Raw genomic sequence first — 72,089 nt, forward strand, 5'->3', positions numbered from 1 at the left:
ATAGGGGTAAGCGGTATACCGTATGCATTGTCCGCAGCGTAATCACTCGTATCGAATCTGGCGATATCGAGTTTCATATTTTCATACACGTCTTCGCATTCAATATGATATATTAAACTGTCGGTGTCGGTGTACATTACCCGGCATCTGTTATGATAGAGCGGTAACATATACTCATGATGAAATTCGTACAAACACGTTTTAGAGATGTCGAGTATACACATGCCGACATATATTGGTTTGTAAAATTTTACCTCGAGTTTACGTAATTCGACGGCGATTAAATTTTCCGAAAAGACGCTCCTGCTATGGAAATTTGGTTTCGCGATCATCGCTTCCGCACCGTATCGTCCGTCCCACTTTGTCAATAATTTTACATCTACATGATTTCGAACGTTTTCCATAGTTTTGCCGAATACCGCGTTGTTCATCAATTTGTACAAATTTTTTTCAAAATCATTTTTCGCTTGTGTTCTAAATTTTGTAATGAGTTCGATGTAATCGCGGAGCCATGCGGATTGAGTAAATTGTAATACGCGATGTATCTTTACGATACGAAGACCGTGACGTGTGCACTGCTGCTTGCGATAATGTATGACATAACGGTTCTTGTCATATAGCGTCGCGAGGAACTTATCTTCCCGCTTGCCGGGCGGCTTGTCGCGCGTCGGACAGAACGGTAGGTCAGTGTGTGTGTGTGTTGTGTTTATTTTGTGGGTACTCTAGATCAACCTCGAGAATATAACCTGTGAGCGAATCCGGAGCGATCGCGTTAACGTCAAAGTTTGAAATGTCTTCGACCCATCGAAAATCGGCATAAGGCAATGGTTGACACATTGCCCATCCATACAAATTATTTACATCGAAGTACATAAGGTACTTCAACATACAATACGACGATGGTTTCGATGGATCATATGACTGCATGTACTTGTTATTAGCATGCGCATATCTGTTGGAGCATTGACTTAGACCATCGCGTATACCCCGTTCAATAAACATAACCATGTCGATATCGGTAAGCAATTCAAACGTAATATTTGTATGTTTTAGCATCGCGTCCCATGTATACCCGGGAAGAGTATAATAATACGCAGGATCGAGTCCGTAACTCGCGATGCAAGTGTCGCGGAAATTTTCAAAAATATCTGCTAATAACAAGACATCAGTTTTTAAGTACAAATCGCTATATTCGCCTAGAGTTCGAAGGGAGAATCGATTCCAGACGTTCTCAGCGTGCGCGTAATCGCTCTCGGATACAGTGTCACCGGTTAAAGAACTGTAAAACGATTCGCGCGGCGGTAAACGCGTGCCCTGCAGCTTGTCCACGCAGTCAATGTACTCGTACGGAAAGACACCTTTTCGCGTCAATAATTCAAAATTGTGAACGGATAATGTGGAAAAATTAAAACGTAAAATTTTTAACTTATTCTTATCGAGAAAAGATGCTAATTTGTCAAGACTTGCACTGAGAAATTTGTATGAATCGATGAATCGTAATTTTATGCAAGCTTTCCGATTTTTGTCGTCGTCGTCGGTACTATTGAGTCTTTGTAAATGAAATGTATTTTTCTTTTGTTATTGGAAGCACATCTACACGTCCTTCGTATGCGGTAGCTATTTCTTTTATGATAAAATGTGCGTCATAACCGGATAGATTGTGGAAAACTACAGGAATGACATAAGAGTCTTTGTAATTTAGATTACAGTTTGAGTGCGCGGGACCCCTGTATCGCCCGGTCAAATGACAATGATCGCGTACTCGATTATCGTCCAGCGCAAACGATTTTTCACAAATGTGACATTGCGTGGCGCTGTGAAATTTTTCCCACTCGTCTCATGTTAAATTTATCATGGGGACATTATCAGATAAAATACCCTTTATGCGATGCGCTAATTCCTCGAGTTTGTTGGCGAACCACGCGACACAATCGGCACCGCGATAAGATCGGTATGCAGATAATGTTTTATCGTACGAGCATTGCGCATAGTACCCAACGCTAAATACCTCGTGATGTTGATCGTATGACACGTGTTCCGATGTCTTCCTCAGCACACACTCCAAGTCGGCATACACCATGAATGGAAGCCGCTCTTTTCTGTTGTAGTTGTCGAAGCCGAGCCACTTATCTTTATCGCTTGGTAACCGGATAGCGCAGTCGTTCATTTCTCCACAGTCTACCGTATGTGCCTGCAACTTGTCCTCTGATCCGAAATAATGCAAGCATCTGTGAAAGAAATTACAATTTTATTTACAATTTTATTTACAATTTTATTTACAATTTTTTTTACAATTTTATTTACAATTATATAATTTGCAATAAATATACATACCGATCGCAGATATATTTCTTGTGGTCATGTTTGCTCAGTTGCGAGCTTACGAGGTGAGACAGATTTTTGATATACGCGAAATGTCCAACGTTGTCGTCCTCCTCCTCCACGTACAGCAAATTCACATGTTTTTCTTTTTTCTGATCGGCGAGTCGTATCGGAAGAATTGATAGTTCCTTCTTTCTCTCGATGCCGTAGACGTTGATTGAGATATTGTTTATATGTTCAAACTTTTATTTGATTCAACATTATCGGAAACTCAATGTTTTGTAAATTTAACACCGTTGTATAGTGCGGATATGAAAATTCCCGTTCCACATGTCTTTCAACGGGGTACAGAGCGGCCACCACTGACCACGCGAAACACGCATTATCCGTTGATCGCACATTAATTACCGCTCTCTTCGCCATAATTTCTCGCGGTAATTTAATATGGCATCCCGCGCGCATAAGATTGCACTTGTTGACGTTGACCGTAAGATCGAGGATTCGTGGCACGCCCATCCGCTATCACGTTCCTGAAACTCTTCGAGAGACGTCAATGTGGTTTCGATGACGTGCCGCTCATACCACTCGCGTAAATCGGACGTGCGAAAAAGTTCATAGTAGGGATACTATGAAAGTTCTAACCCACGGGGCTCCGAGTGGGGCGCGGGGCGGGGGGGTTCTCCGGGGCGCGGGGTTATGACGTCACGCGGGGCGGGGGGGATCTTGTAGGCGAGGGGGATGACGTCACGCGGGGCGGGGGCGCTTATCGCTGTGCGGGAGACGCTTATCGCGTATTGTTTTTCATATACAAAACAGCGTATTGTATTACTTTGAATTATCTAACATGTTTTATTATAAACAAAACACCGCAAAGTGAGCGCCGACATTCCACCCTCGCGATACCTCCCCCACCCCTCCCCCATAAGGCGACGCGCTTTGGCGGTACTTCCACCCTCCCCCTCCCCTGCCCATATGTGACGTTTCTTCCTCATTGTTTAGGAAGAATTCTTTTGCGATAATTTTGCCGGCATTCGGCCGCCCTCGCGGTACCTCCCCCTCCCCTCCTCCATCTGAGGGGATCTTGGGAGGTCGCGCTTATCGCAATGAACACGTCGGGACGTGTTTTTTTTTTCGCGGTAAAAGACCGTGTTGCATTACGCGCCGATATTCGGCAGCCTTTGCGGAACCTTTCCCCTCCCCCTAAGCGGAATTCTTTCTCATTGTTTAGGGAGCGCCGATGTCCGGCCGCTTGAATTTTTATAAACAAAAATGAGCGCCGATGTCCGGTCGCTCTGTGTCAAGAGCGATAACGTGATGAAGGGAGATCACCTTTCTGATATGTAATTAAACAATCCGTTAATCATGAAGAGGGGAAGAAATGATTAGACGAAATAAGGACTGCTGCCACTTCAAACTATAGTACGTAATTTGCAAGCGCACAGATACGTCAGTCGAAAAAAGTATAGCGGGTGCAAGTGCTCTATAGAACGTGATTTTAAAAAGTGTGGAAAAATTGTGCAGTAATGTGTCAAAAATGGAAAATAATAATTTCGAAGCGATATTAGACGAGTCGTCTGACGAAGATCACGCGCTGTCGGATGACAGTAATTATATTAGTGATCGCAGTGAGGACCTTACGGATGTTGACGACAAGGTAGTGGACAATTCACAAATCCTTGCGCTAAACGGACGTACAAAAGTTTGTACCATATACTTTTATTATTCGACGGGTACTGATCAAGCTCTATGTACTACATGTATGATCTCTATTCAAGACTTCGGACACATGTATGCTGTTCGGAAGCATGTGATTCAATTACACGACGCAGTGGAGAGTCGATCGTGCTGCAATTGTAGAAATCCATTGTATATAATAATTCCATGCGATATGTGCCCTATTTGCACACAATAAACTTTGGGAGATTATGCTGGGACACTTAAAGTGAAAATTCTAATAGACAATGGGGAACACGTGGGACTGCGATGCAATGCTACCAATAAACAACCTTGGGCATTAAAATCAAGAGGGGAGCAACATTATAATATGTGTCGTGTCATAAAGTTTCTGTTAGTCTTGAATGTAAAATGGTTAGAGAAGTTGTGATGGATAGAGAAGATGTGGTTGATGATGATGATGTGGTGAATGATGATGAGATGATAGTGATTGATGATATATCAGACGTTGATGATATATCAAACGTTGAAATGGAGCGTGAAAAGGTATTAAGATATAAAGTTGAGCCAGTAACTTCGGTAGTGAAGTTGTTAAAAAATCGTGAAATTGGTCAACGAAGTCCTAATGCAAAATCGTTGCATCAGTTTTTACGAGATCGTGAAAAGGAAACATTGAATGCCTGTTCTTGCAAGCATTCGTGTTTTATGACATATCCCCTATATTGTCCTCCAAAAAAGCGCAAGCTTCATCATGGCATTTTTTGGAAGATGTTCCATTGGGTGGACTAATATTTACGCGTCTAATAAATCTGACGTCAAAAGGCTGAGATTATCATGTAAGTTATATATTAAATTAAATATAAATCAAATTATCTATTAATTATAAATTCTTAATAACATTTTCTGTTATGCAGGAGTCCCCGCCTCGCAGCCACCGCCCCACCACCACCTCGCAGCCACCATCGCGCTGCAGTAAATTTTATATACTTTTTTACATTTTATATTATATTTTATATCTTATTTTATATTATATTTTACATTTTATATTTTACATTTTATATTGTTTATCTTATTATTTGTATTTTTTCTTATATATTCATATTATATTATTATTATTATATTTTTATATTATATTCATATTATATTATATATTTTCAATTTTTTAAATTTACACACACACACACATTTTGTAAACACACACACACACATACACATACTCATTTTATAAATAAACATTATTTTAAATATTAAAAATATAGTTTATTTTAGAATAAGTCCTCTCCCCTTCCTCCTATTAAAAAAAAAAGTCTCTCTCGCGGTCCCTAACCTCGCGCTATCTTTCTCTTTCATGTACCTCGCCGAGCCATCTCTTTCTTCTCTCGCGCGTCATCTCTCGCGCTCTTCGCCGCTACATCTCTCTCGCGCTATCTTTCTCTTTCATGTACCTCGCCGAGCCATCTCTTTCTTCTCTCGCGCGTCATCTCTCACGCTCTTCGCCGCTACATCTCTCTCGCGCGCTATCTCTAGTAAACGCTCCACGCTCTCTCTCTTCTAAGCGCTCTCGTGGTCCTTTTCGAGGGTATAAACAAAACAATATGACAGTGAGCGCAGGCAGCTCGAATTTATAAACAGATATTTATCACTATGGTATTCCTTTGTGGAAAGTTTGAGATGGAGCTGAAGCTTATGGAGAGAGTCTGTCTCCACATCAAAAAGTCTCGAACAGTCGCCGAGCGAAGTGCTAGTGTAAGTGCTAGAATAAAGTGTTAAACAGTTTTTAAAAAAAAATGGAATTTATTGGAGAAATATTTGGGCGGCGCTTTTTTGAATCGCTAATTACGGGACTATTCCGGAATGTCCCTTTTCTGGGGACATCATATATATTTCGAGATGAGTTTGAAGGAAGACGGTTCATCGAATGTGTCGTAAGGGCCATATTCTGCCTCTTCGCAATCCCGGTAAGGCTTATTATTATACAGGGTGTCCGGTAATAGTCGCATCAACCGTCGTGTGCAGGTAGAGCTAGTTAAACCGAGTAGAAAAGTCCTCTACCATTTTGCGATATTCTCAATAATAAGAGAGATATTAATTAATAAAGATCGGCCAATTCGCGTGACGACGGCGAGAAGAGACAGCCCAGTTTTATGTCGTTACTAAGCATGCGGCGAAAAGAAACAGTATAATGTTACACGGTTGCTAAGCGCGCGATGAAGTGGGGAGGAGCGCTTTACAAAAGACAGTAACTCCATACGAGTAGCGCTAACTCTGGACCCTCGAGTGGGCTGTCTCTTCTCGCCGCACGCTTATCATCGCGCGAATTGGCTGATTTTCTTTAATTTATTTCTCTCTTATTATTGAGAATATCGCAAAATGGTAGAGGACTTTTCTACTCGGTTTAACTAGCTCTACCTGCACACGACGGTTGATGTGACTATTACCGGACACCCTGTATACATATATATTAATTTTTTTTTTATTTTAATTTATTTAATTTTTGTTTTTAATTTAATTTACTTATGTTGTTTTTATTAATTATTAATGATATTAATATTTTTTCCAGAGCTATATGATGTCTGACGTTCAAATTGATGGTTTTGTGAATATAGAAAGAAGGAGAGATGTGAGGTATTGGCGGCGGGTGGATCGCGAACTTCATGATTGGTTGTGGGGTGACCTCCCCGAACAAAACAATGATCATTTCGATTATGAGGATCGCTTCAACATGAGACCAATGTTTGGGGAGGAGCCATATCCAGAGGATGAAGATTGGAATTGGTACGTGTCTTTCTTATAATAAATTAAAATATTAATATGTAAATAATAATATATTTAATATAAAATTTGTTGTAGAAGAAGCCCTACCCGGTCGCACCATCGCTTGCGGCCTTGCCACCCCCACCATCGTTGGCACAGCCGCCCGGCCGCCTCAACGCCTCGCATCAATCCGCCGCCGCTCTACCATCGTCGGTTCCACCGTAGCCACCTCCACCACCGACAATTTTTATATATATATATATATTATAATATTCATTTATATTCTTATCTTTATATTCTTATCATTATATTCATATCTTTATATTCATATCTTTATATTCATTTATATTTGATATCCATTTTATATCCATTTTATATTCACATTTATATATTCACATTTATGTACATTTATATACATTTATATCCATTTATATCCATTTATATTCTTTTAAACACACACACACACAAACACATACACAAATGTATAATACACATTTATTCATAATTAAAAATAATTGATATTAAATTAATATATTCATTTTAAAAATTCCTGTTCTTTTCCCTCACTGCGTCATCTCTCGCGTGCGCCTCTCGCTCTCTTTCTCTCGCGTTCACCTCGCGCTCTCTCTTTCTCTCCTAAGCGCTATCTCTCTAGCAGTCCCTAGCCTCGCGATCCCTAGCCTCTCGGTCCCTAGCCTCTCGGTCCCTAGCCTCGCGATCCCTAGCCTCTCGGTCCCTAGCCTCTCGGTCCCTAGCCTCTCGGTCCCTAGCCTCGCGATCCCTAGCCTCTCGGTCCCTAGCCTCGCGATCCCCCTTCCCCGCATGACGTCATCCCACGCAAGGGGGACCACGCAATTATTGAGGAGCTATACGTATAAGAGCTGGGACTGCTTACGGGTGGGAGAAAGATGGAGATTGGAAATGCATGCAAAGAAATTACATCATAATTTAAACTTAAAAACTCTTTTATTCTTTTACATATTTTTTTCTTACATATTTTTTTCCTACATATTATGAACTAAAAACTAAAGCTGCCAGCTCACAATCGATGAGCTGATGCTTGTTGAAGGTGTCGCTAGCGTGTATTACATTTAATACTTCTTTATTATCCTTTACAGTGGACGCGATATTTGAAAATTGCGTAAACTTGATATCGACTGTATTGGTAATTTTAACCAATCGGTCAAAAGTTACATCGATGCATGGATCGAGATCGAACATACGGTGTAACGTCGATTCGATCATCATCATGCATACACTTGAAGATTCAAGACTTATTAACTTGGCGTCGTTAATCGTACGAACTCGCACTGTTAGTGGTCCAAGGCTTATAAAACTGTAGGCATCTTTAGAGTTGTTTCGAAGCAGATTCTGAATATTGTAACGTTGCTCGTAGAGTCCCTTCCACGCTTCGAGAGATAGTATCAGTTCCTTTCCTCGATGATCTCCTATGGCGATTTCCACGTAACTCGGTCCACTTTGATACCAATTTCGAGGAATTTAAATCCCGTAGTTGTCAATGCATATCGTTTGCATAGTATACGAACCGCATGAGGCTTTAATGAAAAGCTGTAAAAATGAAATTAGTTTAAAAATAAAACAATTTGTAAAAAATATAAAGACATAAAAATAGAAAAAGTTAAACTTACTTGTCGCATTTGTTCTCAAACGATGGAGTTTCATCACAATTCGGTATGTAATTATTCACGTGTCTGCCGGAGCCGCTGCTTCTTTCGGTGGAGTACATTTTTTTTTTCTATGTTATTAAAGTGAAACCACCAGTACGAACGGTTAACGCGACACTGATCGTATAAAGAAATTAATCGAGTGTTGTACATGACGCTTATTTTTAAAAGTAGTGGGGTAAATGTGGTGGGAGATTCTAGAATACTATTGGCGCTATGAAATTTAGGAGATGGGAAAACGGCGCTCGGATAAAAAGAATTCTTAGAAACGATTCGTGAGGAAAGGATTGGGGAAGGGGAATAAGAGATAAAACACATTAATGTTTAAATATTTTATTTTTCCAAATCTTGCAATTCTTTCTGGCGTTGCGACCACCAGTTAAATATTTTGAATACATTTTGTAATGCGCAATTCTTAACATGTTTTCCACATCGCATAGTGTTTTTAGCATCTAGATTATTTAGAGACTCGATATCGTCGTAATCAGCATCCAAGGTCTCAATAATGAAACCGTTTCCCGCATCATCCAATATATCGGCTAACCATTCTCGCTTTTCAAGTCCTTTTACATATACGAGAATGGACTCTTCTTCTTCTTCATGTGGTCCACCAACGATAGCTGTTGTAATCAAACGCTGAGCCATGCTATATGGAACGTTTCCATCATTCCATCGTAATCCATGATGATTTCGAGTCAACCATGAGGCTTGGTGTCTCTCCGATTTTATGAGCACATCCCATGGTACAGGACATGCGAAAAAATAATGTGATAAAATAAATCCTCTTCTCAGGATTGCCGCTTCCTTTACAATGAATTGTTTATTGAGGATAAACCCCTGTAGATCCACAAACGTTGATACGGACATGACGAAATCTTCCTCTTCGATGTATCAGTTTAAAAAGAAGAATGACAACCATCTCATAACACTTTGATTTATATTCTGCTATGCTTCCCCCTCTCTAAATTGTTGGTGCATTTAGGTGATTTTGCGCACAACGTTGGTCAACGGGTTGTACTGGATCACGCGATCATGTATGATGAGACAGTATGCAGAAGTATTCATCGGCACGTTTTCCTTACACTCAAATTCCAATCTCACATCCACGGTTGCGCTCTTGATCGATTCGTTTTGTCGAGAACAATCGATGATTACGAATGGGCCGTTACGTAGAAACATTGAGACGGTGAGACTCGGCTCGAGATACTCGTATCCGTAATAGTTTTTGCAGAAACGCGCATACGTGTCGTACAGAATCGACCATCTGTTTTTATCGAAGTCCAGATTCATGTCGTCGTACGGATAACATTCCGAGTTCAGATACAGTTTCACGTTGGTCAATTTACAATCGTCGAATCGACTCATATCCTCAGACATGACATTCTTCCGGCCTGTCTGCAGAGCAAAGATAACGTATCGTGGTTTCTCCAGCTGAGTCGCGGTTTTAATGGCCCACGAATGCTTGGTTGTACGCTGCAATAGCGGAAACTCATACAGATCCCACGAGCGAAAACCCATGCTGAGGTAGCGTCCGCTTTCCAGAGCGCGCAGCATAGACAGCTTCTTAATCTCGCTCAACAACACATGTGGCATTCGCCATTGTATCTTGAATATGTTGATCACAGGCTCCAGCGTCGAATCTCCAACCAGACAATTGTTGTCGTTGCGCGATCGTATTAAGATCAACTCGTGACGAGCGTTAATCACCACTCGTCTGTAATCCTCGCAAAATCCCAATAACATGTAGAGCGGCACGCAAAAATTGAAGTTTCCATTCACAGTAGTCGGATCACTCCAACTGGCGTTTCTCATAATCACGCTTCTATCGGATGATATCGTTACATAGTTTTTGAGCAAACTTGTTATTCCCACGTTTCTATTGCGATCAATCTCCACGCCATCGAGTTCATATTGAATCTCATCAAACATGAATGCGACGCAATTATTTCCTAGTATCACATCAGATCCTTCGGCTGGTCTATTTATCCTTAATTCTCCTTCGATGTATGGAAAACTGTCAAACGGCAACGTATACAGATCCTGTTGTTATATGGGTATTCTTATCTCATCACTGTGTCCGAACGTGGTGTTGGCGAACGGGTTGTACGTGTGAGTCTCAATTTTGATGATGCGATCGTCGAAGATTGGCTCTTCCCCGATGTTGAGGATGTCGGTCATTGTTCAGATATTTCGCACCGCGAATCCCAAAGATTGTAAAAACGCAACGTTTGATGCGTTCAGTTTCTTTTTCTTGGCGCAACCGGATGATTGGATATTAGCGAATGTCGACGTTGTTGTTGTTGTCGCTGGCTCCGTAAAGATTGTGTTATCTCTCGTGTCTTTCGATCCGTTCAACACAAGCATCTCCTACGCCGCACACGTACGTTATCGCTGTCGTCGTCGTACGTGCAATCTAATGGTGATCTCTTCTCCTCGAAAATCGAGCAATCGTCTGTCCTGGTCGACAACGCGTAACGTTAAATCCGTAATGCTCCGCGCGATGATCGGCAAGTAATTGCGCGGGTGTTTCCGATATCTTATATCCTGGTGGTACCCTCGGTGAAAATTCATGTATCGTATGAACGAGTTTGCCGTTGCTGTATGCACCCGCGGTCACATTACACTCTACGCGGATAATGTTCACGTTGATAATGTTAATCGGCATGTCCGACTCGTACCATTTTCGCGGCTGCAATATACGGTTCGAGAATCCCAGCAGCGATCCAATGTTGTTAGACTTGTTAAAATTCATTCTGTAGGCGCATTTGATCTCGCTCCTCATCGTATTGTAATTAGCGCGGAGCACTATCGGGTATTCTTCATCTTCAAAATCACCATTGTCAATGTGTTTTTTATCGTCATCACGAACAGCGTGTCGCGGACGTTTTCGTGAAATTGCATGTTTCAAAAACTCATGTATCGCTTGCAGCTCGTACGATCCCTCGGGAATCGTAATTTCCGCGTCATCCTTGCCAAAGTAAAATTTATTATTCGAGGAATTCACGTTCGATATCGTGTGATAAGTCTCAAAATCCGCTAGACCGAGTTCGTATTCATCGTCGCTCAAATCTATGGCGGGAAAGTAGTTTGCCGCGAGGACGCTACTCTTTCCAGTCAGCGTGAATGTCATAGACATATCGGTAAAACTGTTTAACGAATACTGAGTTAAATAATGCAATGTCCGTCTTTAAATTCACGTGTATCGACCGTTCGGAGAAACTGCAAACACAATTGTCCACAGATGCTCTGATCATAAGTTTGAACAGGTGTGTGATTGTACTGTATCTTTGTCACGTTCCGCCCGAAATATTGCACCAATTCATTCGGTGGTCGAAGATTGCCATAACTGTCGAAATATATAGCGCGATTCCCCCTCTTTGCGTACGCCATCCAATGAGTACCCGATCCTTTAGCGTTATCCAAATTTATGATGCTGCTCTCGTTTTGATATATACCACCGATCGGTAGCGAATCACGCATGAAAACACCTCTAAAGTATGGAATGCGCATACGTTTTGCCAGTTGCAGCAATTGTATATTAGTAGTTTCGCCCTTTGGCATTTTTAGCGTCTCTTTGACGTTTTTTTTTTTCCCTTTTTTCTCGTTGAAACTCCTCGTCCGTGTTTGTATGGAGCGAGATACAATCCGTGACCTTCCATGGCGCGATTGTGACGTAGCATCTCTTGCAACTGACGTTGTGCAGCTTTTCCATCGTTCACCATCTTTGCTACACCAGCCGCTCCACCAATCATGGATCCAAGCGCGCCCAACATTGGTAGAATTGGCAATATGCCACCGCGTTTCGATACCGGAAGTATACAATTGCTGCAACTGGCAAAACGTATGCGCATTACATACTTTAGAGGTGTTTTCATGCGTGATTCGCTACCGATCGGTGGTATATATCAAAACGAGAGCAGCATCCGTTTCTTCGTCGTCTTTTTCTTTGTCTTCGTCGTCGTCTTCAGGCCCATACCGAGCTTCGTCTTGGTTTTCATCGCTGCCCAGACAGCTGTGGCGGCGGCTCTTTCACCGAGAGTAGAATCTCTCGCAATGATACGAGTTCGCGCTTTGTCGGCGAGTACCTTATCCGCCACATGTCTCTCGATGAGATCGTTGCTCCGAGAGTACGCAATATCGTGTTCACGGCACGCCGTGTCCAATGGGTTGATACCTCGATCACCTCTGGCTAATCGCTTTTGTAGCCGCGTGCCCGGACCACAAAACTGATAGCCGGGGATATGGAATTCGATTGGAAGTGCGTTTATTGCGTGATTTAATAGTCCTCTACCTATTTTTTTCGCTGACATTCGCTGCAATCCTTTATCATCGGCGCTGGACCGTCGATGTGCGTTCGCTGCCACGGTCGATTGTAATGTTCGAAACAGCGGCGACAGGCCTGAATCTCTGGATCCGCCTTTATGTGTTCCGGAAGCTTGTCCCACACGTAGTGGATGTGATTTTCACATTGCAGTAAAACTGCTTTTGGCACAAATTGCAGCTGTTCGGCGCTTAAACCGTGAATATCGGAGGCACTTGTTAGCAGAACAAACATTTTTTCGTTACTGAGCGATTCGTGGTACCGCGCAGCTATAAATAGGCAAGCGTTCGATTCAATCGGGGAGTGGGAAAATGAGATTCGTGCGACAACCTTTGACGATACGCGTGACGAATTGCGACGACAGATTACGCTCGGTGGGGGACAACGCGGAGATGCGCAGACATGGTACGATGTTGCCGACTACTATACGCGCGATCGTATGCGGCCCCTCGAATTGCGGTAAAACTAACGTCTTGATTAGTTTGATAGAAACCCCGCACGGTGTTTGCTTCGAAAACGTGTACGTGTACTCAAAGTCGCTGCAACAGCCAAAATATCGGTATCTAGAGGATTTGTTGACGTCGATCGAAGAAATCGGCTACTTTACATTCTCCAATAACAGTGACGTCATTCCACCGAGCGAGGCATGTCCAAACTCGATTTTCATCTTTGATGACGTGGCGTGTGACAAGCAAGATACGATAAGAGAGTACTTTTCAATGGGACGCCACTCGAACGTTGATTGCTTCTATCTCTGTCAGACGTACGCGAGAATACCAAAACATCTTATATGCGACAACGCGAACTTACTGATCTTGTTTAAACAGGACGGTACCAACTTGAAACACGTATACAACGATCATGTGAATACCGACATGTCGTATGAAGATTTCAGTAAATTATGTCGTATTTGTTGGCAACAAAAGTATGGATTCCTAGTGATAGACAAGGACAGCTTGCTTACAAACGGGCGATACAGAAAAGGATTTAACGAGTTTGCGATACCACAAAACGATTAGTCGCTGCCGATATTCTGTCGAGAAGAGTGAAATGCGAACACTCTGCAGACATGGCTGATAACCATAACATTCGCGAGCGTGAAAAGATTGCGAAGGAAATTGTGAAAACGAGCGAATCGATCCGTAAGAAACATCGTGCTTTAAAGACTGGTAAGATCGATGACGATATTGCAGTCAAGACTCACTTTAAACCTATTATCGAACCACTACAAAAGATTGTCGACAACGCGAGTTTGATCGCAGTGAAAAACGAACCTGAGAGTAAAGCTGACGTGAAAATTAAAACGTTACCCGCTGTTAAGCGGTACGAGGAGGAGGAGGAAGATGCGACACCGAAAAAGAGAAAACGACCAAACACAAATCGCTCATCGACATCACGTACATCGGACGGATTTTTACTGGATGAACCACCGATAAGCTCTACACCGTCCACCTCTACACAGTCCGCGACAACGAGAATCCTACCATTTACAATACCCGAATCACTCGCAAACGAAAATGTTTTCGAAACCACAAGCAATTCAATTGAAACATCCGTTCGAAACACGTTACAAACGTCGGAAGGTCAAGAAATGTTGCGAGAGCACTTCGGACCACTGGGACAAAAATACATGGGTGCTCTCCTCGGTGGCGATAAAAAAATGAGATTGATCACGTATATGGTGTCTATTTCGAAAAGGATGGAATGTTGCTCGGTAACAAACAATTCGACATGGATAAATATGACTCTATAATTATAGACAAAGTAAAGTACATTGGTACACCTGGATTATACGAGCTAGTCTTCAAGAGGATTCCCGATGATGTTATTTACACGGAAGACGATATGCAAAAATACAAGAGCATATTATTGGCGACGAACGCGCATAAACGCAAATATGATGCGCAAGGTCAATTACGGAGCAACAGGGGATACAAATACAAACAAATAATCGCACCGTTGATGTCAATTGAAAAGAAAAAATCTGGAAAGGGTGTATTCATGCCTCAAGCGATGACGCTAACCGACAATAAAATTGATTACGTGCACTGGGACGACCCCAACGAGCTAGTGGATCGGGTACGATTGCTCGATGCTTCGCGCCGAGCTGGCCACAACGCTCACGACAATGAGATCCTGTCGATCATCGAGGAACTTCGCGAAGCAGGCATTATTATAAATTAAACGGGGTCTCGGCAAAACTAATCAGTCGATCAACGTCATTCGCATCGAAAAATGCCTATCAACAAATTTGGATTATTCGAACGGAGAAATGATGCAACTGGCACAAGCGATCATTGGGATAGATTGGTGAGAAGTTATGTGCGCGGAAACGCTCTGTGTCGTGTCGCTACAGACTATGATGCAAGATCGCGCAAGATTCGTCGTGTAGCGCAACCTGAAGCTGAAACTGATGCTGTCAACAAACTGTATGTGGAATCCTGCGTTAAAAGATTGATGAATCAACAGAAAGAATCAGATGAGAAGCTGACTTCGTTCGAGAAGGACGTGCGAGCAGTACAGACTGCGATAAACGAACTTCAACGTACAGCTAATGCTAACTCAAAAACGACCTGAATGAGCAGCAGTGAACGGGTTAGGAGCGGCTATCGAACGGTAATCAAACATCTACGAAGGGTTATCGAACGGCTACGAACAATTATCGAACGGCTACGAAGGATTATTGAACTGCTATCTAACTACAATGAGTGGTAGTGGTAGTGAACGGCCTAGCAACAGCTGCGAACGAGGGTACGAACAACTCAAGCAGGGCTGCGAACGAGGCTACGAACAAGTCATTAAAGGCTACATACAAGGCTACTATCAACTCAGGAACGGCTGCGAACGGGTCAGGAACGGTTGCGAACGGGTCAGGAACGGCTACGAACGGGTTAGAAACGACTGTGAACAAGGCTGCGAACGAATCAAGAACGATTTTTGAATGGGTCAAGAACGGTAGTAAACAACGCAAGAACGGCTACGAACGGCTCAAGAACGGGTCAAGAACGGCTACGAACGGCTCAAGAACGGGTCAAGAACGGCTACGAACGACTCAAGAACGAGTCAAGAACGACTACGAACGGCTCAAGAACGGGTCAAGAACGACTACGAACGGCTCAAGAACGGATCAAGAACGACTACGAACGGCTCAAGAACGGGTCAAGAACGGCTACGAACGGCTCAAGAACGGGTCAAGAACGGCTACGAACGGCTTAAGAACGGGTCAAGAACGACTACGAACGACTCAAGAACGGCTCAAGAACGGCTACGAACGGCTCAGGAACGGGTCAGTAACAGAAATGAGTGATAAAACAAGCAACAGTAAACGACGATTGGGAAAAACCGACGAAGCGATGAAACAACATAGTTTGGAGAGACGGCAGTTGGTGAACGAACTGCACGCGCCGGCGAGAAATAATTTTCCCCGAAGACATGTCATAGTGCGAGGATATGATGATCTGTGGCAAGCCGACATCGTCGAGATGCGTCCGTACTCTCGTTTCAACAAAGGTTATCACTACATACTCACCATCATCGATGTGTTGAGCAAGTACGCGTGGGCCGTACCACTCAAGAGTAAAGGTGGAAACGAGACGGCTGACGCTATCGCCGAAATAATTCGAAATAGCAAGAGATGCCCGAAAAACATGCAAACTGATATGGGGAAGGAATTTTACAACGCTGACGTGCAACGGCTTATACGGAAACATAACATCAATCATTATTCTACATATTCGGTAATGAAGGCATCGGTCGTCGAGCGATTCAATCGTACGCTGAAGAACGACATGTGGAAGATGTTTACGCTGAATGGAACTTACAAGTGGATCGACGCGTTGCAGCGACTCGTATCGGATTATAACGCGCGCAAGCACCGAACAATCGGCATGCGACCCGCCGACGTCACCCCCGCGATCGCTGATAAACTTTTAAAAACGGTATATAGTAACATAAAGATTGCCGCTCCGGCGAAATTCAAAGTAGGTGACTCGGTACGCGTTAGCAAGTACAAGAAACTTTTCGAAAAGGGTTACACGCCAAATTGGACGACGGAGGTTTTTAAGATTGTTAAAGTGCAGCGTACTAATCCCGTAAGCTATCTACTCGAGGACTATCGCAAAACATCTGTCGCTGGAGCGTTTTACGAGTATGAGTTGCATCGCGCGAATTATCCGGACGTGTATCTTGTGGAGAAAGTACTGCGCAGGAGGGGTGACGAGGTTTACGTGAAATGGCTGGGATTTGACAATTCACACAATTCTTGGATACATAAGGACAATGTGATTTAATTCATATAGACTATTTATTTTAAGAAAAATATAATGTGTACAACGTATAAAATATATAAAATATACATGAAATATATGAAATACAAAATCTTTATTAATACATCCTTTCCTTTAATCGTTACAATATATTACACATATGTTACATAACAATATATCATACACACACACACACACACACATTATACTACATTATATTTTATAAGGGTATCTGGTAATGTCCCCATGGTAATGTGTCGGTCGAATCAGGTATAATATACCGCTTATCGTCGTATGGACTTCGAGCAATTTTTGTCTCGCGGATGGTATACACTTTGTGCAATTTCGATCTAATACATGACTGCTGACGTGTCATTTCAATCTCTTCATTCAGGTATCGCGTATAATCGTCGAATGTTATACTACGCAGTACGACATTACTTTTGACACCTTTTGCTTTTTGAGTGTCTTTTTTGCCGTCCACCCTCACCGCGTACATTTTTGCTCTAAGCCCGACGAATTCAGACATTATCGCACCGTTATTCTCGTCTTTCATCAAGCCTGGCACCTTTTTGTTTGCATGCGCTATACCGTACGCGTTGTCAATTGGATAATCGCTCGTATCGAATCTAGCGATATCGCGTTTCATGTTCTCCTACACATCGTCGCACTCGATGTGATATATTAAACTGTCGGTGTCGGTGTACATTATCCGACATCTTTCACGATAGAGCGGTGACATGTACTCATAGTGAAATTCGTACATAGACACACTTTTGATATATCGAGTATACACATACCAACATAGATTGGTTTGTTAAATTTTACTTCTAGTTTACGTAATTCAACGGCGATTAAATTTTCCGAAAAGACGCTCCTGCTATGGAATTTTGGTTTCGCGATCATCGCTTCCGCACCGTATCGTCCGTCCCACTTTGTCAATAATTTTACATCTACATGATTTCGAACGTTTTCCATAGTTTTGCCGAATACCGCGTTGTTCATCAATTTATACAAATTTTTTTCAAAATCATTTTTCGCTTGTGTTCTAAATTTTGTATTGAGTTCGATGTAATCGCGAAGCCATGCGGATTGAGTAAATTGTAATACGCGATGTATCTTTACGATACGAAGACCGTGACGTGTACACTGCTGCAGGTTGCGATAATGTATGACGTAACGCTTCTTGTCATATAGCGTCGCGAGGAGCTTATCTTCCCGCTTGCCGGGCGGCTTGTCGCGCGTCGGACAGAACGGTAGGTCAATGTGTGTGTGTTTATTTTGTGGGTACTCTAGATCAACCTCGAGAATATAACCTGTGAGCGAATCCGGAGCGATCGCGTTAACGTCAAAGTTTGAAATGTCTTCGACCCATCGAAAATCGGCATAAGGCAATGGTTGACACATTGCCCATCCATACAAATTATTTACATCGAAGTACATAAGGTACGACGATGGTTTCGATGAATCATATGACTGCATGTACTTGTTATTAGCATGCGCGTATCTGTTGGAGCATTGACTTAGACCACCGCGTATACCCCGTTCAATAAACATAACCATGTCGATATCGGTAAGCAATTCAAACGTAATATTTGTATGTTTTAGCATCGCGTCCCATGTATACCCGGGAAGAGTATAATAATACGCAGGATCGAGTCCGTAACTCGCGATGCAAGTGTCGCGGAAATTTTCAAAAATATCTGCTAATAACAAGACATCAGTTTTTAAGTACAAATCGCTATATTCGCCAAGAGTTCGAAGGGAGAATCGATTCCAGACGTTCTCAGCGTGCGCGTAATCGCTCTCGGATACAGTGTCACCGGTTAAAGAACTGTAAAACGATTCGCGCGGCGGTAAACGCGTGTCCTGCAGCTTGTCCACGCAGTCAATGTACTCGTATGGAAAGACACCTTTTCGCGTCAATAATTCGAAATTGTGAGCGGATAATGCGGAAAAATTAAAACGTAAAATTTTTAACTTATTCTTATCGAGAAAAGATGCTAATTTGTCAAGACTAGCACTGAGAAATTTGTATGAATCGATGAATCGTAATTTTATGCAAGCTTTCCGATCTTTGTCGTCGTCGTCGGTACTATTGACAGTCTTTGTAAATGAAATGTATTTTTCTTTTGTTATTGGAAGCACATCAACACGTCCTTCGTATGCGGTAGCTATTTCTTTTATGATAAAATGTGCATCATAACCGGATAGATTGTGGAAAACTACAGGAATGACATAAGAGTCTTTGTAATTTAGATTACAGTTTGAGTGTGCGGGACCCCTGTATCGCCCGATCAAATGACAATGATCGCGTACTCGATTATCATCCGGCGCAAACGGTTTTTCACAAATGTGACATTGCGTGGCGCTATGAAATTTTTCACACTCGTCTGATGTTAAATTTATCATGGGGACATTATTAGACAAAATACCCTTTATGCGATGCGCTAATTCCTCGAGTTTGTTGGCGAACCACGCGACACAATCGGCACCGCGATAAGATCTGTATGCGGATAATGTTTCATCGTACGAGCATTGCACATAGTATCCAACGCTAAATACCTCGTGATGTTGATAGTATGACACGTGTTCCGATGTCTTCCTCAGCACACACTCCAAGTCGGCATACACCATGAATGGAAGCCGCTCTTTTCTGTTGTAGTTGTCGAAGCCGAGCCACTTATCTTTATCGCTTGGTAACCGGATAGCGCAGTCATTCATTTCTCCACAGTCCACAATGTGAGCCTCCAACTTTTCGCTCAAATTAAAGAAGTGCAAGCATCTGTGAAAAAAAAATTACAATTTTATTTACAATTTTATTTACAATTATATAATTTGCAATAAATATATGTTCCGATCACAGATATATTTTTGACCATTGTGTTTGCTCAGTTGCGAGCTTACGAGGCGAGACAGATTTTTGATATACACGAAATGTCCAACGTTGTCGTCCTCCTTCTCCACGTACAGCAAATTCACATGTTTTTCTTTTTTCTGATCGGCGAGTCGTATCGGAAGAATTGATAATTCCTTCTTCCTCTCGATGCCGTAGACGTTGATTGAGATATCGTTTACATGTTCAAACTTTTTTATTTGATTCAACGTTATCGGAAACTCAATGTTTTGTAAATTTAACACCGTCGTATAGTGCGGATATGAAGATGTTCTCTCAGTATATTTTTCAGCGGGGTACAGAGCGGCCACCACTGACCACGCGAAACACGCATTGTCCATTGATAGCACATTAATTACCGCTCTCTTCGTCATAATTTTTCGCGGTAATTTAATATGGCATCCCGCGCGCAGGATTGCACTTGTTGACGTTGACCGTAAGATCGAGGATTCGTGACAATGCCCATCCGCTATCACGTTCCTGAAACTCTTCGAGAGACGTCAATGTGGTTTCGATGACGTGCCGCTCATACCACTCGCGTAAATCGGACGTGCGAAAAAGCTCATAATTTCTCGTGTTAATACTTTTGTTAGCGCGCTTATCACCTGTCACAAACTCACCGTTGAACACAGTATTTACTTTTACACAGTTGTGTATTTTTATAACGTCTTGCACTTGCTCGAGTACTACACTACTAGCATCTTCCAAAAATTGTCGCGGTTCGATATAGTCTGCGTTAATCACCGCACCGGTCAGTATACGATTTTCAAACGCGGTATCGATCTCTCGCCAAACGAGTCTTCCTGCGTTATTGTCGCCACTGTTATTACCACCACTGGATATAAACTGTCTCTGCAATCGAGTTTTTGCACCCTCGGGTCGCGCGATTCTAGCAACCAAAGATTGTCTATATCCAATGGAGAGTCGCGGACGCTTGACACGGCTGTTTTCTTCGAGCAGTTTGATAAATTCCTCGCAGCGCAGCGCCCATTCAAAATACTCGCCCAAGGTGGCGATTTGATGGGACCGCTCCAACAGGTCGCGTTCAGTCTGCTCGATGTTTTCCATTTTTCCACACTTTTTAAAATCACGTTCTATAGAGCACTTGCACCCGCTATTCTTTTTTCGACCGACGTATCTGTGCGCTTGCAAATTACGTACTATGATTTGAAGTGGTAGCAGTCCTTTTTATATTTCGTCTAATCATTTCTTCCCCTCTTCATGATTAACGGATTGTTTAATTACATATCAGAAAGGTGATCTCCCTTCATCGCGTTATCGCTTTTGACACAAAGCGGCGGACATCGGCGCTCATTTTTGTTTATAAAAATTCAAGCGGCCGGACATCGGCGCTCCCTAAACAATGAGAAAGAATTCCGCTTAGGGGAGGGGAAAGGTTCTGCAAAGGCTGCCGAATATTGGCGCGTAATACAACACGGTCTTTTACCGCGAAAAAAAACACGTGTCCCGACGTGTTCATTGCGATAAGCGCGACCTCCCAAGATCCCCTCAGGTGGTGGAGGGGTGGGGGAAGTACCGTGAGGGCGGCCGAATGTCGGCAAAATTATCGCAAAAGAATTCTTCCTAAACAATGAGGAAGAAACGTCACATATGGGCAGGGGAGGGGGAGGGCGGAAGTACCGCCAAAGCGCGTCGCCTTATAGGGATGGGGAGGGGAAGTACCGCGAGGGCGGCCGAATATCGGCATGGCGAAGAAAGAAAAAGATAGCGCGAGGCTAGGGACTGCTAGAGAGATAGCGCTTAGGAGAGAAAGAGAGAGCGCGAGGTGAACGTGAGAGACAAAGATAGCGTGAGGCGCACGCGAGAGATGATGCAGCGAAGGAGAGCGCGAGGTGTTCGCAAGAGAGAGAATTTTTTTTTTAAATAATGTTTTTTTTCCAATATTAATAATAATAATTCTTTTATAATAATATTCTTAATATAAATGGGGGGGAAAGAGAGGAATTATTCTAAAGTAAAATATGTATTTTTATATTTAAAATAATTTTTTTTTATTCATAAAATAGGTATGTGTAATATTTATAATTGTGTGTGTGTGAATTTAAAATTTAAAATATAAGAATATATAAGAATATAATAATATAATATGAATATATAAGAAAAAATACAAATAAGATAAATAGATAAACAATATAAATTTAAAATACAAAATATAAAAATTTTAAATGTGTCGGCGGCAAGCGGAGGAGGAGCAGCGGCTGGGCAGTGGTGGCGGCAACGGTGGTAGGGCGGCCGGGCGGCAAGCGGTGGTGCGACCGGGTGGCAGTAGGATGGCCAAGTGGTTGCGAGGGGTCCCTTCTGTGATAGAACAAATTTTTTATTAATTATTTTAATAATTTTTAAATTAAAAAGAAATACTTACAACACACTCTCAATCTTCGTCCCTCACATCCGGCTCATCGATTTCTAAGTCTGAGTTCAGAATATTATGTTCTGGCGACTCCTCCGATTCGGATGATGATGGTGTATTACATTCTATTGATCTCGTAGATTTATATCTATAACACCCTTCACCATAACTTTTATAAATTGAATACATTAAATCAAGACCGGCGTGCAATCGATTCTCAAAACATGTCGCTCGACTATGTCCAGGCCAATCTGAACGCTTGCAATTATTTCCACCACACATGTATGTATCTCTTAGTCGACATTTACAACCTCGTAGAAAATTTCGCACATTATCCGCACATTTTTGTATACCTAGTTCTCGATCTCTTAAAAATTGCACCACCGAAGACATTGGAATGTTCTTCGATTTTTCACAAGGAATAAAAACTGGCTCCGCATTCACATCGTCATTGTCTCTGAGATGTGGATACCATTGCCCAAGGTTGTTTATTGGTAGCATTGCATCGCAGTCCCACATGTTCATTGTCTATTAGAATTTTCACTTTAAGTGTCCCAGCACAATCTCCCAAAGTTTATTGTGTGCAAATAGGGCATATATCGCATGGAATTATTATATACAATGGATTTTTACAATTGCAGCACGATCGACTTTCCACTGCGTCGTGTAATTGAATCACATGCTTCCGAACAGCATACATGTGTCCGAAGTCTTGAATAGAGATCATACATGTAGTACATAGAGCTAGATCAGTACCCGTCGAATAATAAAAGTATATGGTACAAACTTTTGTACGTCCGTTTAGCGCAAGGATTTGTGAATTGTCCACTACCTTGTCGTGAATATCCGTAAGGTCCTCACTGCAATTACTAATATAATTACTGTCATCCGACAGCGCGTGATCTTCGTCAGACGACTCGTCTAATATCACTTCAAAATTATTATCATTTTCCATTTTTTTTTCTTACTACTATGCCACTAACACTTCGCACAGGACACTTAGCTCTTTACTATATGAATGCTGAAGACTTTTTGACGCGGAGACAGACTCTCTCCATAAGTTTCAACCCCCATCCCTCTCAAAATTATCGCAATTCTTCCTTAAAAATATTAAGGAAGATGTTTCGCTCTCGTTTACGACCGATTTTCTGCGAGGGTACAAAACTGCCGAACGTTGGCGCCGATACGTTGCATTCTTCCTTAAAAAATATTAAGAAAAATGTTTCGCTTTCGTTTACGACCGATTTTCCGCGAGGGTACAAAGCTGCCGAACGTCAACGCTTTTACATTTGCACCCCTATAAATAACGTTTGACATGTTCGTCGCAGCGTTGGCCCTAAAATCTTCATTCCTTTCCGTAATATCCTAATGATTTTATGGACATTTAATGGACATTCTGTCCATAAAATGAAAAAAAACATAGTTTTATGGATTCTAGAACGCTCCGTTGACAAGTTCGAGCAGCCGGACATCGGCGCTTCCATAATAAAATTATACTAACGAGGGTACAAAATAGTCAATCATCGGCGCTTGTTCTATACCTTTTTGGGAAAATGTCTAAGAACCCTCATAAAAAAGTCGTAAAGATACCATCTACAAATATTGCACTCAGAAAACTCCCCCTCCTTGTCGAAACATCCTCTCCACCCGCGTGACGTCAGCCCCCGCACCATCGAGATACCCCCACCCCGCGTGACGTCATACCCCTCGCCCCGGAGAATCCCCCCCGCGCCCCGCACCCCCCTCAGAGGACCTGAGTTAGAACCGGCATAGTATATCTACTGCTATACTGGTTAAAAATTACATAGTCATTCTCCTATCGTCCTTAACCGGTTTTGAGAATATTCTAAAACGTCTCGACGATTCTCGACTATTGTTATTAAAGCTCTCTTCGAGAGACCGCTGCGACTCTTTTCGAATAGACTATCGACGCGAATAGAGTGCGACTCAAAATCGTAGAAAAAGGATAGCTAGTTCTTTTCTCGCGAATACCGTAGCTTGCGGAACGCCAATTTCTTGTAATCGTTATCGAACCCTATTAATTGTTTCTTTATTGTGGAGATTTTGTTAGTTTAATTAAATTGTGAGAGTTAACGTTACGCTTTATTGTCAACTTTACTGTCCTTTCTGGTCCCTGATATCGGACTCCTCGTTCCGTCGCACACAGTTATACTACAATAAGATTGGTGCAGTTAATTCTGAGAAATGATAATATCATATCAAAATTGTAACCATTTTCATTTTTATTTTTTTTTTTTCGTCAGATTCAGATCATAAAGTAAGATTAAAGAGGGTTATCTCGATAGAGTAAAGAGAAAAAAGTTGATCACACGAAAAATATTCCCTACGTGGCCAGGTTTGCCGAATATAGAATAATTTGAATCATTAGATCGCCATCTTGAATATCGTATATGTATATAGTGTTATGTTTAATTGTGTTATTAATTAGTAAGTGTGTAGTGTTTAGTTGATAAATAATTTTGATAATACATTTTTTTAAATGAGTATAGTTACAATAAATTTTGTAATCGCAATGATATTAGGAAAAAAATTATAGAATTTATTTTAGCATAAACTTTAACTAAACTTTTAGTTTTTAAAACCTAATATTATTTGCATGTCAAATAGATTAATATTAATATTTAGTTATTAACAATATTATAATACAATTAATATAAAATTTAATATAAAATAAAAAAAAATAATAAAAAAAATAAATTTAAATAAATATATAATATAATTTAATATGATAAAACATAAAATACACAATAATATATATACACACACATATATTAATATAAAATTTTGAAAATTTTCTTTTAAAGATTTGTAACTTTATTTTTATTTATTTGTTTTTCTTTCAATTTCATATTTATACATTCTGCTATGACCATGCATTTTTAATCTTTTCGTCTCATCATTTATCATTTACAATTTTGAGATGGCGATGAAATGGTCCAAATTATTCCATTTAGCCATATACAAAACATTTTTTGTCACTTTCAATTTATAGATAAGTCTCCTTACTCTTATTTCATGATTCAGACTAATATACGAGGGTGGTTTGAAAAGTCCGTGCAAAGTCAGAGAGATGGCACCACTGATGCGTATCGGGGTTATTTTTAGTTAGTAGCATCTCTTGGAAGAACACACACCAAGTTTCAGCCAGATCGGTCTATTTCTTTGTGTTTGGCGTTCGTTTGAATCGAGAAAGTCGAGTGATTTCCAAAAAATGGATGAAAGAGAATTTCGTATGTTGATAAAACATTACTTTATGAAAGGCAAATCGCCTCAGAAGACTAAAAAGAAGCTTGATAAACATTATGGTGAATCTGCACCTTCGATTAGAACAGTTTATAAGTGGTTTCAAAATTTTCGGAGTGGCCATATGAGCACAAGTGACGCTGAACGTTCTGGACGCCCTATTGAGGTCACTACTCCAGAAATCATTGATAAAATCCATGATATGATGATGGATGATAGAAGAGTGAAGGTGCGCGAGATTGCTAGTGCTGTGGGCATCTCGAGTGAACGGGTACATAATATTTTGCATTAACATTTGGGCATGAAAAAGCTATCCGCAAATGGGTGCCGCGATTGCTCACAGTTGACAAAAAACGAAATCGTGTGAGGTGTTCCAAGGACGGTTTGCAGCTGTTTCAGCGGAATCCACAGGACTTTAAGCGTCGTTTCGTCACTGTGGACGAAACATACACCACTACACGCCTGAGACCAAGGAACAGTCCAAACAATGGGTTGCCAGCGGGGAGTCTGCACCAAAGAAGGCGAAGACCGTTCTTTCGACCGGGAAAGTTATGGCAACTGTCTTTTGGGATTCGCAAGGAATAATCCTCATCGACTATTTGGAAAAGGGCAAAACTATTACAGGTGCATATTATTCATCATTATTGGACCGTTTGAAAACCGAGCTGCAAGAAAAACGTCCACGATTGGCCCACAAAAAAGTCCTTTTCCATCACGACAACGCACCAGCTCACTCATCTGTAGTTGTAGCCGCAAAATTGATGGAATTAAGGTTCCAACTCGTTCCGCATCCCCCCTATTCTCCAAATTTGGCTCCTTCGGACTACTACTTGTTCCCCAATATGAAGAAGGCTGGGGGGAAAGAGATTTTATTCAAACGAGGAGGTGATTGCGGAAACGAATGCCTATTTTGCAGAGTTGGACCAATCTTATTATTTGGAAGGGATCAACAAACTGGAGCAGTGTTGGACGAAGTGTATAAGTCTAAAAGGAGACTACGTTGAAAAATAAAAAAAAGTTTATCCCGAAAAATTAAGTAGTTTTCATTTTTGCACGGACTTTTCAAACCACCCTCGTATACGTATATATGCATATCTATAATATATATATGTAATATATACGTATATATACTTGCACACATATACACAAAGTGATTTTGTTCCTCAAGCGGTATTCACATGTACAATTATTCATTTAAATGTGTAAAACGCTTAAGAGACAAAATCTTATGTTTATAAGTGTATGTACGTATATGAATGTAATGTGACAAGAAGAGAAATGATAAAGTAATTAACGATTATGAAAATATATTAGAGCAATACATGGAAAAAAGTGATAGTGATATAAAATTATTAATAGTATAGTAATTATACAGGGTGTCCATAAAGTCTGTCCCCATTCCCTATATTTCGGAAACTGCTCAAAATTATGAAAAACCGAAAAATACGCGTTTGATCATTTCGAGGGGCTACTCTTTTAAGAGAATTGTGAGGATTGTCTCCCCAAGGGAATACCCCAGGTAAACCCTAACTCAAACGTTTTAAATAGAATCTTCTACATTATACGATATGGTTTAAAAGAGCATAAAGAAAGAAAATTTTTGGCGTAAACCGGAGGTTACCCGTATGAAAAAAAATTATAAGGAAACTATTTTAAAAAATACTGGAAAACTACTGAGAGCAATATAGAAAAACTATTTAAACACTACTGAAAAATACTGGAATACTACTGTATACGTATTACAACACTATTAGAAAACTATTGAAAACCTATTCGTGAAGTGTAGTGTCATTCCCTGTAGTATTTTCGTCAAGAACTATTGAACACTTATACCAAAACTATTTGTGAATTATTCGATTTTTATACTTCAATGACAAAGTACGACTGTAATCAGATTTAATATATTTGTATTTCAGAAATATTATTACAATGCATGTTGAATAATATTATATAATATAAAACATTTTGAAATACAAAAGTATTATCGGTCGAGATTTATAGACAGAATAATAAGTTGTAATACAATTTATGAAATTAAAAAAATACATACTTCAACTTTTTATGTTTACAATACAATACATATTATTTATACTAAACACATACAAGAATATATAAAAAGAATTACATTATTTATGATTAATATAATAAAAAATATTGATTAATCAATTTCTACAGTATTTACCAAAGGCACAATGTATAATTTATCTTCTTTATAAAGTATATTACAACACTTTTTATCAAAGTCTGAAGGAAAACAAGAAACATCATTATTTGTTTCTCGTGCTATAAATGAAAACATTTTCGTTGATATACCTTTGTATTTACAAAGTTCTTCGTCTAGTATTTGTAATTTTTTACCAAGGACAATATAGTAGTGTGTTGTTTTTGGTTCTAGTATATTAATTAAAATTAGACCTGAAATTATCATTAGTTCTCCGTTATGTAATATTACTGTGCTATTGTTCCTTTTAATAAGGCGAGAATATTTGCAACTATGATAAAGAGTATTTTTATAAGAAAATCTATAAAATAACTTAACGTTTTCTGTTATTGTTTGTTGTAATAACTGTTCAATCAACAGTTTTTGAGACAATGATAAAGTTATATCTGCAGGTTTTTCAAATATTCTCAAATCATCTCCATATTTTATACATTTTATAATTTTAGTTTCTTTCATTATATTTTTAAACAATTTTTTTCCTTCTCTACTACTAGGCTTACTAAAGATTAGGCTTACTAAAGATTTCTGAATTTTTTTTTATATATCTTATTCTGGAATAATTTTAACAAATTTGTAATGGCACGCATTGACTTCCATGAAACATTTTTGCTATTATACCATTAAAATGTTCAAACGGAAATGCCGACCACGCCCATACAGCACCGTATTTTCTTACATAGTCTGACATATGAAGCATCATATGTACATTATACTTCATGTTTTCTTTTCCATAGAGTACCTCGATATTTAAAATAAATTGATGAAGTGCTCTTTCCGCTTTATCAAACTCATTGTCTGTAAATTTCGTTTTGGAAAAAATATAGATGCTATATACAAACAGTGACCAATGTTTAATATATTTCTGTGGCATTATATCAATCAAGCAAATGAGCGAATAATATAACAAAAAAGATTTCCATTCGTTTGCCTTCCATTTTTTATTTTTTATGGATTGTGGCGTTCTTGTAATTTCACATGGAGGCCGTATAGCCAATAATTTATCATTGAATTCAGTAACTCTTGTAACGGTCGCTTTTCGCGAGCTCGGAATAACTCGGTCGGGATCAGGGCTCGTAAAAAGGGTGAGACAACGAACGTAACGGTTATTGGTAACAACAGTAATTTATTAATTTAGGTGTCTGTATGTACAAGTGTGCGTGTGTGTGCGTGTGTGGGTGTGTAACGCCGGTCGTTAAAGCCCGTGTATTATGCGGGTCTTTAAATCGCTTCGGAGTGTTTACGTCGCCCGCGAGACGCGGGGTCGGTGCGGCGAGCGGGGCGCTCGGTGTTGTCGCGGCGCGAGTCGGCGCGAGTAGAAAAACGCGTCAGCTGAGAGCGGCCGCTCTCTTCGATATATCGAAGAGAGCGCAATCGAACGGCGCGCGTATTAGTCGGATTTCGCGGACCGTGATTTCGGCGTGGACGCGACGAATCGGCGTGTCACGGCCGTCCGTATGGGTGGCGGGGGGAGGAACGCACTGACGGTCGAGAACCCTCGACGAAGGCGGCGGAGCTCCACCCGCTGACGTCAGCGCGCTGTTTGCGGGGTGCGGTCGGAAACCCCGGACTCCCGAGAATAGCTCGGGGGAGACAGAGTACCCTCTACCTCGAAGTCGGGGGACGGTGGAGGCGGAAGCCGGAAGTTCGGAGCACGGAGATTATCTCCGCAGAGGCAGCGTACGCGTCTACCTCGGGCTCTTTTTCCGGGCGGAAGGATTCTCCGATACGACGGAGTCGGAACGGTATCTGAGAGAGCTCTTATCGCGAGCTCTCTTTTTATATGGATCGAGTAACGGGATCGGAGGCTGGATCGAAGGAGAGGGAGTGGGGGTGATAATCCTCGGCTTATTTCGGCGCGCGTCGGGCGTTTTCGGGGAACCGTGTTTAACGGTTGAATAATTAAATGTGGCGCTCAGCGCCTGCTGCCCTGCCCGGCCGGTGTTCGCCGGGCGCAGCCTTCCGACGGATGGACGGTCGGGAACGACGCGGGGGCGTTGTTACATCACCCCCCCCCCTTAGCAGTGCCTGAATTTGAGGCAGCTTTTAGCGAATGCGGCGGTGATACCGGAGTTCGCCGCGTCGCGAAAACCGCAGGATCCAGTATCCTTGTTCCGCGGATCGGAACTTGTAGCGGCGGGATACGAATACCGCGAAATGCGGTACCTCCACCACCATTCCAGGAGCGACCTGGTACGGAATCGGCGGCGGGGTTACGGGTCCGGTCGGCATTTGTAGCGTCGGCCGTGGCGCTACGGTCCTCTCCGGAGGGGCCGGCTGGCGTGCTGGTCGTTTCGGCAGCGGTGGTGGTTGCTGCAGCAGCATTTCCCGCTTTCGCTGGTTGGCTCGGTCGGAGCGTTGCACAATCGTGCCCACGCGGGGCGGCCGGGAGGGTGCTGGTCTAGCAGGGGCGCTCGGCGGCGTGTCGAGGCCCTCGTCATCGGTCGAGTCGCCCAGGAGCTCGTTGATGGCTTGGATGATATCCTTTTCCATGGTCGTTCTCGAAGGTTTCGAACCAAAGTGAGCTCGTTATTTTTCGGAGTCGTCCTCATCCTGATTGTCGGGGTCGTCGGTGTTATTGTTTATTCTTTCCCCGTTTCCGTTAGCGGTGTTAGGTTTGTTATTGTGGCCTGGCTTTAAATCCTGGATGTGTACATGGCGGTACCATTTGCCGTGGGCGCTTTTCAGGTCGACGATTACGGGTGAGACGATGCGGCGTACCGTGAGCGGGCCAACATATTTGGGTGCTAATTTGGCATTGAATGCGTCTGCCTTTCGTGACAGCGGATGCTGTTTCTTCCAGACGATGTCGCCGAGTTTCGGTCGCCACGGTCGTCGTCGCAAATTATAATATTTTTCCTGGCGTTGGAACGCCCTGGCTAAGTGCACTTGCACAAGTTGATAGGCGTCGCGGAGGTGCTGAGCGACTATATCCGGCTCGTCGATGGCGGTCGGTCGTCGTTCGGTCGTTTCCGGGCGTCGCAGTTCCCGGCCGTGATTTAAGTATGCGGGCGTGTATCCCGTGGCGTCGTGGTACGCCGTGTTGTAGGCGAACTGCAATTCGGGGATCCGGGCATCCCAGTCTCGATGGTCTCGTCCGACATATTCCCCGATCATGGTTTTGATTACGCGGTTCGTTCGTTCCACCGGGTTGCAGTGAGGCGCGCGGACGGGTGAGGTGCGATGTTGGATCCCCAGGGCCGTTAGGCGAGCGGTGAGCTGGCCGGAGATGAGCTGGGTGCCGTTGTCGGAGATAATGCGATCGGGTTGCCCGTGGCGCAGGACAATACGGGTGGTCAGCGCGTCGGTGACGGCGGCGGCGGTCGCCTTGCGTAACGGCACGAGCTCGGTCCATTTCGTGAAGCGATCCTGCATCACAAAAAGCCAGGTGTGTCCGGCTCGTGATCTGGGTAGTGGGCCGACTAGGTCGATCGTGACTTGCTCCCACGGTTGTCGGACGTCTACGGCGTGCATATACCCGGCGGGTTTTTGTTGCAAGGCTTTGTGCGCCATGCAGGTTTCGCACTGTCGCACGAAGGTCGCGGCTTCTCGTAGCATCCCCGGCCAGTAATATTCCTCCGCGACACGAGCGACCGTCTTAGCTACCCCCAGGTGTCCCGCGGTGGGTGCGGTGTGTAGCTGCTGCAGCACGGCGCGCCGTCGGTTCTTCGGAACGCATTGCTTCCACTGTACCTCGGTCGGCTCGTCCTTGAAGTTCAACGTGTGGAGAATGTGGCGGTAAAGGACTCCGTTGTCGACGCGGTAATCGGGGAGCGCTGAGGCCTGTCGCGTCACGGTGTCGTAAAGGCGGCGGTACCAGGGACATCGGATCGGGTGCGCGGCGCAGACCTCGGGGCATCTGGAGAGCGCATCGGCCACGCGATTGAGTTTTCCGCGGCGGTATTTAACGTCGAACTCGTATTGCTGGAGTTCGAAAACCCAGCGTCCGAGGCGGCCGGTCGGGGAGTCCAAACGTTGGAGCCACTTGAGTGACTGGTGGTCGGTCACGACGGTAAAGGCGTAGCCCTCCAGATACCCTTTCATCCGCTGGATGCCCCACACGATGGCCAGGCATTCCAATTCCGTAGCGCTGTAATTGCTTTCCGCGCCGTTGAGGGTGCGGCTCGCGTACGCGATGACCCGTTCGCCTTCCTCGGAAAACTGCGTAAGGACCGCTCCGAGGCCGTGGTTACTGGCGTCGGTTTGCAGGTAGAAGCGGCATGCGAAGTCGGGGCACGCGAGGATGGGGGCGGCGATTAGGCGGTTTTTCAGCGCGAGAAACGCGGCGTCTTCTTCGTCCCCCCATTTCCACCGGGCGTTTTTCCGCGTTAATCGGGTGAGAGGCGCGGCGGTCGTGGAGAAATCCGGCACGAAACGGCGGTACCACGAGGCGACGCCCAGGAATTGCCGGATTTGCCGAATGTTCTGCGGTGCGGGGCAGTTCGCGACGGCGCTGACCTTTTCGGGGTCGGTTCGAATCCCGTGTCCATCGACTACGTGGTCGAGATATTTCAACTGGTCGACGCAGAATTTGCACTTCTCGGGGTTCAGCCGTAATCGTGCGTCGCGCAACCGGCGGAAAACCTCGGTGAGCAGCTCGAGATGTTCGTCGAAGGTGCGGCTGATGATGATAATGTCATCCAAGTACACGAATACGTGGGGCTCGAGTTCCGGTCCCAGAACCGTATCGAGCAGGCGTTGGAACGTAGCCGGCGCGGAATGCAAGCCGAACGGCATCACCCGGAACTGCATTAACCCCCTCCCGGGAATAGTGAACGCGGTAATCGGACGGCTCTCCGGCGCGAGCGGTACCTGCCAGTAGCCATTCTTGAGATCGAGCGTGGTGAGGTAACGGGCTCCTCGTAACTTGTCGAGGGTCGCGGTAATCTGCGGCAGGGGATACGCGTCCTTATCCGTGACGTCATTCACGCGTCGAAAGTCGATGCAAAACCGGTGTTTGCCATCCTTTTTCCGGACGACCACAATGGGTGAGCTCCACGTGCTTTTGGAGGGTTCGATAATCCCGGCCTCCTCCATCTTTGCCACTTCGGCGTCGATAACGGCCTGCATCGCGGGGTTACGAGGGCGGTATCGTTGCTTGATCGGCGTCGGACTTTTTAACCGGATGTGGTGCCGCGCGAGGGTCGTTGGCCCGCGGACGTCTTCAAATAACGCGAGTTCGTGCTGTAGTAAGGTCGTGAGGCGGCGGTCCTCGGCCGGCGTGCGGCTCGCGAGTCCAGTGGTCAAGCTGCACTGCGGGGTGTGCTGACACGGGTCGGCGCGCGGTGGGGTGATGGTGATCCCGAGCTTTCCCCATAGATCGATGCCGATCAGTAACTCGCTGTCGAGAGTCGGTAGGATGCGGCGAATTCGTGTCGGTAGGTGCGGTCTCGGACTTGAATCGGCAGTGTCACATAGCCGGGTATTTCCGCGTATGTGCCATCGGCCAGTTGCACTTGCCCGGCGTTCGTGCCCTCTACGTAGCCCCAGGTCCGAACGGCTTCGGCCGTGGCGGTGTTGATGAACGAAATCTCGGCCCCCGAATCTAGCAGGGCCTTGAAGGGCCTCCCGTGTATGCGGACAGTCAGGTGGGATCGCGGCGAGAAAGTTACGTCGCGATGCTGGTGTCGGGGCGAGTGCCGGTCCGCTCGGCCTCGGCCCCGTTGGCGTTTCCCGTTCGTGGTGGGTGGCACTGCGAGGTGAGTACCCCATCGCGTCCGCATTGCGAACAAAATTTCTTCGCGGGGCGCTTGCAGTTAAACCGGGTGTGTCCGCGCTGCTTGCAGCGCCAGCAACTTTCCTCGCGATTATATACGGCTGCTACGGAGGGCCGTTCGCTCGTTGGTTTCTCGCTCTTCCGCATCTGACTCCGTTCCTGCTCGATGTCTTCGTATTCCGCGGCGCGGTCATGTAGTTCCGACAGGTTCGCCACGTCGTCAATCCGCACGTAGAACTTGTACTCGGGATGCATATTCTCATAAATGCGTTCGAGCTGCTCGCCGCGAGAGAAACCGCCCGCGCGACGCATCAGCGTCATCATCACCGTGGCGTACGTAGCGAATTTTTCCCCCGATTTTTGCCGGCGTTCCAGAATTTCGCGGCGGAGCGTGGCTTTGTATCGTCGCGGTAGGAAGTGTGCGTTAAAATCGCGTTCGAAATCGTGCCATTCGGACCAGTTGTCGCGCGTATTGCGGTACCACAGCAGGACATCGCCGCGTAAGAGTTCGGGTAACGCCCTAAGTAGCTGTCGGCCGGTGTACCCGTAACCGGCGTTTAGTTCGCGGACGCGCTCAAGGAAGGCCACGGGGTCGCGTCCGTCGAAAGGGCATCCCCACTTCCGAATCTGGTTGATGACCTTCGCGTCATCGGACGGCAGGGGCCCCCTGCGGTCCCCCCCAGGCGGCGGTGTCGGGGGCCGCACATGGATGGCCGGCGGCAGGGTGAGGAGTTCAGCCCCGTCGTCTTCCGCAGTCGCGTATTCGGCAAAGTTTTCGTCGATGTGACGGCTCATGCGCCTACGGAGGTCATCGAGGGTGCCGGTTGCGTCGAGGCCGGCCGCGGTGACGATCGAAACTAATTGTTCCTTCGGTACGCGGTAAATCCACGCTTTCGGCATCGTGGCGTGACCGTGGGTTCGGTGTTCGTGACCGGGAGAAAGAAACAAAAGAAAATGCGGACGAAACAAAAAAAACAGCGCGAGCGCAATACAACCGCAAGGTTCGTGTCTCACAACGGACGAAACGGTCCCTGTTCGGGCGCCAAATGTAACGGTCGCTTTTCGCGAGCTCGGAATAACTCGGTCGGGATCAGGGCTCGTAAAAAGGGTGAGACAACGAACGTAACGGTTATTGGTAACAACAGTAATTTATTAATTTAGGTGTCTGTATGTACAAGTGTGCGTGTGTGTGCGTGTGTGGGTGTGTAACGCCGGTCGTTAAAGCCCGTGTATTATGCGGGTCTTTAAATCGCTTCGGAGTGTTTACGTCGCCCGCGAGACGCGGGGTCGGTGCGGCGAGCGGGGCGCTCGGTGTTGTCGCGGCGCGAGTCGGCGCGAGTAGAAAAACGCGTCAGCTGAGAGCGGCCGCTCTCTTCGATATATCGAAGAGAGCGCAATCGAACGGCGCGCGTATTAGTCGGATTTCGCGGACCGTGATTTCGGCGTGGACGCGACGAATCGGCGTGTCACGGCCGTCCGTATGGGTGGCGGGGGAAGGAACGCACTGACGGTCGAGAACCCTCGACGAAGGCGGCGGAGCTCCACCCGCTGACGTCAGCGCGCTGTTTGCGGGGTGCGGTCGGAAACCCCGGACTCCCGAGAATAGCTCGGGGGAGACAGAGTACCCTCTACCTCGAAGTCGGGGGACGGTGGAGGCGGAAGCCGGAAGTTCGGAGCACGGAGATTATCTCCGCAGAGGCAGCGTACGCGTCTACCTCGGGCTCTTTTTCCGGGCGGAAGGATTCTCCGATACGACGGAGTCGGAACGGTATCTGAGAGAGCTCTTATCGCGAGCTCTCTTTTTATATGGATCGAGTAACGGGATCGGAGGCTGGATCGAAGGAGAGGGAGTGGGGGTGATAATCCTCGGCTTATTTCGGCGCGCGTCGGGCGTTTTCGGGGAACCGTGTTTAACGGTTGAATAATTAAATGTGGCGCTCAGCGCCTGCTGCCCTGCCCGGCCGGTGTTCGCCGGGCGCAGCCTTCCGACGGATGGACGGTCGGGAACGACGCGGAGGCGTTGTTACACTCTTAAACCTAAATACCAATCTTTATTACTATTAGCTGAGTCAAACCACAATGTTCCAAATAATTTTGTGACACCTAATAAAACTGAATGCATATATTCTGATGGAAAAGAATGAATAATATGAAAAGTAGGTAAAAGCATTACTATTGAAGGCCCTTTAACACCTTTTATTGGTATTCCTTTATTAATAGCTTTCTCAACATATTTGTAATGTTGCTTCATTCTTCGCATTGCTTTTTTATCACCAAAATATATACGTGTCTGACTTCTTCTGATTGAAATTTGTTCCCCTTTATGGAGACAATAGGAACATCCATATATACCATTAAATTGTTTTATATTTTGAATAAGTGGTCTAGCTACCGTATCTACAGTTGCGAGAAGTGCATAAACTTTTATGAGTATAGGTTCTCTGTGTCCAAATGCGGCACACCAAAACCCATTGGTTTGTAATTCCAAAAGTTCATCTATGAATGGACGCAAGAACAAATCCATTGGTGGTTTTTTCTTATAAAACCATAATCCACAAAGCAAAATATTTTCTCTTCTAAGTCGGTATGGTAATTCATTTATACATACTTGAATGGGCCATATATTGTACATGGATGATTCAAATATTTCTACACCATCTGTATTCCATTGAATAGTAATATCGTTATCGCATATAACATTTTGTTCTTTTAAATGACGATAAAGTGTTCCATCTACGATATCACTTTCAATGGGACAAGTTTTTCTACATTGTGTAAATAATTTGGAATTTAATAATTCAATCAACTGCGGCTTTAGTGGAAAATGATAAAAGAAATTAAAATTTTTTTGCAATTGGATTTGTTCGTAACGTTCTTTACAATTATTACATTCAATAATAATATCATGATGAAATGTCAATATAGTAAAACACGTTGGACAAAAATAATATTTACAAGAAATCACCTTTGGAAATAACTGTAGAAAATGATACTTTGAGTGGTGTACTTTAAATGGCAAATGACAATCAATAATTTGAAGCAAAGCTTGTAATCCAGTGTCAGTCAATCTGTTTTTAACTGCCATACTCATTACTAATAATTGGCTTTCTTCTTTACTTAAATCACATCCTTCATATATGGGAAATTCTATGTGTTCCTGCAAGAAAATATATGCGTATGTATATACACGGTCTATTTTCATATATATGTATATATATATGTACGTCCAAAGGCAGTTTTCAGGACGTTTTCTAAAAACATATTTGTGGATAATAGCGTAGTAAATTCTGTCTGGAATACTTTTTCGTCAAAAAAAGGCAGTAATTTTGGCAATATTTTAAAATTTATACGGATTGGCACTTACCAGGTCAACTATTTATTTAACTAAAGCGATATATATCATTTTATTTAATGCTTGTATTTTATAGATTTTACACTTACTAGTAGTTTTTCATTAATTTTGTGTTGTAAAAAAGAAAATTATCAAAATTATATACAATTTTTTCGCAAGTCCTCAATTCTACCTTTTAACCGAATTATTCTTTATAGAAAAGGCAATTTACAAACTATTCATTTTTTTAATAAAAAACAAAAATAATTTATTTTACCAAAAATTTTTTAATATTATATGAAAAATTACGTTAATCCTAAGTGTAATAAAGTACTAAAATCCAGTATTAAGTAGAAGCAGGGTAAAATTTTGAATAAAAATGCAGGTTCTGAAACCAACCACTTCTTCAAAATTATATTATATGTTAGAGCAGATTTCAGGTCTCATAATTTTAAATATGACATTGAAAACAAAACTATTAAATTCTTATAAAAACTGTTAAAAAACAAAAAATGGTTCAAGGAAGATTAAAATTAAATTATCTGAAAACTGCCATTTCGCAGTAATATATAGATCTGGAAACTGCCATTTTACTTATATTATATATAAATCTGAAAACTGCCATTTGAGCAAGAACTTTAATACTTTCGGCTTTCTAGACGTAATTTCAATACTTAATGAAGTTCATGCTACACGTTTAGCTTTATATTTTATTATCAGTATTTGGCGCACTGTCGGATTAACATAATCCACAATGTTAGCTGTGCTCATCGGATTTTGTCAATCTGCAGAACGAAATCGGGTCTGAATGAAGAATTCATGGGAAATGAATTTTATTTTACAAAATTACGAAAGTCATTGTTTTTTATGATGGGCAAATATCTATTAATGTAATTATTTAAAAAGACTCAATAATTTTGGTCTTCTATTAACGAAAATTCAACGGTCTAAAAACTGCCATTTTACTATTATATATAAATGTGAAAACTACCATTTTACTATTATATATAAATATGAAAACTGCCATTTGAGCATGAACTTTAATACTTTCGGCTTTCTAGACGTAATTTCAATACTTAATGAAGTTCATGCTACACGTTTAGCTTTATATTTTATTATCAGTATTTGGCGCACTATCGGATTAACATAATCCACAATGTTAGCTGTGCTCATTGGATTTTGTCAATCTGCAGAATAAAATCGGGTCTGAATGAAGAATTCATGAGAAATGAATTTTATTTTACAAAATTACGAAAGTCATTGTTTTTTATGATGGGCAAATATCTATTAATGTAATTATTTAAAAAGATTCAATAATTTGGTCTTCTATTAACGAAAATTCAACGGTCTGAAAACTGCCATTTTACTATTATATATAAATGTGAAAACTACCATTTTACTATTATATATAAATATGAAAACTGCCATTTGAGCATGAACTTTAATACTTTCGGCTTTCTAGACGTAATTTCAATACTTAATGAAGTTCATGCTACACGTTTAGCCTTATATTTTATTATCAGTATTTGGCGCACTATCGGATTAACATAATCCACAATGTTCATCGGATTTTGTCAATCTACAGAACGAAATCGGGTCTGAATGAAGAATTCATAGGAAATGAATTTTATTTTAAAAAATTACGAAAGTCATTGTTTTTTATGATGGGCAAATATCTATTAATGTAATTATTTAAAAAGACTCAATAATTTTGGTCTTCTATTAACGAAAATTCAACGGTCTAAAAACTGCCATTTTACTATTATATATAAATGTGAAAACTACCATTTTACTATTATATATAAATATGAAAACTGCCATTTGAGCATGAACTTTAATACTTTCGGCTTTCTAGACGTAATTTCAATACTTAATGAAGTTCATGCTACACGTTTAGCTTTATATTTTATTATCAGTATTTGGCGCACTATCGGATTAACATAATCCACAACGTTAGCTGTGCTCATTGGATTTTGTCAATCTGCAGAATAAAATCGGGTCTGAATGAAGAATTCATGAGAAATGAATTTTATTTTACAAAATTACGAAAGTCATTGTTTTTTATGATGGGCAAATATCTATTAATGTAATTATTTAAAAAGATTCAATAATTTTGGTCTTCTATTAACGAAAATTCAACGGTCTGAAAACTGCCATTTTACTATTATATATTAATGTGAAAACTACCATTTTACTATTATATATAAATATGAAAACTGCCATTTGAGCATGAACTTTAATACTTTCGGCTTTCTAGACGTAATTTCAATACTTAATGAAGTTCATGCTACACGTTTAGCCTTATATTTTATTATCAGTATTTGGCGCACTATCGGATTAACATAATCCACAATATTCATCGGATTTTGTCAATCTACAGAACGAAATCGGGTCTGAATGGAGAATTCATAGGAAATAAATTTTATTTTAAAAAATTACGAAAGTCATTGTTTTTTATGATGGGCACATATCTATTAATGTAATTATTTAAAAAGACTCATTAATTTTGGTCTTCTATTAACGAAAATTCAACGGTCTGAAAACTGCCATTTTACTATTATATATAAATGTGAAAACTACCATTTTACTATTATATATAAATATGAAAACTGCCATTTGAGCATGAACTTTAATACTTTCGGCTTTCTAGACGTAATTTCAATACTTAATGAAGTTCATGCTACACGTTTAGCTTTATATTTTATTATCAGTATTTGGCGCACTATCGGATTAACATAATCCACAATGTTCATCGGATTTTGTCAATCTACAGAACGAAATCGGGTCTGAATGGAGAATTCATAGGAAATAAATTTTATTTTAAAAAATTACGAAAGTCATTGTTTTTTATGATGGGCAAATATCTATTAATGTAATTATTTAAAAAGATTCAATAATTTTAGTCTTCTATTAACGAAAATTCAACGGTCTGAAAACTGCCATTTTACTATTATATATAAATGTGAAAACTGCCATTTTATCTTATATATAAATCTGAAAACTATAAATTCAAGACTCGCATGTTACCAAAACTTCAAGAAAATAATTCACTTCTGTTTTTATTCATATGATAGCTTCTGCACACATGACGCGACAACGCTTGCCACACGACAAAAATAATGCGGTAGCCAATCAACTTACAATTTTTCCAGATCGACAGATTAATGAGATTTTAGTAGTTCATAAGAAGTTTATATATAGCAGTAAAATAGCAGTTTACAGGTCACTTAATTTTGAACAAGGAAATATCAAAATGTCTAAATATTGATCCTATTTTAAAATATTCTTAATTATTCTTTTTTGAAAAAACAAACTAAAATTGTAATTTTCCCTTAATCATTTATTTATGTTTGCAAACATGTCCAACGGCAGTTATAAGAACTTAGCATATTTGATGTACTAAAAGACTATATATTCACTTTATATAAGGTTTACCAAGTAGTTAGTATTGTAACTAAATTATTCATAAATATATACAGGATATATAAAGCTTACCTTGCAAATAATAACAGTTGTATATATTTAGTATAAAAATTTTGTATTTATTGGTACTTTTAAGGACTTTATATAAAGAAATGAAAGATTGGTAGTTTTCAGAACAGTCCTTAAAACTGATAAACATATACAGCTTTCAGGACCGACCTGAAAAACACCAAAAGTCCTCGAAACTGCCGATTCACGCCAAAAATTGTCCCGACAACTACCGCTTGACATACATATATACGAGGGCGGTCCGATAAGTACTTAGCCTCACCGCCCGATGGTGCCAGTATCACAAGAGAGATTTACTATCGTGTAGTACATTCTCGTAGACGGCTACTGTCAAAATTTCAACCGAATCGGACTCGTAGTTTTGTTTTGACCGCGTGTGGGAGCGAGCGTGTCCACGGATTTTAGAAAAATGGAAAAAGAGCAATATCGGTCGGTGATTCGATTCTTGTTTTTGGAAGGGAAATCGCGCAGCGAAATCAAAGAGCGCTTGGATGCTGTGTACGGTGACTCTTCTCCTTCGATGGCGACCGTCAAAAATTGGTTTAACGAGTTTCAACGTGGTCGCACGTCGGTTTTTGATGAGCCACGCTCAGGTGCCCCGAAAATGGCTACCACGGAGGATAACGTGACAAAAATCCACGATCTCGTATTGGCAGACCGCCGATTGAAGGTGCGCGAGATAGCTGAAACAGTGGGCATCTCAAAAGACCGCGTGGGTCATATCCTGCATGAAATTTTGGGCATGAGAAAGCTGTCGGCGCGATGGGTGCCACGTTTGCTCACTCCGGACAACAAGCGCAACCGTGAGACCATTTCAGAGCAGTGTTTGACGCTGTTTAAGCGCAATCCGAAGGAGTTTCTGCGTCGTTTCGTGACCGTCGACGAAACATGGATCCACTGGTACACACCAGAGACCAAGGAACAGTCGAAACAGTGGACTTCACCCGGCGAACGTGCTCCGAAGAAGGCGAAGACCGTCCTATCGGCCGGAAAGGTGATGGCCACAGTTTTCTGGGATTCACAAGGTGTGATCTACATCGACTACCTGGAGAAGGGCAAAACGGTCACAGGGCTCTACTATGCCGAATTATTGGGCCGATTCGACGCCGAATTGCAGAAAAAACGGCCCCATTTGGCGAAGAAAAAAGTGCTCTTCCACCATGACAACGCACCGGCTCACACCTCCGCCGTCGCCACGGCCAAATTGGTCGAATTGCACTACGAACTGCTGCCCCATCCACCGTATTCTCCAGATTTGGCCCCGTGCGACTTTTTTTTGTTTCCAAACTTGAAAAAGTCACTCGCCGGGCAGAAATTTGAGTCGAATGAGGAGGTCATCGCCGCGACGGAGGCCTACTTTGCAGACTTCGAGAAAACGTATTTTTCAGATGGGTTAAAGAAGTTGGAGCATCGCTGGGTCAAGTGTATCGAGCTAAAAGGAGACTATGTTGAGAAATAAATCGCCACTTTTCCAAAATTTTCGTTTTTCTTTTGTAGGCTAAGTACTTATCGGACCGCCCTCGTATATATATATATATATATATATATATATATATATATATATATATACACGGTGTCCGCTAATCATAATTTTGATTCTATGCAGGTAGAGGGTATATCAAACTGAACAGATAAAATTTTAAAATTTTCACAATAATCGATAAATTAAAAAAACGCCCTAGATATGACACAGTCAAGTTCAAATTCCACATATCACATGTATCGGAAAAAAGAATACTTTTTAAAGAAAAGAATGTTTTTTTAAAAATGTTAATTTTTTTAGTGCACACATCTGATATGTAAAATGAACTTGGCTTTGTGTTGTAAAATTACCTGCGAATGTTTTTGATATTCTTGATTCTCATTTTCTTCATTATCAGAATTTTCATGAATCTCTCCATTATCGTCATAAAAGAAATTGTCATTTTTATTGTTAAAAGTATTATAACAATCATTTTCATCTTCATCTTCAAATAAATAATCGAGTTCATCTCCATCTTCAGATAAATAATAGTGTTCATCTTCATCCGCAGATAAATAATCGTTCATCATTTTCAGATAAACTATTTCCATCTTCAGCTAAATCCTGTTCATCTTCGTCTTCTTCAGATTCACTAGTTTTATTTTTATTGTTACATTCAGTATAATTGTGAATCATGTTTTCTTCTTCGAAAGATTCTTGGAAAGAATGCTCTTTAATTGTCATATCACTTTGTTGACACAAATTAATTTCTTCATCAATGTACATTTCCATCTACAAATACACACATATATATATATTAAACGCAGTTATTATCAGACAATTATCTACAGTCGTGGCAGGATAGAACGTTGTAAGGTAAGATTTACATCAATTATTATTTTAAATATTAACGAGTGAATTAGTCTTATAAAAATATAACAACATGCATGTTCAAAAGACGTACACAGGACATCTAGAGGATATTTATACATCCTCTGGATGTCCTCTCTTGTTAGGCATCAATTTATATTGTTTCGGCATACATAGATTATCTTTTATATTATTGTTACGTCCTCGGGACGGCTTTTGCGATATCTCGCAAAAAGGGGTTCACTCGCACTCACTCACTCACGCGCCCGAAATAAATAGACTCGCGTAATAAAACAAGGAACTTTAATATCACGACCCAATACAAAAAGACGATGAAATATAATAACGAATGCATATAATATGCGGAAAATGTACTAAGGTCTCGGAAGCGTCCGCACGATGCGACGGCTAGACCAAATCTCAATATAGCGCCGGAAAACATCCGCACGCCGGTTGTTAATAAACAACCCTCTAGCGATGATGCTCGGGGGATGAAATGAAGGCGCTCAGGGGATGAAAACCAGGGACGTAACACTGCCCCCCTTCTCCAAGATTGTCGTCCCGACAATCAGAGAGGGCTATCCAACGCTGTCGTAAAACTCCGATGTCGACTCCAGGATCCTGACGTTCCTTGTTCCATCCTGGGCTCCTGCCGTAGGTTCTCGAACCATCCGCCATTTCGGATCCAATCGCACATCCACGTCGATTCCAGGGCACCGACGAGCCTTCCTGCTCTACCCTGGACTCCTGTCACAGGTTACCGAGCGACTCCTGGTCCCAATCGACCGACAGCCAAATGTCGACTCCAGAGTTCCGGCGAACCATCCTGCTCTACCCTGGGCTGCTGCCTCAGGTTACCGAGCGATCCGCCGTTGGAATCCAATCGACCGATGTTCTTTCCGTCGCGTCCTGATCTCCCTGCGAACTCCAGAAAATTTCAGACAAGGGGGGGGTATCATCCGTGGACCCATCGTCCCTCAAGGACTCCCCAAGTCCCTGCCTCGGCATTTGCCCTACGTCCCACGGGAAAAAAAACCACGGATCAAGAAAAACCGTGGGCGAAGCAGTCTTCTTAGAGTGAAACGAAGACGAAAACTTCCCTTTTCCTGGAAAGCTCAGCTCGATAAACGTCTCATCCGCCATCTCCAGGAAACTTTCCCCCGAAGCAAAACCTCTTTACGATTCAGGAATCGGGAATCAGATCAAACTCTGAAAAATAAGAAGAAAAATTACGCAGTAATTAATTCTTTCTAAATCTAATCAATAAGATTTCCCTTTGACTCTACTAAACGATAGACATTTCCGGGCTTCAATCTACTCTAACAATCCTAAGTTAAGTTCTCTCAATAAAAGGAGCTAACCTATCCGCGTGTACGACTTTCTTTTTATGCCTAGCAGTTCTCTGGATGCAGTAAACTACATCATTGAACTTTTTCACTACCAAGTAAGGCCCTTCCCAGTTGCTCTGCAGGGGTTATGAATACAAGGGGGTATGAATCCTTTACCGTGATATTATTTAACTTCCGGTAATCGACGCAAAATCTTAAACTGCCATTCTTTTTCCTCACCATGACGGCCGGAGAAATCCAGGGACTTTGTGATTCCTCAATAACTCCTTGTTCTCTCATATCCTCAATTATTTTATCTACTTCCTTCCTTAAATGAATTGGAATTCGACGAGGTACCTGCTTTATGGGGACAGAGTCTTTCACATTGATAACATGTTCAACAATATTGCAATTGCTAGCCACAATAATTTCAGAGAATACATCACAATAATTATTTAAAAAGTTAGCAAAAATTTCTTTTTCTGTATTTTTTAAATTTATTGAATTATTTTTGAAAAGTTCTTTTAAAATAGATGGAATTTCATAAGAATCTTCGATTCGAGAGCAATTATAAATTATTTCTTTATTTGATTCCAATTCTTTAAATTCATAATCAAAAATATTTTCTAAGTTAATTTTTTGAAGGAAATCGGCTCCCAATAAACAATTATCTTTTATGGTGGCAACGAACATAGGAAATAAAATCGAATGCTTTCCAACCTCTACTCTAACCTCTACTTGAAATTCAATTGATACTTTTTCTCCCGTCGGATATCTTAGATTGCAATTTTTAACTCTAACCTTTTTAATATCTTTATCTATTAACTCTTTATTAATAACAGAAACATCGGAGCCCGTGTCTATTTTCAAAGAATAATCTTTACCATTTATTCTTCCATTGTAATAGAAATTATTTTGTCTAATTCTAGCAATATCAAAATTAATAAAACGATTCACTGTCGGGGCTTTTTGAGAGAAAGTCGAACTCACCCCGCGTAGCTCGACTAAACCGCGTTTCCCTTCTCTTCAGGGCATTCTGACCTAAAATGCCCTGTTTTCCCGCACGTCCAGCATTCCCTGCCTTTCGAGGAAAAATTATTCCCTCGCCATTTCTCTTTCGAAGGACCCTTCTTATCGTGATCTTTCCGCGCGCTATTTTCATCGCTCTTATCACCGTTCCTGTTTTTCTCATCATGATCTTTCCGCGCGCCGTTCCTCTCCGCCTTTTGATAAAAATTCGCGCTATTAAATTTTCCGTAATTAGATTTTGCGAAATTTTCTCTCCTTTTCTCAAAATTTTCTCCCTGAATAATTTTTACCGTTTTTGCTCTCTCAACGGCCAAATTTAAGGAGGTTATTCCTTCTAACTGAAGGGTCCTCCTCAAGAAACCATCGGAGAGAGCCGAAATAAATTGCGCGCACGTGATTTTATCCCTTACTGCGTACGGACAATCGGGATATGCAAGTCGTGACAACCTTTCCAACTCAGCACCAAAAGAAGCAAGATCTTCCCCAAATTTTTGTTTTCGATTCGTAAATAACGAATAATAATTTTGTGTAAGGTTTCCTTCCCCAAAAAGCAATTCTAATTTTGACTTCAATTCAGCAAAAGTGAGATTATCGAAATTCTCAATATTTTCTAAAACGGTTCGCGCTTTTCCTCTTAGATTCGCGGCCAAAGCAACAGTTTTTGTGGATTCGTCCCAATTATTCGCGCGCGCAATCAAAAGAAATTGCGAGAGGAACTCTCGCAGCGGAACTTTCCCGTCAAACGTGTCGGGTTTCAATTTAAAACCCATTCTCGCGCGAAGATCACTATTAATATCTCCACAAGCTCTACTATCGGAGTTAAAAGAAGCGATGTTATTGGAAGGACTTAGCTCATTTTCCTCCCGCGAAGCGATTCTCTGTTCCAACCGGCGAAGTTCCTCGTCGCGCTGTCGCAGCAAAGCTTCGAATTGTGTGCGCTCCTGCTCTCGTTGTTCTCGCAGTTCTCTGATTTCCTGTAGCGCAGTTTGTAGAATATCCTCCGAAGGAGCCTCCGAATTCGATGGTGTTCGAAGCGGAGCCTGTGAGCGGATTACTCTCGGCGAATGTTGCGTTGTCATTTTTTTATCAATCCTTCGTAGCTTATTGTATCGGCTCGTCGCTCGTTCGATCCCGGACGAGCCCCCAAAATGTTACGTCCTCGGGACGGCTTTTGCGATATCTCGCAAAAAGGGGTTCACTCGCACTCACTCACTCACGCGCCCGAAATAAATAGACTCGCGTAATAAAACAAGGAACTTTAATATCACGACCCAATACAAAAAGACGATGAAATATAATAACGAATGCATATAATATGCGGAAAATGTACTAAGGTCTCGGAAGCGTCCGCACGATGCGACGGCTAGACCAAATCTCAATATAGCGCCGGAAAACATCCGCACGCCGGTTGTTAATAAACAACCCTCTAGCGATGATGCTCGGGGGATGAAATGAAGGTGCTCAGGGGATGAAAACCAGGGACGTAACATTATATATATATCATCTAACACAATTTTATTTGATACATGCTAGTAATGAATGTTTCCGTTAGCCATTCGTAGATATTTCCATCCAACATTACACGTATTGGATTCCCATCCAAAATTACTATACGTATTGGATTAATATCGGATATACTACATACGTATCGGAATAATTACAGTGGTGGACAAACATAGCAGGATAAGACGTTGTAAGGTAAGATTCACGTTAATTATTTTATATTAACGAGTAAATTACCCAGCAAACAGAACATTGTGGCAATGTTGCTGCAATATTCTGTATTTGCTGGGTAATGTTATAAAAATATAGTAAAATATAACAACATGCATATTCAAAAGATATTCACAGGACATCCAGAGGATATATAAACATCCTCTGCACGTCCTTTGTACGTCTTTTGAACATACATGTTAAAGTAATCTATATTGTTTCGACATACACAGATCGTCTTTTATATATCATCTAAATTATGTTTGATACATGCTAATGAACATCATTAAAATTTTTATATAGCTTTACAGTATTAATTCTTGTGTGTATAAATATATATACACTAAAAATATAACGGCTCTCTATATATCAAATATAAATTAGAAAATAGAAAGGCTATTCGAGCCATACGCGGATGTCGGTGCGTCGGTTCCAACGAAAATTAATTTTTCGTTGAAATTAACTAATTGTGCACGGGGCACGAATTTTGCTTGGTACACCACCAAGACTTTTATTTGGAAATAAATCCATACTAGATTTTTAATTCCCATATTACCCTCTAACCCCCCTACAGAATTATAGGCGAGAAAAATATAGATCCGAAAGTCGCTGAATCGGGAATCGAACCCGAGACCTAAATATATATAATATACATAATATATCTAGTTTCTTTATTTATTTTAAATATATTTTAAATATATTTAATATATTTTAAATATATTTAATATATTTAAATTATTCGATTTATTCTTTGTTCTGTCTCTGTCTTTTCTTTTGCTTATATGTTACATTTGGCTTATGTACATTTGATATGTTAATATGTTTATTTTTATTTGTACCTGTATTCGATCTACTTATTCTTTGTACTTATATACTAAAGGGTATTTTTCCCGTGTTACGAAATAATAAAATTAAATAAATATAATTTAAGTGCTTCATATTCACTTTACAAATATAAAACATATATGTATATACTTTATGATATACAAAAGACGACCTGCGTATGCCGAAAAACATACAACTAAGATTTTAATATATTTTTATGGGCTTGAAAAAACGCGTTACTTGTAATACCGTTATCGTTTTTTTTTCAATAACGATCACTACTTTTTTTCTGTTTGTAACGGTAATAATCGCGTCATTACATTTTTACAGAACTAGTAACATTTTATTTTATAGTATTACAAAAAATAACGAAAAAGTAAAAACGATAACACATCACTTTTAAAAATTAAGAACAAGTAACGATAATGATGACGCGTTACTTTTATGAATTAACGTTCCCAACCCACTATTTTTATAATTTTAATTGATATTTGAGATAAATATATATAAATTAATAAATTGTGATAAATGATATATGAAAGTAAGAGAGATTATAATTAGGAAGAATTAAATGAGATGATTAAATTATGAATCACATGTAGTAAGATAATTGATATATGTGTTATTCCAAATTTATATCTTATTATTTATCTGGTACAAATTTTCTTTTTATGAATTAGAAAGTTTCAATTTTAAAGTTCAAATAAGATTTTAAAAAAAGAATATTCTTTCTTAGGAAAATTATGGAGAAATATAATAAAAAACGCAAACGGCTATGTGAAATGTCAAATAAGCATTTGAGAAGACTTGTGCAAAATGAAACAAATTTGTTAAAATATAATGATTAGGAAAAGATTAGAAAAGATCAAGAAAGATTATCCGAAAGTCATACATTGTCAAATATAAGTACAAATGCCAAATTTTATGAAAATAATCATGTAAATGAACATGTAAATGAATCTGATAATCATATAGAGTTTATATGCAATGAAACTGGAAATGACAGTATGAATATAATACATGAATTAAAAGAAATAACAAATAATACAGGAAATAATGCAGTTTATTTATGCCCGATTCCTCCAACATGGTTCAAATTTAAACCGAGTTAAACTCCGATCAATGACATTTTGCGTTCCACCAAGTTTTTAGTGAAAGTTCAACTCAATTGAACGGCGTTTATCGTTAACGCCAATTTTTGGCCGGTCAACGAGTTTGAACGGCGTTTAAGCAGAAGACTTACAATTAAATATGGCAGTGCTAAAAAAATATGACAACTGCAACTGTTTAAGAGTTATGATTTTCTGTAATTAATTCTTTTAGAAAGATATATATATATATATATATATATATATAATATATATGTATACACTCGTCAAAGAAATTATCGCAACACGTAATTAATATCAAAATTTAGCAAAAATTCAAATAAGCGTATCTCCGCGAAAAATTGTCGTATTTCAAAAAATTTTTTTTTGTTTTAAAGGGTAAAGTCTACTTTAAGGAACTTTCGTTCGATTTTATTCTCTCCCCCTTTCTCCATCCATTTAAAAGGAGGGACGTGTTTTTTTTTCAAAAATTGCATAGTTTGACGAACTCTATGGAGTGTATTAAATTTTTTTTCGCAAATATCATCATAACTATCGTAAAATATGGACTTTTCTCTACAAATTTAAAAAAAAATTGAATACCGTACGATTATTTTTCGCGAAGTTACAGCATATTAAAGTTACCTATGCATTTTTGCCTATATATTTAATTACCGCCAACATTAGCATTACCCGATGGGCACTACGGGGAGGTTGCTGGTCGGATTTTGCCCATCGTGTGTGTGTGTGTGTGTGTGTGTGTTGGGGCAAGGATATATGTGTTCGTATTTAAAATTGTATATTTCTGCCTCGTCTTCAGATGACCTCTTGCAGGCGCTCACGCATATTAATGCAGGCTCTAATTGTGGCTTGCAGAATTTCGAACCATATTCGATGTAGGGCTGCTTTCAATTGCTGGAAATTGGTTGGTACTCTCAAAATCATGTAGCCATCTTCCCATAAAAGGTCATCCGAAGACGAGGCAGAAATACACAATTTTAAATACGAACCTATATCCCTGCCCCAACACACACACACACACACACACACACACACACACACACACGATGGGCAAAATCTGACCAGCAACTTCCTCGTAGTGCCCATCGGATAATGCTAATGTTGGCGGTGAATACATAGGCATAAATGCATAGGTAACTTTGATATGCTGTAACTTCGCGAGAAAAAATCGTACGGTATTCAATATTTTTTTTAATTTGTAGAGAAAAGTCCATATTTTACGATAGTTATGATATTTGTGAAAAAAATTTAGTACACTCCGTAGAATTCGTCAAACTATGCAATTTTTTGAAAAAAAAAACACGTCCCTCCTTTTAAAGGGATGGAGAAAGGGGGAGAGAATAAAATCAAAATCGAACGAAAGTTCCTTAAAGTAGAGACTTTACCCTTTAAAACAAAAAAAAATTTTTGAAATACGACAATTTTTCGCGGAGATACGCTTATTTGAATTTATGCTAAATTTTGATATTAATTACGTGTTGCGATAATTTTTTTGACGAGTATATATGTAATTATTGTGCAAGCAAATTTCGTAAGAGCTTAATACCTGCATACTGCGTTTTAAATAATCTCTTTACAAATCAGGTGCCTGAAGTAATATCATCTCTTAATACATTCGAAAAAATTCTTATACAGAGAGCTATAATAAAGCGTTTCAAACTGTCCTCAAAATGGGAACTGTTATGAATAAAAAGTTGCGTCAAAGACACATGGTACCAAAAGTTAAAGGTAGAACATTTCATTTACCACTTCCGTTACAGGAGACATTGAATAATTATGTTCTAATACTGATCCAATAAATATTAATTGTTACGTCCAGACTCAAGGAAGGAAGAGTCGAAAGGAAGGACGTAACTAAATTTATCTCGAACGACGGCAGACTATCCGTCTGTTCGACCCGAACGAACGTCTGGGCCCAAATAGGTCAACGACCGCAAGGGTCGCTCTTACTCTATTTAAAGGGCCGTTCGCTCGGTGGTCCCTTTTCGGCAAGAGAATTTAATCTCTTTTGCGCAGGATGGGACCTTGTGCGATCTCGGTTTACGGGAATGAGTGGGAACGGGGTTGTTAATAAATGGAAATCATTTGTGTTGAAATTTATAAATTTATTCCTAATATAGAGACGAAAGAAATTATATACATAATAATATAATCGAAGGACTTAGTTGCTGATGAAAGTGTGAGTGTATGTGTATGGGTCGCGGGTGATACATTAGTACGGAGGGCGTCAATCGAGACAACGAGGGAAAGTGTTTTGTGTTGATTATTCTAAGGTCTCGGTTGGCTGATACAATTATTTTTTTTTGTCTAACATGGATATCTACGTATGCATGTGTGTGTGTATATATATATGTGTTCCACGGGTTTTACGAGAGGAATTCGATAGTGGAGCGAGGATAGGACCTTAATAGGAGCTGAACGGGAACACCCAGTGGACGATTGAGCCCAGGAAAATACCAAGGGATTATCCCATCTACAGGTGCGTCGATTAAAACAAGACGCAGGGCCTCATGTTCTACTGGACCCGGTCCGATTACGAAAGAGTCCTCGGGGACATCTGCTAATTCTGGTAACTGGTCAATTAACCAGTCTCGGAACTCTTCTTGCGTGAGTTCTTTGGTTTCTTCCTGAGCTTCGAAGGAAGTAGGGGAGGGAGGAGGAGAATCCCCGAGGATGATAGTGGAAGGAGCTGGGGAAGGGGACCTCGGTGGTTCGGAGAAACAAGGGGGGAGCGGGGATGAGATCCGCTGAAATTCGTCGGGTGACTCGGGGGAATCACGAAAGAAGGGAGAGGGACTCCGCTGAAACTCAGCGGGGGACTCAGATGGATCTTGGAAAAAGTGGGAAGGAATGCGCTGACATTTAGCGGGTGGTACGGGAGAATAAGAAGGGAACGGAAATCGGGAGTCTCCTTCTGTTAGTTCGACGGGGGAGGGGGAAGGGGTTCGTGGAGGTTCTTGGATTTCCGGATTGGAAATGGGGGAGGTGTTAGGTTGATAGGGAGATATGGGTGTGTTTATATTAAATGTGGTATTCGAAAAGTTATTGGATATGCTAGTGTGCTCCTGAGTCCATCTTTCTAGTGTCTCGCGAGTTAGATGGAGATCGTCGCGCAGTGCTGCAGTAGCCCGAGCCAATTCTCGCTTCAACCGACGATTTCGATGGTTTCGCGCTGATTTAGCTGCCGCTCGCGAGGGTCGTTTGCGGAGTTCGTTCACTATGGGAACGAACGAAATAAGGAATAATTTATAAGGGGGATTTATCAAGAATATTTCTCGGAAATTCTTAGATCAATGGATAATGTAAAATATTTTTATATAAAGGTTTCCTCATTTATTTCTCTGTTCTTTAAATTAAATAAAGTTGAAAAGAAGAGAGGTGGGAAAAGAACTCACGGATTACTTTACTAAAGCAAAGAATCCTGAGTGATTTTGGGAAAGGGGAGAAATCACGGATTACTTCGATAACACAAAGAATCCGGAGTGATTTTGAAAAAGGGAAAAAATCACGGATTACTTCGCTAACACAAAGAATCCTGAATGATTTTGGGAAAGGAGAAAAATCACGGATTACTTCGCTAACACAAGGAATCCGGAGTGATTTTGGGAAAGGGAAAAAATCACGGATTACTTCGCTAACACAAAGAATCCTGAATGATTTTGAAAAAGGGGAAAAATCACGGATTACTTAGCTAAAACAAAGAATCCTGAGTAATTTTGGGAAAGGGAAAAAATCATGGATTACTTCGCTAACACAAAGAATCCTGAGTGATTTTGGGAAAGGGGTGAAAGAGGAGAGTTAATGAGATTCTAAGATCATTTTCAGAGAAGTAAATGATTGTGTTTAAAATTAGATAATTGAAAGATCCGAGAGTTATTCCTTTTAAATAAAGAAAATAAAAAAAATAAATAAAATAAAATAAAATTAGGAATTTAAGAGGGTCACTTACTACTTATTGAGTGCGTAGGTAGGTGTTAACTATTCTGATTATCCCAGGTGTGAATCTGGCTAAGGACTCCTCCGTGAGGATGGTGTTCCACTCACGGTTGTTCACTCGCGAAAATTGTCGTAATCGGTGAGCACTGAGCACACGATGATCTCACAAGTGTCACTGCGAATGCTCACGAGGTCGAGATTCGAACAATTTACGGACTCGAAGGATGGTGGTATAACTTTTCGCGAATGATCCGCGTGCGTAGGTTTGAGGAAAAGATTGAGGTTCTCTGAGAGATGTCGCGGGTATATAAACCTTCTTGCTCCTCCTTCCCGTTAGTTTGTTAATATTTCCTGACGAATAGGGAATTTTTCAATAACGCCCTTTCAGTCCCGGAGGCGTCTCTTGACTTTAAAAGTTTACCGGGATTGGTCAGGGCTTTTGTTTAGGGCCCTAGGTTTTGACCAATGGAGAATTTGTTGCTATCAAGTGTAGTTGATATGTTTATTACCCTCTCGATCTTATCTTATGCAGATATCGCGTAACGACGATCTGTCAGCCGAGAATTGATTAGAATCGCTTATCGTTGTTAGTCTTTCTTCTAAAATTTTATTAGTCTTCCCAACTGTTGGTTTTGTTTAGAGAACTGTCGATTAGTTTAACTTCTTAGAATATAAGTTACAGCTTGAATTTTGTAAGTTGATCTGTATGTATTCTTTTATTTTTAAGATGAAGCTATCTCGAGATATGTTTGCATCGCCTGTCAGATCGTTGGTTTATCTGCGCGACTGTGATATTTAAAATATCGCCTTGCGTTCTCCGAAAGAAAAGAATCGTGGAGTCCACAGGACGTAACGATTCTTTACTATTATTATTCAACTATCTCAGCATATGTTTTCCTCGCTTATCAGTTCATAGTTTATTTATCCGTCTGCGATATTTCGAATATCGCTTTGTGTTCTCCGAAAGAAAAGAATCGTGGAGTCCACAGGACGTAACGTCCTGTGAACTCCACGATTCTTTACTATTATTATTAAATTATCTCAGCGTATGTTTTCCTCGCTTATCAGACCGCAGTTTATTAGTGCAGCTGCAATATTTCGAATATCGCCTTGCATTCTCCGAAAGAAAAGAATCGTGGAGTCCACAGGACGTAACATAATCATGAATTATATATATTAGTTAGAGGTATCCCGACAAAATCAAAGATTATTTGGGAAGAGGTAGTTGATGTTAAAAAAGTATTTGACGCTTTAACGTGGTTAAAGCGCAACAATACTTTATACTCTTATATTATATTGCCAAATAATCACAATGATTTACGTTTACCAAAATTTAAAAATTCTGAATTCCAAATGAAAGAGACAGAAGATATACAGAAGTGGCTGATGATGAAACTAAATTATTAAATAATCCGATAGAAGAGATAAAAAATGATACATTAGAAGACCAACAGAAAGCAATGTTAACTCAAGTTACTAATGCTGAAAACGATGGCTATTACGAACAATATACTATCTATCCCTTATATGAAAAGAAAGCAAATAAAACTGTGACAGCCTTATATCAAATGTTAAAAATTCAGGACTTGCCTTTGAATAATCGTGAGCAACATTTAGATTTAATGTGTTTTCCAGATTTATATTCTTCTGATATTAATGGACAACGTGAGATTAGACAGGTTAAACTTCATGATCATGAATTTATTAAATGTCGTTTGACATCTAAACATCCACAGTATAGATTAAATCAACAATATTTATTTTATTTATTGAACGATGCAAATATGCGTCAATTAAGTCGTGGAATTTTTCATAAAATGAATGTAACTAATCCGCGACTTCGTTATACAGCTGCAGAATACTTAGACGCAATGTCGAAAGAATTGTTGGAATCTAATTCGAGTACAATATTTGCTACACTTCTCGAAATACGGAGCAATATTGGCGTAGACCGAGAAGTGATTTAAATTGTACACTGAGAAAAATATCCAGCAACTTTAATCGGAAAAAACTGTTCAGCACTGTATCCGATCGATTTTCAGTACTTTTCGATCGGATCTGGTCTATCCGATAAGATGATATCCGATGAAATATGAACGGAAAATGAGTCGTCACTTATTATCCGTTCGGATTAATATACAACTTAATCGGACATTGCACTTGATCGGATAAAATACTATGATTCTATCCGATCAAGTTCAATATCCGATTAATATGTTATATCCGATCAAAAATATATCCGATGAAATATAATAACCGATCAAATGTAGAAGTATCCGATCAAATATTATCCGATAAAGTGTGGTGATCTCAGATTGTTTTCCGATCAAGTGTAATATCCGATTAAATACAATTTATCCGACTAGATGAAATCCGATGAAATATATTAACCGATCAAATCAAATGATATCCGATGAAAAATTATCCGATGAGCGAGCTGAAACTTGTATCTCATTAGCTCATCGGCGCAGAGCGTACTGCGCAGGTCACATGTACACGTTCGCGCTTGTGTACGTGTGCTACCAAGGCTCGCTTTTTCGACGCAGAGCGTACTGCGCAGGTCACATGTACGCGTTCGCGCTTGTGTGCGTGTGCTGCCGAGGTTCGCTTTTGGCATCACTCTCGCCATTGTGAGCCTGCGACGTATTGCGACGTGTTGCGTGTTCCAACGATTGCGTCATGCTACAAATTCATTAGTAAAATGAGTGATTACAATAAAGATAGTTCTGCAACAATGAGATCTGTGCTCGAGCGATTAAATGTGGAAGAAGAAGTCATAGAAATTTTCATAGGTGAGTAATATATCTGTTTCTCGCATGCATTTTTAGGCGATATTAAAACAATGGCGTTCAGCAGAGAAGTTTGCTTTGCTGTTGTAAAATTCGTGAATCTGATTGTATTTTGGCGGAAACCAAGAGAATTTTACAATAGTTACAAAGCAAACTTCTCTGCTGAACACCATTGTTTTAACAATGCTGCTGTTTCATGGAAAATTTTCTCTTGTCCACATGGTGTGCTTATAGCATTTTTTTATATAATTATATTTATAGAGAGAATAGATATCTAGCTATTAAAGATAATTAGAGATTAAATCGCTTTATGTTGAATGTACATTTTTTCTATCTCATGTATTTATTGCTTTTTTGCATATATATATATATATATATATATATATATATATATGTCAATCGACTATTTTGACGACAGTAAAAAACCAAGTATTTTATTGTATACATAGGAGTACATTAACTCCCTGACGTATACATTACTTATGATTTTGTGATAAAATGCACTGGTACATATGTATAAGCAATTAAGTATGGATCGATTAGTACAGCGACAGTCGTCATAATAGCCAAATAGTATAATATGTATTGTACAAAATTTATGTACAATACATTATACTATTTGGCTATTATGACGACACCACTAATTCCCATAAAAAACGGTTGTTTTAACGACACTCCAAAATTGAATAGCAATCATTCATCAAACAAACAGGCAATTAAGAAAATATTTGCATTCTTGTAAATCCGAAAGATTTATTCAAGAAAATTTTTTATTTATTTCAATCAAATTTATCAGAAAAAGAAATTAATAACAATAAAAACAAAAAACGAATAATTTTTCACCTGTTCTTCATTTCGTTTCGTTTACTGTAGAGAATTGTAGAGAATTTATTTCCAGAGACCTGAGATGGGGATGAGAGTTCAGAGACTAATTATTTTGTAATTCAGATAATATATACAATATGCTACATTTGTGTATGACATGCTAAAACACTACTATGTTCAATGATGTCTTATGGAATAGGAATAAAATATAGTATTTTTCTCGAACTTCTAACACGTTACAAATAGAAAATCATTAATGTTTCAGCAGACACTGCAAATTAATGAATGGGCGTTGATCATTCCATTATAAATAACAAGATTCTATTAGCGGAGACTGTAATATTAGCTCTCGCTTAAAAGATTCTCGTTCTTCGTAATGGATTCTTTCTTGACACTCGGTGCATCTTGAATCTGTGGTTTGCTGATTATTATAAATCTATCACCGTCTTCTGCTAAAATAAAAATAAATATGATACAATATTAATAAACAGCGAGAGGAAAAGATAACCTTTGTATGTACTGAAATATTACCCGTACAACTGTCACAATAACTCAGGCTTCTTTTAGATTCAACGAACAATAAAATAACAAAATAAAAATATTTCCTAATGTAATTACACACCGTATTATGCCAGCACTTGTATGCGTGCAGTTGCACAGCATGCATTATTTCAAGCAAAAATTCTGTAAATAGAAAAAAGTTAATTAATTAAAAAGTTATTAAACTTATGTTAAATATCCTTTATTATTACCTATATATAAACTATGAAAACAACAACAATACTCACTTTTAATTAAATGTGTCTTAATCATACATTCACTTATCTCACGTTGCTAATACTCGCATAGTTAGTAAACATATTGGATATCCAACCTCATATAGTAAGAAGGGTCAATATCCTATATACTTCCAAATGTTTGATACTGAAAACACAAAATATAATAAACAGGGACGAACGCGAGGTTAGGATATCTGTCATACCTGGAGTTACTGGAGTAGGCATTGTAGAAGAACGTTATATTAGAATATTTTTATTGAAATAATAATTTATTATTTTCCTTATTTTTATTTAAATAATAATTTATTATTTAAATAATAGAAATATTCTAACAGCGTTCATCTAGAATCTAGAATACCTACTCCAGATGACAGATATCCTAACCTCGCGTTCGCCCCTGTTTTAATATATTTCGTGTTTTTAACATCAAACATTTAAAAGCTTTACGGGATATTGCTTCTTCTTATGATATGACGTTGGATAAGCAATTTGAGCTAACATACACGAGTATTTCATCAACGTGAGAAAAGTGGATGTAAGACACAAGTAATTAAAAGTGAGTATTGTTGTTATGATTTCATAGTGTATAGGTAATACTAAAGGGTATTTAACATAAGTTTAATAATTTTTTAATTAATCAACATTTTTCTATTTACAGAATTTTTGCTAGAAATAATGTATGCTGTGCAACACATATACCACAGTGCTGGGATAATACGGTGTAATTACATTAGGAAATATTTATATTTTGTTATTTTATTGTTCGTTGAATCTAAAAGAAGCCTGAGTTATTATGACAGTTGTATGGGTATCCTTATTGTACGGGTAAGTTTTCAGTACATACAAAGAATATCTTGTCCTCACGTTGCTTATTAATATTGTATATTTATTTTTATTTTAGCAGAAGACAGTGATAAATTTATAATAATCAGCAAACCACAGATTCAAGATGCACCAAGTGTCAAGAAAGAATCCATTACAAAGAACGAGAATCTTTTAAGCGAGAGCTAATATTACAGCCTCCGCTAAAAGAATCTTATTATTTATAATGGAATGATCAACGCCCATTCATTCATTTTGCAGAGATTTGTTAAATATTAATGATTTTATATTGTTGACGTTAGAAGATTTGAAGACAACTTGTACTGTTATTTAGTGAATACATAAGGAAAGGTAATGTTTAACATATCGTACTTAAAGGCAGCACATTGTCTTATATATATTGTTACGTCCTCGGGACGATTTTTGCGGTTCTCGCAAAAATGTCACACTCACTCTCGCACTCACTCGCGCGCGAAATGAATCCACTCTCGTAAGGAAGCAATGACCTTTAATATCACAACCCAATACGCGAAAGCAACGAGATACAATATTATTTGCATGTACAATGTAAGAAAGCTTGTCTGATCCACATGCGTCCGCTCGATGCGTCAGCCAGACCAAAACTGTCATGGAGCCGAAAAAACAATGACAGGGCGGTTGTCAATAAACAACCCCCTTTACGATGAAGCTCCTCGATGACACTCAAGGGATGATATTCAGGGGAAGAAAGACCAGGGACGTAACAATATATTACATGTATCCTATGCGCTATATACATATACATCCTGGGTGTCACTATATAAAAAAAATCTTTTATTTTATTTTTAATCATTTATTAAATTTACATTTATATTGGACTGTGTATATGTATATATATAATTTTCTGGAGAAATATAAATCTGTATCATTATGATAATTATATTTGTAATAATTATACTTAATAAGAGTTTACATGCAAGTATGTACTGTCTCACATAATGCATATCTTGAAATAGTGTTAGAAGAATTATATTTATATAATGCATATTGCTGTTTCTCGTATGACATGCTGCCTGTAAACAATTAAGAATTGTCCTGTACTCTTTCGCAAATCAAATCTTACATATGTCAGGGCAACGTGAGATTTGAAGAGCGAAAGAGTACAGTACAATTCTTAAACGTTTACAGGCAACACACCGTACGAAAAACATCGATATGCGATTATAAAGATTTATTTAATCTAACACCATTTCAAGATATGCATTAAGTGAGATGGTACATACATACATGTAAATTCTTAAGTATAATATTTACAAATATAATTATCATAGTGATACAGATTTATTTCTCTAGAATTTAGAAGATTTATTTCTCTATATGTATAAATACACTGTCCAATATTAATGTAATTTTATAAATGATTAAAAATAAAGTATTAACAGATTTTTATATGTACATAAGAGAGAGAGAGGGAGAAAGATACATGTAATATATATAATACAATATGCTGCCTCTAAGTATATGTTAAGCAGCACCTTTCCAGACATATTCACTTAATAGCAGTACAGGATGTCTTTAAATCTTCTAACGTCAATAATATGAAATCATTTATATTTCAAGAATCTCTGCAAATGAATGAGTGGGCGTTGATCATACCATTATAAATCACAAGATTCTATTAGCGGAAACTGTAATATTAGCTCTCACTTAAAAGATTCTCGTGCTCTGTAATGGATTTCCTCTTGACACTCGGTGCATCTTGAATCTGTGGTTTGCTGATTATTATAAATCTATCTATTATTATAAATCTATTATTATAAATCTAACCGTCTTCTGCTGAAATGAAAATAAACATGATACAATATTAATAAGCAGCGTGATGAGAAGATATCTTTTGTGTAAACTGCATCTTACCCGTATAATTATCATCATAATAATTCAGGATTCTTGTAGATTCAACGAACAATAAGATAACAAATAACAAAATGAAAATATTCCATCATGTAATTACACCATATGATCCCAGCACTTAGTATGTATGTTGCACAGCATGCATTATTTCTAGCAAAAATTCTGTAAAAAGGAAAAAGTTGATGAATTAAAAAATTATTAAACTTATGTTAAAAATACCCTTTATTATTACTTATAAACTATGAAAACATAACATCAACAATACTCACTTTTAATTAAATGTATCTTACACATACATCCACTTGTCTCGCGTTGCTAAAATACTCGAGTATATTAGCAAAGATTGCTTATCCAACGTCATATCGTAAGAAAGGGCAATATTCCGTAAACTTCTAAAAGTTTGATATTAAGAACACACAAAATATGATGTTAAAACAAAAATGAACGCGAGGTTAGGATATCTGTCATATCTGGAGTAAGCATTCTAGATGAACGCTCTGTTACAATATTTCTATTATTTAAATATTGAATTATTATTTATATAAAAATAAAGAAAATAATAAATTATTTAAATAAAAATATTCTTACAAAGCGTTCTTCTACAATGTCTACTCCAGATATGACAGATATCCTAACCTCGCGTTCGTCCCTGTTTTAACATCATATTTTGTATTTTTAGTATCAAGCATTTGAAAGTTTACGGGATATTATTGTTCCTTCTTATGATATGACGATAGCTAAACAATTTTTGCTAAAATACGCGAGTATTTTAACAACGTGAGACAAGAGAATGTGTAAGACTCATTTAATTAAGAGTGAGTATTATTGTTATATTTTCGTGGTTTATAAATAATAATAAAGATTTTGTTACACAAGGTTAATAATTTTTTAATTAATCTATTTTTATCTATTTGCAGTGGAATCTTCGCTAGAAATAATGCATGCTGTGCAACACTCATACAAGAACTGGGATAATTTTCAACTAATTTTATTTTTGTGTGTGAAACCTAAACGAATCCTGAATTATTATGATGATAATTATACGGGTAAGATGCAGTTCACACAAAAGATGTCTTCTCATCATGCTTCTTATCAATAATGTATCATGTTTATTTTTATTTTAGTAGAAGACAGTGATAGAAGAATAAGAATTTGCAAACCATAGATCCAAGATGCACCGTGTGTCAAGAGGAAATCCATTACAAAGCACGAGAATCTTTTAAGCGAGAGCTAATATTGAAGTCTCCGCTAATAGAATCTTGTGATTTATAATGGAATGATTAACGCCCATTCATTCATTTGCAGAGATTTGTGAAATATTGATGATTTTATATTGTTGACGATTAGAAGGTTTGAAGACGACTTGTACTGCTATTCAGTGAATATGTCAGATAGTTCTTAACATATCATACTTAAAGGTAGCATATTGTATTATATATATTACATGTATATTATGTACATGTGAAAATCTGTTACTTCTTTATTTTTAATTATTTATTAAATATACATTTATATTGGACAGTGTGTTTATACATATAACTTTCTGTGGAAATGTGTATCTGTATCGCTATGATAATTATATTTGTAATAATTATACTAAAGAATTTACATGTATGTATGTACTGTCTCACATAATGCATATCTTGAAATATGGTGTTAAAATAATTAAATCTTTATAATTGCATATCTATGTTTCTCGTATTGTATACTGCCTGTAAACAATTAAGAATTGTACTTTACTCTTTCGCAAATAAAATTTCACGTAAGTCGGGGCATCGTGAGATTTTAAGTGCGAAAGAGTACACTAAAATTCTTAATTGTTTACAGGCATCACACCATACACGAGAAACATCGACATGCAATTATAAAGATTTCATTATTCTAACACCACATTTCAAGATATGCATTAAGTGAGACGATACATACATACATGTAAATTCTTAAGTATAATTATTATAAATATAATTATCATAGCGATACAGATTTATTTCTCCAGAAAGTTATATGTACAAATACACTGTCCAATATACACGTAAATTTTATAAATGATTAAAAATAAAGTATTAACAGATTTTTATATGTACACAAGATACATGTAATATATATAATACAATATGCTGCCCTTAAGTATGATATGTTAAACACTACCTTTCCTGACATGTTCACTGAATAGCAGTACAAGTTGTCTTCAAATCTTCTAACGTCAACAATATAAAATCATTAATATTTAACAAATCTCTGCAAAATGAATGAATGGGTTGATCACTCCATTATAAATCACAAGATTCTATTAGCGGAGACTGTAATATTTGCTCTCGCTTAAAATATTCTCGTGCTTTGTAATGGATTCCATCTTGACACTCGGTGCATCTTGAATCTGTGGTTTGCTGATTATTATAAATCTATCAGTCTTCTGCTAAAATAAAAATACATATGATACAATATTAATAAGCAGTGTGAGGAGAAGATATTCTTTGTATGTACTGAAATCTTACCGGTACAACTGTCATAATAACTCAGGCTTCTTTTAGATTCATCGACCAATAAGATAACAAAATGAAAATATTTCATAATGTAATTACACTGTATTATCCCAGCATTTGTATGTGTTGCACAACATGCATTATTCCTACCAAAAATTCCACTGTAAATACAAAAGAATTGATTAATTAAAAAATTATTAAACTTATGTAACATAATCTTTGTTATTATTTATAAACTATGAAAATATAACAGTAATACTCACTTTTAATTAAATGTGTCTTACACATATTTCACTTGTCTCACGTTGCTAAAATACTCGCGTATGTTAGCAAAGATTGCTTATCCAATGTCATATCGTAAAAAGGAGCAATATCCCGTAAACTTCCAAATGCTTGATACTAAAAATACAAAATATGATGTTAAAACACGGACGAGCGCGAGATTAGGATATCTATCATATATGGAGTAGGCAAAAGAACGCTATGTTAGAGAATAATATTTCTACTATTTAAATAATAAATTATTGTTTAAGTAAAAATAAAGAAAATAATAAATTATTATTTAAATAAAAATATTCTAACAGAATGTTCTTCCACAATGCCTACTCCAGATATGACATGACAGATATCCTAACCTCGCGTTCGTTCCTTATTTCAAGAACATATTTTGTAGGTGCGTTCTAATATTTACTACCAGTGCTGGAAATTCTATAGTTTACGTCACGTATACTATAGATTTTCAGCACTGGCAGTGAATTTTGGAACACATTCTGTGTTTTTAGTATTAAACATTTGTAAGTTCACGGGATTTTGTCCTTTTTACGACATACATATTTTGAACTGTGGTTTAAAAATAATTATATTTTTATAATTGCATATTGATGTTTTTCGTTTTTATGCTATGCTGCCTGTAAATAATTAAGAATTGTACTGTGTACTCTTTCGCAATTAAAATCTCACGTATGTCGGAGCATCGTGAGATAAGTTCGAAAGAGTACGCGAACAGTCCTTTTACTTGAAAAGATACAATACAATTATTAATTGTTAAGCAGTGGTATCAACGCAGAGTACTAAAAAATCAAAAATACATATAACTATATATAAATATTATATGTACTTTCCGATTCACGCATGATGCACATAAAGTGACAGAATATCTATAGTTTACGTCACGTATGTATATTATAATTTTCTGTCGCTTCACACGCATTAAGGTGCCTTTTCATGCTGACGCTCGACGCTCATTTTTAGCGTCAAAAGACGTCACGTGACCAAAAATAAAGATACCAATTCGTCAATTTTGGTCACGTGACGTCTTTTGCCGCTAAAAATGAGCGTCGAGCGTCAGCATGAAAAGGCACCTTTATGCGTGTATCGCTCGTCGCTCGACATCATCATTATTTTCGCATCATTTTCCTATCGCCAAAAAAACAGTGATAATATTTTTTCGGCGAGGTATATGTCACGTGTCGCGTGTCGCTTGTCGCTCGCCGCTCGATACGTGTGGTCTATCGCTTTTCATGCGCTGAGACATTTTTGATTATTACTTTATAATTATTGCGAATTTTGCAAAATGGTTGAGGACTTTTCTTCTCAGTTTGACCCAACCTACCATCACTTTTCGTTTGGTCACTCAATAATCGGACACCCTGTATATAAGTAATATAAGAATTGGTAATAAGAATGTTTATTTATTGCAGCAAATGACATACGCACGCAGAAGTGTACAAACATGGGCGCATGCATGACATATGCGTGTTCGTGCGTGTTCATACTTATGCGTGCATAGTCATTGGCAAGATTCTGCCAAAAATATATTTTTAATGTGTTTAAGGTTTACATTACAGCATTGTATGTCTATATCGATTCCGTTTAAGATCTATTTGAGAGAACAATATATACGCTCACACGTGGTTTACGATATCAGATTATTTTTTAAACAGCGCAGATGTCTTTATCATTTGCGACTTTTGCCAGCAAATTCATTTAAAGTTTAACATTTCAAATATTATATGAGGTTAAGAAATCTATGACAATAATGCAAAAGAGAGAGAGAGAGAGAGAAATGGAGAAACGGAGAAAGAGAGATATATATATGTATATATAATTTAATCATATGATGCTTTTCGATTCATGCATAAAGGTGCCTTTTCATGCTGACGCTCGACGCTCATTTTTAGCGGCAAAAGACGTCACGTGACCAAAATTGACGAATTGGTATCTTTATTTTTGGTCACGTGACGTCTTTTGACGCTAAAAATGAGCGTCGAGCGTCAGCATGAAAAGGCACCTTAATGCGTGTGAAGCGACAGAAAATTATAATATACATACGTGACGTAAACTATAGATATTCTGTCACTTTATGTGCATCATGCGTGAATCGGAAAGTACATATAATATTTATATATAGTTATATGTATTTTTGATTTTTTGATTTTCGTGTGCTATGCTGTCTGTAAACAATTAATAATTGTATTGTATCTTTTCAAGTAAAAGGACTGTTCGCGTACTCTTTCGAACTTATCTCACGATGCTCCGACATACGTGAGATTTTAATTGCGAAAGAGTACACAGTACAATTCAGTAGGTATACTATGCCAATTCTAACCCATGGGGCTCCGAGGGGAGTGCGGGGCGCGGGGGTATCTCTCGGCGCGGGGTATGACGTCACGCGGGGCGGGGGAATCTCGTTGGCGCGGGGGCTGACGTCACGCGGGTGGAGGGGATGTTTCGACAAAGGAGGGGGAGTTTTCTGAGTGCAATATTTGTAGATGGATATCTTTACGACTTTTTTTTTTTTTTTTATGAGGGATCCTAGACATTTTCCCAAAAAGGTATAGAACAAGCGCCGACGATCGACAATTTTGTATCCTCATTAGAATAATTTTATTACGGAAGCGCCGATGTCCGGCTGCTCGAACTTGTCAACGGAGCATTCTAGAATCCATAAAACTATGTTTTTCATTTTATGGACATTTTATCATTAGGAAAGAAATGAAGATTTTAGGGCCAACGCTGCGACGAACATGTTGAAACGTGATTAGGTGCAAAAGCGTTGACGTTCGGCAGCTTTGTACCCTCGCGGAAAATCCTCCATAAACGAGAGCGAAACATTTTTTCTTAATATTTTTAAGGAAGAATGCAACGTATCGGCGCCAACGTTCGGCTGCTTTGTACCCTCGCAGAAAATCGGTCGTAAACAGATAGCGCTCGATTTTATTACTATGATATTCCTTTGCGATAATTTTGAGAGGGATGGGGGTTGAAACTTATGGAGAACGGGTCTGTATCCACGATGTTCATCACAAAGTATTCAGTATTCATATAGTAAAGAGCTAAGTGTCCTGTGCGAAGTGTTAGTGGCATAGTAATGAGAAAAAAAAATGGAAAATGATAATAATTTCGAAGCGATATTAGACGAGTCGTCTGACGAAGATCACGCGCTGTCGGATGACAGTAATTATATTAGTAATTGCAGTGAGGACCTTACGGATATTGACGACAAGGTAGTAGACAATTCACAAATCCTTGCGCTAAACGGACGTACAAAAGTTTGTACAATATACTTTTATTATTCGACGGGTACTGATCAAGCTCTATGTACTACATGTATGATCTCTATTCAAGACTTCGGGCACATGTATGCTGTTCGGAAGCATGTGATTCAATTACACGACGCAGTGGAGAGTCGATCGTGCTGCAATTGTAGAAATCCATTGTATATGATAATTCCATGCAATATGTGCCCTATTTGCACACAATAAACTTTGGGAGATTGTGCTGGGACACTTAAAGTGAGAATTCTGAAAGTGAAGATGGCGTCTCAGGAAAGATTGAAGAACATTCCAGTGACTTCGATGGTGCATTATTTAAGAAATTGCGAACTTGATGTGCAAAAACCTCAAGCAAGAGATGTGACCCATTTTCTGCAATTTCATGAAAGGAAATTAATGGGAACTACCGTATGTAACTGCGTCACATCATCTATACACAACCGAATCGCGTGTTTTCAGCGTCGATATCAAAAGGTATTGCATTTTTTAAGTGGACAACCGAAAGTTTGTAGGAACCCAATGAATATGACATTGCCACCATGGCCGCTATTGCTATTACCATCCAACTCAGATGTGTTGCCATCCGAATCGGAGGAGTCGCCAGAACATAATATTCTGATAATAAACATATAATGTCAAGGCTCTGACTATTCAAAATTAATAAATAAACGGGCTAATAAGAGCCGAGCGCGGATAGAAGCGCGACAAAAAAAAGAAACGAACTTATAGTTACAAAGTTAATTTATTCAAATGTTTCGGTCCCTGATTCGGGCCATCCTCAGTAAGCTGTACAAACATAAAATAAAAATAAAAGGTAAAAAATACAAAATTGAAAAAATGGCAAAAATTATTTAACAAAAAACGGTGAGGCGATGGTAAACAGAAATTTAGTATAATTATAATAAAAAGGAGGATCAACATGAGATAAAGAATAATTAAAATTAAAGATAGAAACAATACGTACATAAAAGAAAGAAAGAATGATTCATAAGAATCGTGCGGCAAAAAACGGCGAAGAGCCCCGCAGCCAATGTATAATCGCAACAGCGTCACCTCTCATCGTTGCCAAACGGAAAGAGTACGTTTGTGAATGCATATTATTGCAAACCTGTGTTGATTAAAGAAAAATTGATCGAGCTAACAAAGAAACACGAAAGAAAGAGGCAACTTACCGATGCTAGAAAACACAGAGGCATACGGGAACGTGACATATACTCGCACTTGTTAAACGATACATCGCGACTGGTCTTTAAATGGAAAGATGAGATCGAGACAATAATATAAACACAGAACTGAGGTCAACCGAAAACAGATGATAAATGAGCGCACGCTTGGCTTTAGATATTATACATATGTTCTATCATCGGGAAATATATATGGTCTAAACACTCCGTGTCATTTTGTAAATTGATGCTATTTTTTTGTAATTTAATGTGAATCATTTCGGACACGAGTCTTTTCCCTAGAATCGGCTCCTCATCCAGGATCTCCACGCTGTTCCAATCAAACTCATGGTTTAGAAGTCTATGGTCTGTTATGACGGAGCGCTGCGTCGTGTTTCTATTGATGTGGTTGCGGTGTTCGCTTATTCTCGTTTTTAGGAAACGGCGCGTTTGACCGACATAAGAAGCGTCACAGTTATTGCAGGAGATCTTGTATACAACGTTCGTGTGAAGGTCTTTCGGCAAGCTATCTTTATGCACTTTAATAAACTTGTTAAGCTTGTTGATACCGGTATATGATATTTTTGTATCCAAATCTCGAATTGCACGACTAAATTGCTCGGAAATGCCAGGGACATACGGAATGTTAAAGAAAGTGGTTGGAAGCTGTTCTTTTTTGCTTGTCATTCTTACTTAGAGAAGAATTATTTTTCTCCTTAAATTTCGCGAACAGAAATTTCAATCTTTCGTTAATTGTATCAAAGATATACTGCAATGGATACCCGTTATCGAGCAAAATATTTATAACGAGTTCGAAATTCTTTCTATGGAACCTGGGATGTGACAGGAGGAGAACTCTATCTGTGAGACAAAAAATTGTGCCTCTTTTTTGGCAAAGAGCGTGTCGTGATTCGAAACTTAGATATCTCCCGGAGAACGTCGGTTTATGGAACCAATCGAATTCCAACTTTCCATCGTTAACAATAACAGTGACGTCCAGGTAGTTAAGTCGATTATCGACGCCCTCCTCCATTGTGAACTGGAGGCTCTTATTAGCCCGTTTATTTATTAATAATATCCTGAACTCAGACTTAGAAATCGATGAGTCGGATGTGAGGGACGAAGATTGAGAGTGTGTTGTAAGTATTTCTTTTTAATTTAAAAATTGTTAAAATAATTAATAAAAATTTTTTTTTCTGTCACAGAAGGGACCCCTCGCAGTAGTCCCACGGCCGTCGTCTTGCTACCCCCACCATCGTCGGCACAGCCGCCCGACCGCCTCACCACCGTTGCCGCCACCACTGCCCAGCCGCTGCTCCTCCGCTTGCCGCCGACGCATTAAAAATTTTTATATATTATAATATTTATATTCTTATCTTTATATTCTTATCTTTATATTCTTATCTTTATATTCTTAGTGTTTATATTCTTATCTTTATATTCATATTATATTATTATATTCTTATATATTCTTATATTTTAAATTTTAAATTCACATTCATACGCACACACACACACACACACACAAAATTATAAATATTACGCATACTCATTTTAAGAATAAAAATTATTTTAAATATTAAAAAATATATAGTTTATTTTAGAATAATTCCTCTTTCCATCTATATTAAGAATATTATTATAAAAGAATTATTATATATTAATATTATTATAAAATAATTATATATTAAAATATTATTAAAAATTCTCTCTCGCGTGCGCCTCACGCTATCTCTCTCTCTCCTCGCTGCGTCTCACGCTATCTCTCTCTCTCTCCTCGCTGCGCCTCGCGTCATCTCTCTCTCCTCGCTGCGCCTCACGTCATCTCTCCCTCTCTCTCTCCTCGCTACGCCTCGCGTCATCTCTCTCATGGTCCCTAGCCTCTCGGTCCCTAGCCTCGCGATCCCTAACCTCTCGGTCCCTAGCCTCTCAGTCCCTAGCCTCTCGGTCTCTAGCCTGGCGTTCCCCCTTCCCCGCACGACGTCATCCCCCGCAAGGACCATGCAACGAGCTACGTATGAGAGCTGGGACTGCTTACGGGTGGGAGAAAGATGGAGAATGGAAATGCATGCAAAGAAATTACATCATAATTTAGACTTAAAAACTCTTTATTCTTCTTTTAAATATTTTTTTTTTTTCTTACATATTATGGACTAAAAACTAAAGCTGTCAGCTCGCAATCGATGAGCTGATGCTTGTTGAAGGCGTCGCTAGCGCGTATTACATTTGATACTTCTTTAGGATTCGTTACATTGGACGCGATATTTGAAAATTGCGTAAACTTGATATCGACTGTATTGGTAATTAACCAATCGGTCAAAAGTTACATCAATGCATGGATCGAGATCGAACATACGGTGTAACGTCGATTCGATCATCATCATGCATACATTTGAAGATTCAAGACTTATTAACTTGGCGTCGTTAATCGTACGAACTCGCACTGTTAACGGTCCAACGCTTATAAAACTGTAGGCATCTTTAAAATCGTCTCGAAGCAGATTCTGAATATTGTGACGTTGCTCGTAGAGTCCTTTCCATGCTTCGAGAAATAGTATCAGTTCCTTTCCTCGATGATCTCCTATGGCGATTTCCACGTAACTCGGTGGATCCACTTTGATACCAATTTCGAGGAATTTAAATTCCGTAGCTGTCAATGCGTATCGTCTGCCTAGTATACGAACCGCACGACGCTCCAACGAAATGCTGTAAAAATGAAATTAGTTTGAAAATAATACAATTTGTAAAAAAAAAAAATATATAAAGATAGAAAGAAGTTAAACTTACTCGTCACATTTATTCTCAAACGATGGAGTGTCATCACGACTCGGGACGTAATTATTCACACGTCTGCCGGAGCCACTGCTTCTTTTAGCGTAGTACATATTTCCAGATTTTAAAAGTGAACCACCAGTATGAACGGTTAACGCTACACTGATCGTATAAAATTAAGAATATACGTGACGCTTATTTTTAAAAGTAGTGGGGTAAATGTGGTGGGAGATTCTAGAATACTATTGGCGCTATGAAATTTAGGAGAAGGGGAAACGGCACTCGGATAAAAAGAATTCTTAGAAACGATTCGTGAGGAAAGGATTGGGGAAGGGGAATAAGAGATAAAACACATTAATGTTTAAATATTTTATTTTTCCAAATCTTGCAATTCTTTCTGGCGTTGCGACCACCAGTTAAATATTTTGAATACATTTTGTAATGCGCAATTCTTAACATGTTTTCCACATCGCATAGTGTTTTTAACATCTAGATTATTTAGAGACTCAATATCGTCGTAATCAGCATCCAAGGTCTCAATAATGAAACCGTTTCCCGCATCATCCAATATATCGGCTAACCATTCTCGCTTCTCAAGTCCTTTTACATATACGAGAATGGATTCTTCTTCTTCTTCATGTGGTCCACCAACGATAGCTGTTGTAATCAAACGCTGAGCCATGCTGTATGGAACGTTTCCATCTTCCCATTGCAATCCATGATGATTTCGAGTCAACCATGAGGCTTGGTGTCTCTCCGATTTTATGAGCACACCCCATGGTACAGGACATGCGAAAAAATAATGTGACAAAATAAATCCTCTTCTCAGGATTGCCCCTTCCTTTACAATGAATTGTTTATTGAGGATAAACCCCTGTAGATCCACAAACGTTGGTACGGACATGACGAGATCTCTCTCTTCGATGTATCAGTTAAAAAGAAGAATGGCAACTATCTCATAACACTTTGATTTATATTCTGCTATGCTTCCCCCTCTCTCTAAATTGTTGGTGCGTTTAAGTGATTTTGCGCACAACGTTGGTCAACGGGTTGTACTGGATCACGCGATCATGTATGATGAGACAGTACGCAGTGGTATTCATCGGCACATTCTCCTTACACTCGAATTCCAATCTCACATCCACGGTTGCGCTCTTGACCGATTCGTTTTGTCGAGAACAATCGATGATCACGAACGGACCGTTACGTAGAAACATTGAGACGGTGAGACTCGGCTCGAGATACTCGTATCCATAATAGTTCTTGCAGAAACGCGCATACGTATCGTACAGAATCGACCATCTGTTTTTATCGAAATCCAGATTCATATCGTCGTACGGATAACATTCCGAGTTCAGATAGAGTTTCACATTGGTCATCTTGCAATCGTCGAATCGACTCATATCCTCAGACATGATGTTTTTCCGAACTGTCTGCAGAGCGAAGATAACATATCGTGGCTTCTCCAGCTGAGTCGCTGTCTTAATGGCCCATGAATGCTTGGTTGTACGCTGCAATAGCGGATACTCATACAGATCCCACGAGCGAAAACCCATGCTGAGGTAATGTCCGCTTTCCAGAGCGCGCAGCATCGACAGCTTCTTAATCTCGCTCAACAACACATGCGGCATTCGCCATTGTATCTTGAATATGTTGATCACAGGCTCCAGCGTCGAATCTCCAATCAGACAATTGTTGTCGTTGCGCGATCGTATTAAGATTAACTCATGACGAGCGTTCATCACCACTCGTCTGTAATCCTCGCAAAATCCCAATAACATGTAGAGCGGCACACAAAAATTGAAGTTTCCATTCGCAGTAGTCGGATCAGTCCAGCCGGCGTTTCTCATAATCACGCTTCTATCGGATGATATCGTTACATAGTTTTTGAGCAAACTTGTTATTCCCACGTTTCTATTGCGATCAATCTCCACGCCATCGAGTTCGTATCGAATCTCATCGAACATGAATGCGACACAATTATTTCCCAGTATCACAGCAGATCCTTCGGCTGGTTTATTTATCTTTAGTTCTCCCTCGATGTATAGGAAACTTTCATACGGCAACGTATACAGATCCTGTTGTTGTATGGGTATTCTTATCTCATCACTGTGTCCGAATGTTGTGTTAGCGAACGGGTTGTACGTGTGAGTCTCGATCTTGACGATGCGATCGTCGAAGATTGGCTCGTCTCCAATGTTGAGGATGTCGGTCATTGTTCAGATGTTTCGCACCGCGAATCCCAAAGATTGTAAAAACGCAACGTTTGATGCGTTCAGTTTCTTTTTCTTACTGCAACCGGATGATTGGATATTAGTGAATGTCGACGTTGTTGTTGTTGTCGCTGGCTCCGTAAAGATTGTGTTATCTCTCGTATCTTTCGATCCGTTCAACACGAGCATCTCATACGCCACACACGTTATCGCTGTCG

General features: G+C 39.6%; 4 pseudogenes; 1 reads left to right on the top strand and 3 right to left on the bottom strand.

The window, feature by feature from the left end:
* The first annotated feature begins 13,825 nt into the window (after positions 1–13,825).
* On the top strand, positions 13,826–14,940 carry LOC145933831 (uncharacterized; annotated as a pseudogene).
* Positions 14,941–19,221: 4,281 nt separating this feature from the next.
* LOC145933832 (uncharacterized) lies at positions 19,222–22,813 on the bottom strand (annotated as a pseudogene).
* Positions 22,814–27,710: 4,897 nt separating this feature from the next.
* On the bottom strand, positions 27,711–30,263 carry LOC145933833 (uncharacterized; annotated as a pseudogene).
* Positions 30,264–35,982: 5,719 nt separating this feature from the next.
* Positions 35,983–42,382, bottom strand: LOC145933834 (uncharacterized; annotated as a pseudogene).
* Between the last annotated feature and the right edge of the window lie 29,707 nt (positions 42,383–72,089).

Source organism: Prenolepis imparis, unplaced genomic scaffold (genome assembly GCF_030444845.1).
Source record: "Prenolepis imparis isolate NDT839.2.m4 unplaced genomic scaffold, iyPreImpa1.0 SCAF_3, whole genome shotgun sequence".
Classification (NCBI taxonomy): Eukaryota; Metazoa; Arthropoda; class Insecta; order Hymenoptera; family Formicidae; genus Prenolepis; species Prenolepis imparis.